This window comes from Coenobita brevimanus, chromosome 35 (assembly GCF_032717465.1).
Source record: "Coenobita brevimanus isolate Jiangsu-jjx chromosome 35, ASM3271746v2, whole genome shotgun sequence".
NCBI classification, from domain to species: Eukaryota; Metazoa; Arthropoda; class Malacostraca; order Decapoda; family Coenobitidae; genus Coenobita; species Coenobita brevimanus.
In genome coordinates this window covers 19,732,772-19,804,860 of record NC_136988.1, presented here as the reverse complement: position 1 = coordinate 19,804,860, position 72,089 = coordinate 19,732,772, and the positions used below count along the sequence as shown (strand labels likewise).

The window sequence follows — 72,089 nt, the reverse complement described above, 5'->3', positions numbered from 1 at the left end:
GCTGGGGAGGTAAAAACCCGGCGCCCAGGATCTCCGGCATAGGTAGGCCTGGGCACCCAACTTTACTATCTCACACGATGGACTCGAGATCGGGATCAAAGACCATCCACAGAGGCAATCCACAAAGCTCATCTGCAAAAAAACAAGCAGCGGGACAGAAACATGCAGACAACAGAGCAAAAAAGCCTCAGCCACCCACACCTCAGCTTGCTGCAACGAAGAAGCAACTCCCCAACAACGGAACTAAGGAGAACCCCCCACCACAGCCATCAACATCAAGCTATGAACCCAACGACAGTGACTTTCATGTTCCCATGGACATTTCGCAAGCTACTCCTCCCAACCAAACCACCCACAATCAGGAGGAGCCAATGAACACAAGCACAACAGAGGAAACACGCACAACCAGCACAACCGCCTCCTCAAAATCTTTCGCTTCACGAACAACAACCGCCCTCATGCCAGACGAAACCGCCAGCACTGCATCCACCTCCACCCCTTCCACCACAACCATCAAAGACGAAGGCTTCCAGCCAGCCTCCAAGAAAAGGTGTGGAAAAGAAGACAGCCGCAGTTTCACTGAGAACCCCATCATAATACAGCGGGCCCCCCCCCCCTCCCCTCCTCTCACGTACCAGAACCCTCGGGAAACTCCACTTCCTCGGCCAGAAACCATCCATCACCGCAACCCAGCACCTACAACAGAAGACAGCCCATGGTCTCAGTGAAACCCCTAACCTCACCCCATCCAAATTCCCAGGCTTCCGGATTCCACGACAGGACCCCTTCCCAACCAGCTACGACATTGTCATGGCCCTGGAAGAGGAACACCCCAAACTAAAAATCACAATCATACCTGACAAGAACAACAGCACGATCGTGGTTCCACTCGACGAAGACTCCCTCAACCTCCAAGCAACGATCGACACGACAGGAAACCAACCCATTCTACTACAGAAGATCGACCCTCAACTCAACACCCGAAAAGTGATCCTGATGGGTTATCCCCTCAAATACTCCCTACACCCCATCACTCGACATCCACAAGTGGAGGAAGCCGCCCGCTGTCTGACCAAAGCCTTTGGCGAGCCCAACAGGCAAGTAAGCATCTCGCTGAGAGGCCCCATCCCGACATACCTCGAACTAGGGAACTGGGGGAAATACCCCCTCTGGCTTTTCACCCCAGAACCACTAAGCTGCTTCAACTGCCAGCGCTATGGGCACCACCAAACCGACTGTACTCGTCCCACAACGTGCGCCATATGCAGTTTAAACCACGAGACCCAAAACTGTCTGGACAAACTAAAGGCCAAACAGACTGTCACCTCCAAATGCCCAAATTGCCAACAAAATCACCACACCTGGAACCACGCCTGCCCTGCCCGCTTAGAATGAGTCCGCTGGGGGATTGAACGCCAAGCCAACTGGATTCTAAACAAACAACAAATGACCCCTGCTCCCCCAAGCACATTCGTCTGGGGACAGGAGTTCTCAACGCCCCACATCACATTACCGACCATCCACTACGACATCCACTTCCCCCGCTTCCCAAACCCCGGACCTCCTCACAAACCCCCCCAGATGAGCCGGACAACTCCTCCATTCCCACGAACAAACCACCCTTCGTCTCCTGCCCCCGTAACACACGAAGTAGCAACCCAAACAGCTCCCCCTCCACCTCAGAAACAACAGCACCATCCCTTCTGCACAGCCTTGTCACGAACCCACAACACGTCGTACAAAGCAAAGAAACCCTACGATCTTTCTGCCATTACCTCGGAACAACCATCATAAATGTGTTGGGGCTCAGCTCCACCGCCCCCTCAACCCGCAACTCTTCACTCCAGCACTCAGCGCCATGATAGACAACTGGATAGAAGGCACACACTTCTCCAACAGTCTCGCCCAGCTCAGCGATCCTCAGCTAAACCAACAAATTCAATACAATCCACAACGACCTCCATCCCCGGCCCAGATCACACCCTAGCAACGAGCGCCTCCTCTCACAAACAACCAGACAAACCCAATCCTCATCACCTCAGCCAACCCCCCCCCCCCCGCCTCCACAAACTCAACGCCTCAAACCACGGAGCATTTCAGCAGGCCCAGACCAACGAGAACGCCCCCGCTCCCATTTCCCGACAAAAGAACAGCCCACAACTGCCATAGAAGATTAAGCAATGTTCATACGGACCAAACGTCCCCCCTATTTAGTACCGGGACACAACACCGTCCTAACCAAACAGCAAACCCACCACCCCAACACAGAACCTAAAGATCATACAATGGAACATCCTTTGGCGCCAAAAACAAACTCATCCTTCTTCACGAGGCAGACATTTTCCTCTTACAAGAACACTCATCACCGAACAACACTCCCACAAGCTAAAGGGCTTTAACTCCATTCTCCTTCCGCACTCCCCGGGCGGCCCCAGAAGCTGTCATTCTCATACGTAATCACATTCAGGCAAACAAAATCCCACAACCACCACACTGCGGTGAAGAGGTCAAAATCAGGGTGTATCCATCACCTTAGCCAACACTCCCCTAAAGATCTTCAACATTTATTGCAAACCCAGAGCCACCCTCGATCTAGCAGAACACTTCACCCTCGCAGCCGATAAACCGACTCTAATTGGAGGCGACTTGAACGCCCATCACCCCTGCCTAGGATCCACATCCCCCACCAACTCCCCAGGACGACACATATCAGAACTCCTAACCCTCACTCCTGGCATACAACTAAATGACCCCAACAATCCCACACACTTACAAGGCGCTCCCACACACTTGCAAGGCGCTCCCACACACTTACAAGGCGCTCCCACACACATGGTGGCAGACTTGACCTCACACTTCTAACCACAGGAATCGCAACACAACTGTGGATCTGTCTCCCTTTGTCTGTATTTCCTGCTAATTATGATCTCCAGTCTTTCAAACGCAGTGTGTCCAGGCATCTCAGAATGATCGGATCTTGAATTTGGCTCTCTCTTGTATTTTTTTCTCTTGGAAGGAACAGTTTGCGGGCTCGTGGCCTTTGGTTCCTTCTTCCGAGGATTAAAAAAAACAAAAAACAAAAAAATACTGAATGGGACCTCCAGCCAACCCTGACATCAGATCACCAAATCTCAGCAGCCTTCATCACTGCCGCAGAAATTGCAGTCCCTACAACCTCTCACAAACAGCGAGAAAGGGAATGAAGAGGAAGAGGAAGAGAAAAATGGAAAAGACGAAGAGGAAGAGGAGGTGGAAGAGGAAAAAGATGGACAGGAAGAAGAAGAGGAAGGTGAAGAGGAGGAAGAGGAAGAGGAAGAAGGCGAAGAGGAAGAAGGCGAAGAGGAAGAAAAGGAAGAGGAGGAAGAGGAAGAAAAGGAAGTGGAAGAAAAAGTAAAGGAAGAGGAAGAAGAGGAAGAGGATGAGGAGGAATATGAGGAAGGCGAAAGAAAAAGAAGAGGAAGAGGAGGAAGGGTAAGAGAAAGAGAGGAAAAAGAGGAGAAAAACGAAAAAGAGGAGAAGAAAGAGGAGGAAGAAGAGGGGAGGAGGAGGAGGGAAGGAGAAAGCAGGGGAGGGAGAGGGGGAGAGGACGAGGGGGGAGGAGGAAGATGGAGGGAGGAAACTGAAAGGAAGAGGAGGGGGTGGAGGAGAAAGAGGAAGAAAGGGAAAAGAAGAGGATCTGGAAGACGAAATGATGATGATGATGGAGGAGGAGGATGCAAAATAACCAAGGAGGAAAGAGGAGGGTTAACTGTAAGCATAAACTACCCAGCACGTCTATCCTGCAATTAGTACTCGTTCCTTAATATACCACACTAACCCATAATGTCAAAGTTGTTAAATACCAACTAAAAATGTTTTGACTATAAATATACAAGAATTCTACTATTGATAATGATATGCATACGTGGCCTAATATGTATACAAGTGTCCTAATATGTATACACGTGTCCTAATATGCATACACTTGCCCTAATGATATGCAAACACGTAGTCTAATATGTAAACACGTGGCCTAATGATATGCATACACGTGGCCTAATGAGTTGTGTGAGCCGCGTCCCTCCCCTGGCATCACATCACTCCTCCAACCTTAGCACACATTTCTTTTCTCCCTCTTCTCCCATCTCTCAATCTCCTCCTCCTTTTCACCAGTCTCCTTCCCTTCTCTTACCTGTACTGGGATGTTCTCTGCTGGTTTTACATCATATTTTGGCAGCTTTTGACAGATCTTCATATATACGGGTTTGCAACACCTTAAAGCCTCTTTGGTTATAATTTTCCAGTAGTGCCCAATTCCCTTGCTGTATGGGGCTACTCTTGGATCAGTATTATTATATTCTTTAGGCAACTTACCTCACTCCAGTTACCTCCACATTCATTTACTTCAATCCTTTGCTGGTTCCACCTTTACATTATTTTGTAGTATTTCCAACCTCCCGTCACCCATCAAAGATACACCAGTACAATAAGACAGTAAACCAGTTGGCCCACAATAGGCAGCCTCTACACAAGTGTGACTAAGTAAAAAAGTAAGTCATATTCCCACTGGTTGGGAGACACCCAAGCACCATCTCCTTACCAGTTTATTTCTTCATATAGCAATGTTCCCAGCTTATGGTCACAAACAAACTGCCACCATACATACATCAGTAAGAGAAAGAAGAGAGTTGAGCGAGGTCAGCAAAACCCATCACTGGGACTCAGGTGCTGGAATGCCTTCTATGTTAAACACCACTGCCCACTACTAACAAAGGCTGTCTCATTTACCTGAACTATTATCCCTTTCCTGCTTTCTTGTCTACAGGAGCATATTGGTGGCAGATCACCATCCTCCTTTCAGGGGATGCTGACCACCAGTCCCCTGAGTTCATATCTAGCTGAGTGAAGTGAAAACAATACATGAAGCTAAATACTGAAGGATTTAATCAAAAACCCAAGTCAAATTATGCCATCCTTTTTCTGAAGGAATCCCAAAACTGAGGTGAGCCACTATACTGCACACATGGCTTATATTCTCATCAATTAAGCAAGCTCCCTAGCCCTTAGCTATTTATTTTTGGATATAGCTGGGTAATAGGATTTTGTAAGTTCTTTGATTCAATCAGATATGTTTATGTGAAGCTACAGAACGTAGTAAATGTTTTTGGCATATCTGATAGAGCCAGGATTCTAGGGGCTTGAATAATGAGTGAATGGAAGCGTGGCCCATTGGACTGGGCAAAATTTGTGCTGTCTGGACATTGCTACTCCTCGCCCTGCCCTACGGCAGGAAAAGGAGGTCTGGATGATGATGATGATGATGATGATGATGATGATGATGATGATGTACATTTTTTAGGAAGAGTATGGTGATATTTGAATTATTTAAATACCATACAAGCGGACAGCAAGGGGTAATAAGCAAAATAAATTACTTGGGAAGAGGTGTTAGGGAGCTTCCTTTACTAACAAGAATGCAGGGCATGACAAAAAATTGGCTAAACACTGAGTCAAGAGAAGAACATAACTGAGAATAACTGAAGAAGGTTGGCAGACAAAAACACACTGGCAGAACAAAGCACATAAAGAACATAACAGAAGAATGTTGGCAGACAAAAGTACATAAACACATATTATGACACTGACAGAACACAGCACATAAAGAACATGAAAGTGTAGCTACAAAAACCTGCAACACAAAGAACATAACTAAGAACATGCAAGATTAACTGAAAATGACTGTGTGGGCTGGGAGCAGGGCAATGAAATGGTGGGGGACAGGGCAACATGGAGGCAATTTGTTTGTGGCTATCCCTTATGGGATAATGGCGTCTGGCAATAGACAGATAAACAGACAACAACAAACAAGCAAATTTAACTGAAAAAGCCTGGCAAAACAAAACAGAAACAGAAAACATGAAAGGATAACTACAAAAAGTTGGAAATACAAAGAGTGTATGTTAGTCCATGCTAGGCTGTTCCTGTAAGTGACTAATCTACAAGCACATGATGTAAATAGCAAAGAAAACTATCACACGAGTGGATGGCACAACCTACAAGAGGCCATATTATACGTTGTACGGCAACCACTGTAGCTCCTTTTTATTAGTGATTTATCTTCCTTTTTGCAACTCAGTATTCTCCTGCATCATTTTCTTTTATTATTAGATACATAGAGGGGAAGAGGGAGGGGGAGACCAAGGATGAGATGGAGGGATGGGGTGGAGAGGTATATGAATGAGGGGGGTGTGAGCTAGGAGCAGGGCAGTGAAATGGAGGGGGACAGGGTGACATGGAGTCGATTTGTTTGTAGCCACCCCTTACGGGATTGAGGTGTCTGGCAATAGATAGACAGACAGATAGATAAATAGATTACTTACACACAAAGGGATGCTGAGGTGCAATGAGAACGAATCACAGAGATATGTTAAGTCTGCAAAAGGCCACTTGTGGTATGGTCTGGGTACTAACTCTTACATTTCACATGATGGACAATTTATTTCTCACTGTGGGATGAAAAATGACAAGAATGATGGACAATTTATTTCTCACTGTGGGATGAAAAATGACAAGAGATACACATAATTAAACATTCCCTATCATTCTTACACAACTGCAGTCATCTAACATTCTTAAACAGTTGCTCAGACATCTAACAATCTCACACAGTTGCTCAGTCATCAAACATTCTCACACAGTTGCTCAGACATCTAACATTCTTACATACATCTAACATTCTCACACAGTTACTCAGACATCTAACATTCTCACACAGTTACTCAGACATCTAACATTCTCACACAGTTACTCAGACATCTAACATTCTCACACAGTTACTCAGACATCTAACATTCTCACACAGTTGCTCAGACATCTAACATTCTCACACAGTTGCTCAGACATCTAACATTCTCACACAGTTGCTCAGACATCTAACATTCTCACACAGTTGCTCAGTCATCTAACATTCTCACACAGTTGCTCAGTCATCTAACATTCTCACACAGATGCTCAGTCATCTAACATTCTCACACAGTTGCTCAGTCATCTAACATTCTCACACAGTTGCTCAGACATCTAACATTCTAACAAAGTTGCTCAATCATCTAACATTCTCACACAGTTGCTCAGACATCTAACATTCTCACACAGTTGCTCAGTCATCTAACATTCTCACACAATCGCTCAGACATCTAACATTCTCACACAGTTGCAGTCATCTAACTCTTCAGTGGGAATTAAAAACAGTTCAGTGGGGGTTAAAAAATAAATATTCTGACGTTTATTTATGCCTTGACGGCATACCTGCAGAGTGGGAAATTCGCCTCTTGATATCTTAGGTGTGAGGCGCTTCATCTGCTGCTGTCAGGCTGCATCAGATGGCATAGATCTTCTTGGGCTGCAGATCCAGGGGCCTGAACTACTACTTCTGTGGGTGGAAAATTCTGAGTTAATACTACATAGTTTTCAGCCAATGGAACGGGGCTATTCCTACGACATGGATAGTCATTGACCTCTGGTTGCTCCCCCCCCCCACACACACATAAAATGGAGCAATAAATGGCAAATGGAATTTTTTTGTGGACAAATGTCATGTAATTAAGTTTGGTATAAGTGAGAAAAGATCAGATTGGGATTATAAGTTAGGAAGATCAACCCTACACATATCAGAAAGGGAGAAGGACCTAGGAGTGATTATCAATAACAGACTATCTCCTGCTGACCACATCAGTGAGAAGGTACGTAACATGTATACACTGTTTGCTAATATAATAATGGCATACACACATATAAAGGAAGACGTGCTGAGAAAAATTATAACATCATTCATCAAATCAACCCTGGAGTATGCATCAGTAGTCTGGAATCCTCATCTCAAAAAACACATAGATAAGATTGGAAAAGTACACAGGGCAACTACAAGATGGGTACCAAGTTTAAAGGATCTAAGCTATGAAGAAAGACTAGAAAAACTGAATCTACCTACACTACAGTACAAGAGAGAAGGAAAAGAGGAGACATGATTATGCTATATAAATGCATCTCAGGGAAAGAGAAAATATGCATAAATGAATATATAACCTATGGAGAAGCATCAGCAAAAGGACACTGCAAAAAAAAAAATACATAAAAAGAGAGGTGATAGAGACGTAAGGAAATTCAGTTTCCCAAATTGGGCAATTGATCAGTGGAATGCACTACTGAATGAAACAGTGTGTGCCAAAGCTGTTCATAGTTTTAAGGATATGTATGATAAAAATGGTTTAATACATGGGACAGTACATATTTAACTCATTCCTGTAAAGATACAATTAGGTAAGAACATACACACATACGCACACTTTAAAGAAAAACGTGCAGGCAGACTGGAAGACCCACATCCAGCTGAAGGTACCGGCATCCAGGGCGGCCACAATGCTTGTGTTATGCAACAGACTGTGCAGCTTCTCATTAGTGTCCTTTCATTCTTTCATTCATTCATTCTCATCCAATCATTACTGTTCTACAGGAATAAAAACTCATTTACAATACAGTACACATTACCAAACCCAAACAGCCAATTTCCATAATATATTTTCATGCTACAATAAAACTGTTTTTAAATCTGCACTAATTATGTGAGGATGCGATATCAACCCCTCTCTGTGTTGATACCGAATGTTTGTATCGTTTATAAAGGCATGCTGGAGCCTTTATAAACGATACAAACATACGTTATCAACACCTCTCTGTTTGTATCGTTTATAAAAGCATGTTGGAGCCTTTATAAACGATACAAACATACGGTACCAACACCTCTCTGTATCGTTTATAAAGGCATGTTGAAGCCTTTATAAATGATATGAACATACGATATCAACACCTCTCTGTTTGTATCATTTATAAAGGCTTCAACAGGCCTGTATAAATTAAACATCAATGCCACTCTGCCACTCTGCTTGACCACTACTACAACAATCACAACTACCACTACTACTATTACTACAGATACAACCATCACTATTACTACTACTGCTGCTGCAAGAACTACTACTACTGTAAATACTACTCCCATTACAACCACTGCTACTACTAAAACCCTTGCTGCTACAACTATAGTCCACTTTTCACACTAATTCATGCTCTTACCTTCCTATCAGTCATTCCATCAGAGTCCAACTGAAGGCAGCACTGATGGAGTTCATTATGGGCCATGTTGTGTGCTTTACTATCTATCTGTCTATCTATCTACTATCAGATGCCTCATTCCTGTAAGGGGTGGCCACAAACAAATCGCCTCCATGTCACGCTGTCCCTGCCATTTCATTGCCCTGCTCCCAGATCTAGAAAAAAAAAGAAAAAAGAAAATCAATTAAATCTACTCACTGTACATCAAAACAAAGCATTATATATCTTGCTATCTGTTTGTCTGTCTATTTGTCTATTTACCTGTCCATCTATCATTTTACAGGCTCCTACATGCTTGTATGTGTTGGCCTTGATCACCGGAAGGCTGCTCTCCATGTTGCTCAATCTCTAGCACCCTCACTATTAGTCCCTTATCCTTGAGGTCACACACTATGACCTCATCTGGGTATTTTTTTTTTTTTTTTTTTTTACTGTCTGATACACCACCATAACAACTTCTGCCTATCATCTATCTATCTATTGCCAGACGCCTCAATCCCGTTTGGGGTGGCCACAAACAAATCGCCTCCAAGTCGCCCTGTCCCCCGCCATTTCACTGCCCTGCTCCCAACTCACACCCCCCTCTCTCATATACCTCTCCACCCCATCCCTCCATCTCATCCTTGGCCTCCCCCTCGCTCTTCCCTCCTCCACCTCACTCACATACACTCTCTTCGTCAGTCTTTCACCCTCCATCCTCTCCACATGGCCAAACCACCTCAGTGTGCTCCTCATAATGCTTCCTATCACATCCACACCAACACCACAATGCTCTTTATATCCTCATTCGTCAGCCTGTCTCTCCATGTGACTCCACAGGCTCCTCTTAAATAACTCATTTCCACTGCTCTCACTCTTGACTTGTGTCCTTCCAACAACGTCCAAGCTTCACTTCCGTACGTTAGAGTTGGTATCACAATACTGTCATGTAGTAACTTTTTCACTTCCATGCTCACTTCCCTGTTTCTTATCACTGCTTTCAAAGAACCAGCAACCTTTCTTCCCTGCTGTACCCTTTCAAGCACTTCACCCTCCAAACCTCCATCCTTACTCATCACGCTACCCAAGTGCTTAAACGTACTCACATTTTCCAATTCCTCACCATCCAACCTCGCTGTACATTCACAGACTTCACCTCTCTCAAAGACCATCACTTTACTCTTCCCTACATTCACCTTTAGATTCCGTTTCTTACACACTCTCCCAAACTCATCCACCAAGCCTTGCAGCTCCCCTTTGTCTTCACTCAACAACACAGTATCATCTGCAAACAACAGTACTGTACAGGGAGTTTCCAAACATTATCTTCTCTCACCAGGGCCACTCCAACATCCACTACCCTACCTTGTACCTCTTTAATTACCCCATCCATGTACAGATTGAACAAGCATGGAGACATGACACATCCCTGTTTCAACCCAACTTTCAAAGAGAAAAATTCACTTAGTTCACCATCCACACGCACTGCAGCCTTTGCACCATCGTACATACTCTTCACAGCATTCAACAACTTCCCATCTACTCCATATATTCTTAACACTTTCCACAATCTTTGTCTATCCACCCTGTCATATGCTTTCTCCAAATCCATGAAAGCCGCATACAACTTCTTTCCCTTCTCTAGAAACTTTTCCACTAAAGATCTAAGAATGAATATCTGATCTACACAACCTCTTCCCTTCCTAAAGCCTCCCTGTTCTTCTCCAACTAATTTCTCTGTTCTTTCTCTAACTCTGTCAATAAGTATCCTACCATACACTTTTCCTATTATACTAAGAAGACAAATGCCCCTATGATTACCACACACTTCTTTTTCCCCTTTTCCTTTGTACAAGGGAATAATTATACCTGACTTCCAATCCTCCGGCACTCTACCTTCCTCCAAGGCCAATCTGCACATCGTCCACATCCATTCTACTACTATCTCTCCCCCATGCTTCAGCATTTCACCACACACTCCATCAATTCCTGGGGCTTTCCCCGATTTAACTGTCTTCATTGCTTCCACAACTTCTATCCTACTGATTTCTTCCTGTCTTCTCACCTCCCTCCTTCTCCCAGCCATTCCCCAGCCACTTATACTCGCATTACTTCCATCCTCTATGTTCAACAATTCCTTAAAGTGTTCTCTCCATCTGCTCACTTTTGCTCCCTTCTCCACTAGTAATCTACCATTTTTATCTTTCACTCCCCTACTAACTTCACTTCCACCCTGTCTTACTCTTTTCACCTCGTTCCAGAACATTTTCTTACAGTCCCTCCACTTTACACTCAAATTCCTTCCAAATTCCTCATCCACTCTCTTCTTACTCTCTCTTACTAATCTTTTCACCTTTCTCTTTCTTTCTACATATAACTCTCTCTTCCGCCTCTCAACTTCTTCCATGCCCCTATTTCTCATCCATTCATTGTATGCTTTCTTCTTTTGTGCCACAGCCTGTTTCACCTCTTCAGTCCACCACGCTGTTCCTTGCACACCCCTCCGTCTTCTCTTCCTTCCACACACCACATCACATGCTGCACATATTTCTTCTGTAAATATCCTACACACACCTTCCACGTCTCCCATCTGCTCCAATTCATATTTGCCCAATCGTTCCTCCACTTCACTCTTATACTCTGCCTTTTTCTCATCCTCTTGTAACCTTTCCACTCTCCTTGCAACTACTCCTTCCTCTCGTCTTTCCCCTTCTTCTATTCCTCCATCTTACTTGAATTCTAATTCTGGCCACCACCAAGTAGTGGTCAGAAAGTCCACTCCCCCAACCTCTATAAACTCTTGCATCCATTACACATCTTCACATCCTTTCATCCACACACACATAATCAATCATTGCCTTCCTTTCATTCAGTTCACCACCCACCCTTCTCATCACTCGCCATGTATACCTGTGGATCATTTTATGCCTGAAGAGGGTATTGGCTATCACCAACCCCCTCCCAGCACAAATGTCCACTAACGCACTCCCATTCTCATCTATCTCAGCAGGCACACCCCACTCACCAACTATTCCATCCACCTTCACATTCCCAACTTTACCATTCATATCACCAATCAAAAACACTCTCTCATTCCTTCCAAACTTTTCCATGCACACTTCTACATTTGTCCAGAACTCTTCTCTCGCTCTTCTAGGACGATCTTGCATTGGCGCATACACACACACAATCGCCCACATTTGTATTCCAACTTTCAACGTTACCCACACAATCCTTGACCCAACTGATCCATACTGTCTTATGCTCATCTTCCATCTTTTACTCACAACTATACATACTCCTTCCTTTGCCCTCTCATTCTCACCTACTCCTGAACATATACCCCATCCATACTCCCATTCTCTCACACTTTCTCCTCTCCATTTGCCTATCAGATCGCATTTATTCCCCAAACTTCTTCTCCCTGGAACTCGCTTCCCCAGAATACTTTCCCCCAACACTTCAACCTACAGTAGTTCAAGTCCAAGTGTTATAGATTTTTTTTATGAATAGAGGACACTTGTTATCTGGTATATGGATTTTTTTTTTTTTTTCCTTCCTCTGTCTATCTTTGGTATAGAAAAAAATTAAATAAATAAATTGCTTAGGAAAAGGTGTTAGGGAGCTTCTGCAACTGACAAGGGAGAAAAAATAAATAAATAAATAAATTGCTTAGGTAAAGGTGTTAGGGAGCTCCCTCAACTGACAAGGGAGAAAAAAAAAAATAAGTAAATTGCTTAAGAAAAGGTGTTAGGGAGCTTCCTCAACTGACAAGGGAGAAAAGACAAAAATAAATAAATAAACTGCTTAGGAAAAGGTGTTTGGGAGCTTCCTCAACTGACAAAGGAGAAAAAAATAAATAAAAAAATAAAGTGCTTAGGAAAAGGAGCTTCCTCAATTGACGAGAAATAAAAAAGGATAAAGCTTTCTTCTCTGTGATTCTTTAGTACAGTAAAACACACACAGTCACCGGTACTTGCTTGGGCAGGGTGTGATGACAGGAGGGGTGAGTGATGACAGGAGGGGTGAGTGATGACAGGAGAGATAGGTGATGACAGGAGAGGTGAGTGATGACAGGAGAGGTGAGTGATGACAGGAGAGGTGAGTGATGACAGGAGAGGTGAGTGATGACAGGAGAGGTGAGTGATGACAGGAGAGGTGAGTGATGACAAGAGGGGTGAGTGATGACAAGAGGGGTTAGTGATGACAGGAGGGGTTAGTGATGACAGGAGAGAGATCAGCACTGATACACCTTCCTTGTTCATATGAACACAATCCTGAAAATGAAAAAAAGAAATCATCATCACCATCACCACCACCACCTTCACTGTTGTCATCATCATCACAGTCACTGTCACCATCATTATCTTTTTCATCACCACCACCACCACCATCATCATCATCATCATCATCATCATCATCATCATCATCATCATCATCATCATCATCATCATCCAGACCTACTTTCCAACCCTAGGATGGTGTGAGGTAGGGTGCAGAGCCAGAAACAACTCAACAGAATGACAAACCACCTAAAGTCTGTCCAGCTGAATGGGCCACACACTCACTCCCTCACCATTCCAGCCCCTGGAATCCTGCCTCCACCTCATAAACATCCACACTTAAATGCTTCATATTCTATCATTAATATCCTGTACATCTCAGTAGTAAGATGGAAAGATGGTTATTTTATGCTGTGATAAGTAGACACGTAGACAGACTGACAAATGAGGAAGTAAAGGAGCACTGTGGTGTTGATGTGTTAAGAGAAATACTCTGAGATGATTTGGCTATGTGGAGAGGCTGGAGAATGAGAGACTGACTAGAAGAGTGCATGTGAATGAGGCAGAAGGGGAGACCAAGAATGAAATGGAAGGATGGAGTGGAAAGGATAGGGAATGAGAGAGTGACTAGAAGAGTTTGTCAGTGACGTGGAGGGGAGGAGGGAAAGGGGGAGACCAAGAATGAGAAGAGGGATGGCGTGGCAAGGATGGAGAATGAGACAGTGACTAGAAGAATGCATGTGAAAGGGGTGGAGGGGGAGACCAAGGATCATATGAAATGGAGAGGATGGACAATGAGAGACTGACTAGAAGAGTGCATGTGAGTGAGGTGGAAGGGGAGACCAAGAATGACATGAAATGATGGAGAGGAAAGGATGGGGAATGAAAGACTGACTAGAAGAGTGCATGTGAGTGAGATGGGAGGGGAGATCAAGGATGAGATGGAAAGATGGAGTGGAGAAGATGGGGAATGAGAGACTGACAGGAAGAGTGCACATGAATGAGGTGGAGGGGGAGGCCAAGGATAAGATGGAGGGACAGAATGGAGCAAGATATGAGGGAAGGAGGGTGTGAGTTGGAGGGAGGGCAGGGGACAGGGCAACATGGAGGCAATTTGTTAGTGGCCATCCCTTACAGGAATAAGGTGCCTTGCAACAATTAGAGACAGATTAATAGAAAAATAGATAAAGTGACCAGATAGAGACAAACCTGACACAATATACAATAGACTAAGTTTGGCGATACCAGACCATTCTCCAATAGTGTTTTCAGGAGCTCCAAGCCAGGATTGCTGCAGTGCTTGTTGCCCACCACACTGTAAAATAGAAAGACATAATAATAATAATAATAATAATAATAATAATAATAATAATAACAACAATAATAATAATAAAAATAACAATTCCTCATCCTGCCCTAAGGTGGGAGAGGATGTCCAGATGATGATGAATTACTAATACTAATAATAAAAATAATAATAATAATAATAATAATACAGGATATACATCATGGTACATCATAAGAATCCAACAAATATTGGACCTCAAAGCTGTGATCACTGGCCACAATCTAATATACTATAGCAGTAGCCGTGTGTCTGTGTGTGTGTATATTTTGGGCAGCCGAAACTACACACTCAAATCGCACCAAAATTGGCACAAAAATTGCAAAAAATTCACTGATGTGAAAAAACTTGGTCCCATCATGATTGAAAAACTTTTACTATATTTAACCCCTTAAAAGCGGATCGTCGCATTTGCGACGGTCGGCCCAAAGGACAGAACGGCGGATCGTCGCGTTTGCGATTTGAGTAAATTTTGAATAACCGCAGGCAAGCAGGCTCCAGCTGGTATTGTCTATCAGTACCACCACCCTCTAGCTACAACTAGCATACTTTACCTTTGTACTACTGACCTCAGTTGTTGCCAAATATCGCGTTTTCCCCCCGTCCCCCCCCCACCACGGCCCGGCCAGCCTGGCTGTGATACATGGCAGCGCTCTGAGCGCTCAGAACTGTAAATCTGCGATCGCCTCTCACAAGCAGTTTATGCTACTAGGAAACGCTTGTTTCCCCAGGTGTAACACTAGCTTTTTTTCTCACGGTTTGCCCCTGTTTAGCGTCAGTTTACTGCAGGCTTTCAAAGTGAGATTATGGCGAGTTCTAGCTCTTCCCAGTCAGTGCAAGAGGCCGACAGGAACGAGAATAAAGTGGCGGACGTAAGGCAGAATAAAAAGCGCGCCGTGGTGATCTTTTGGGAAGTAATATGATTGAAAATAATGTAGTATACATGTTTTTAGCTGTGAAAATGGAAATGTTTGTTGAGTGACGGGAAGACCGCCGCCACAGTGCATGTCGGCCGTACGCTCCGTTGATTTTAGCCTTATTTTCAGTGCTTATTGTACAAATACGGATTCCTAACTACCTTTACGTTGTAGTATAAAGTTTACTGTGACAGAATAAGGCTGTGGTAGAGGGGAAACCGGGTTGCTGGAGGTGTGAAAGTGAAGATTTGGTTACCCAACTTTGCAAGTCTCCACAAGTCCTTGGGTAGTCCACGAAGGCTCAACATGTGTCTCAGGAGAAAGCTGAATGTAAGTACTATATGCCATAAAAATTTTAATGCTCTAGGGTTAATCTCTGATTTTTGGCAAATATTTTCCCACAGGTACTCAGACCCCGCTACAACCCCGCCACAGCGGGGGGGTCGGCAGTACACAGCCGCGTTTAAGGGGTTAATAAGCATTCACACTTTGACCAAAAAACACTGCTCCCTAAGCCCGGCATAAGATCTCTGTAGAATATTTTGCCCATATGTATAACTACAATAAACTACAGCAGCGCAAGAGCCCTCCGCAAGAGCAAGTGCGAGGGGCCCGAAGAGCTCACGAGCACTTGTGGTTTTCTATTTAATGAACCATATGCACACCCACCCACAACAAGAATGAGTGAAGAGTGAGTTATGTATTATTCTAACTTTGGGATGGTCCCCCACAAAATGTGCAAACAAATATCAAGTGGCGGTATTTGGTCATCATCATCATCATCGGGACCTCCTTGCCCACCCTAGGACAGGGTGAGGAGTAGCAATGTCCAGACAGCCCAAATTTGCCCAAGCCAATGGGCCACGCTTCCATTCACTCATCGTTCTAGCCCCTGGAATCCTGGCTCTATCGGATACACCAAAAACATTCACCACATTCTGTAGCTTCTCACGAACATATCCGATAGAGAGGTATTTGGTAAATATTAAATTTCAGACAACTAAGGCAATGACAGGCTTCAATACAGCACTACTCTTTCTCAGAAATATGATACTAATGTAGATATGGAAGCCAACTCCACTGAACTCATTAGTGAATTGATTGTGTGTAAGGGATTTTTTTTTTTTTTTTTTTTTTTTTAATAACAGAACGGAGGAAGGAAAAACAAATGGAGAAAAAAAAATAATCCATACACCAGATTACTGGTGTCCTCTGTTCATAAAATATCTGTAACAGTTAGACTTGAAGAGTTGTAGGTTGAAATTTGGAGGAAAACAACTCTGGGGAAGCGAGTTCCAGAGAGATGCAGTTCGGGGAATGAAAGAATTCTGATAGGCAGAAGTTCTGCAATATGGTTGAGTGACATTCCAGTCATGAGCGCTACCAGATGCCCGTGTAGCACGAGGGAAGGCATGGAGAGGTGGCACCATGGACGCAACTTCGTCTGAGCATTTGCCAAAAAAATATCTGTAAAATAATGCAAGGGAGGCAACATTCCTTCTTACTTGCAGGGGAGGTAGTTTATATGTAATGGCAGGGTTGTTAATGATTCTAACAGCTTTATTCTGAATTTTGTCTAGTTGCCTTAATGCAACCTCTCTACAACCATTCCACAAGGGTGAGCAATATTCAAGCTGAGAGCGCACATGACTCTTATAAATTATAGCTAACTGCTCATCGGCGAAGAAGTTACGGACTCTGTACAATAATCCAAGTTTCTTTGAGGCGGTTTTAGCAAGTGATCTGACATGAGAGGTCCAGCTGAGGGCACTGTTAAGTGAGACACCAAGAATTTCAATACTTTTGGAGATGGGAATATTAGTAGCACTGAAGGTAATGTACGAGTCTAGCAATATCTGTCTATTAGTAAACTGTATATATTTAGTTTTACTAGCATTAAAAGAGACAAGGTTGTTTTCTCCCCATTCACTGATTGTAGATAGATCTTCATTTATGGAGATGGCTGTATTGAGTTGAGAGGTAGAGATATTAGACTTTGTAAATGGATGTCTGAGTGTGAATGAACTATGTAGTGTTGAGTCATCTGCATATGAGTGAATGGGATTGTGAGTGACAGATAAGAGATCATTAATATGAACCAGAAATAGGGTTGGCGCCAGAACTGATCCCTGCGGCACGCCGGCGTTAACTGAGTGGAAATTAGAATATACATCATCTACTTTTACTCTTATTTTCCTGTCACTAAGATAAGAAGAAATCAAAGGAACAAAAGACGTTAGTCCATAGCAAGGGAGTTTGGACATCAGGGAACGGTGCTATACTCTGTCGAAAGCTTTAGAGATATCAAGAGCTACTGCATGAGTTTCTCCAAAAAGATCTATTGATTGATGGATGGTATGAGTTAAGAGATTGAGTATGTCAATGGTGGATCTTTCGTGGCGAAAACCGTATTGTCTATCATTAATTAAGTTGTTGGATTCAAGATGTTTAACAATATGCTTATTAATTAAAGTTTCAAATACCTTACCAAGAGAAGATGTGATAGCTATTGGTCTGTAATTGGAGGGGTCAGACGAACTTCCTTTCTTCGGAACTGGGTGGATATTGGCTTCTTTCCATGAATTTGGGAATAAAGAAGTACGTATGCATAGTCTGAATAATTTAGCTAGGACAGAGGCAAGTTCAGGGGAACACTTTTTCAAAACAATTGGCGGAATTCCATCTGGACCTGGAGCTTTGTTGGTAGGTAAATTGTCTAGGATGGATTTTACAAATCTTGTCTGTATTTTAAGTGGGGCAATTTCAGGAGAATCAAGTTCCAGTACTGAGACATTCTGGCTGGTATCATCTATGGTAGAGTTTCTTGCAAAGGTACTAGCAAAGATATCTGCTTTCCCACGTGGGTCATTTGTAATATTGCCATCTGAAGATTTTAGTGGGGGAATGGAAGATGACTTGTTAAAGTTATTATTGAAAGAATTAAGAGTTGACCAGAATATTCTATTGTCATTAGGGTTGTTAAGTAGTTTTGATGCTTGCTTTTGAAGAAAGTTTGATTTAGATTGATTTAATACAGCTTTTGCATGATTTCTAGCAATTTTAAATTGGGAGAGTGATTCAGGTGTTTTTGATTTTAAGTAAGAGTTATATGCTAATGACTTTTGGGCTGTTGCTCTGGCACAATTGCCATCAAACCATTTTGGAGAGTTTGATCTTTTAGTGAATTGTTGACTTGGTATGAATAAATCCATACCAGCTAGTATTAAGTCACAAATGTGGGACTGGGTAGAATTGGGATCACTAGAGAAGAAAGACTGCCATGGAACATCAGCAAGATAATTTCTAAATCCATCCCAGTCTGCCCTGTCAAAGTGCCATCGGGTCACCCTGACAGGTTCGGAATGGGGAGGTGTAGGAGGGTTAACTAATGAGGCTTTGATGAGATTGTGGTCAGAGGATCCAAGTGGTGACAGTACCTCTATCCTGTATTGATCTGGATTATTTGTCAAGAATAAATCCAAGAGATGGGCATTATGGTCAGGATTATCAGGTATTCTGGTTGGTTGCTTTACCAACTGGGTGAGATTAAACGATTCCGCAAATAGCTCGCATTCTAGACCAGCGTCGTCAGTCCGGGCAGAATGCAATAGCCATTCAACATTGTGTATGTTAAAATCACCCAAAATGGTAATTTCATTGCCAAGGGCAAGGTCAAGGTTACTCAACTGAGTGGATATGGAATCAAATACACTGGGTTCTGGATAGAAGACTAATTTATGCAAATGCAAACCAGCCTGTCAAAAATATTCTTTCGTGTGTGATATTTTTTATTAATGAGCATTTCAGTGATGAGTGGTCTCTGCTCCTGGCAAATCTCGTAAGTTTACTAAGACATACAGAATAGCCACGATAGTTACGTTACAATTTTGGGCCCACAACTGAGTTAGGTCTTCGGTTCTAAACGACACTCTGAAAGTTCCCCATTAGTACAACTGCAGGGAAATGACTAACCAAATTAAACTTTTACTTGTGAATTAGTTGTACAAATACATGCTATTACCATTATATAGATATAAATAAAAAAAGATGTTCATATTAGAAAATATCTATCAATCACTGTAATGGGTAATTAACCATACTTCCCATTCTATCAAACAGAACATGCTGTCTGACTTATGGTTTTACAGTGCAAAATTTTCATGAAACACATAAAACATCTCTCTTCTGCTGCTGAGTCTGGCCTTTAAGTTTTTTTTTTTTGTTTTTTTTTTTATGTGTCCGACTCTGGGCATAGGCTTCGCAGCCTGCTTTCAAGGCCCAGTAGTCCTCCTACATACCGCACACCTCTACATGTCACCACTTCGGTGCTAACACCCACCGTCCATATTGAATACATGCTAGGGCTGTCTCATACAGGACTGGTGTATTGGTATTAACGGGGGTATTTTTACGACATGTCGGCGGGACATCTGGTAGATCAGTAAAGTCTGATTTTTATGAAATTCAAATCCTTAAACTGTTCCCTGCCCCAGCGGGATTTGAACCCAGGTCCGTTAGGACTACAAGCCACCTCTCTACCGATTGAGTAAACAGTATATTTAAATATATATGGAGGCTAAGGGACTGACAAGAGATCGAGCTGGGTGGATTAATTTTGTGCAGAGGAGCACATGACCATGGATTTGGCACCCTTTTTAACGTGACAGCGTTCAGACTGGCTCTATCGAATAAGTATATGTGAAGTTACAGAACATGGTGAAACTTTCTGGCCTATCAGATGGAGCCAGGATTCTGTGGGCTTGAATGATGAGTGAATGGAAATGTGTCCCACTGAACTGAGCAAGCTTTGGCTGTCTGGACGCTGCTACTCCTCACCCCACCCTAGGATGGGATAGGAGGTCCGGATGATGATGATGATGAAATATGGATGAACAAATAAGGTATTAAGTTATTCCATTATTTAGCATGTGAAAGTATTAAAATAATAAATAAAAAAATATATATAATAAAACAGGTATTGATGCTGAAGAATTAAAATGTAATGAACAGAAATAAATGCTGCATCAAAATGGGCATGACCTCAGTTGTAGATTTTATACAACTTATGAAACAAGTCTTCACATTTCAGAGTACTGAATGGTGGATAAATAAATGTGAAGGCCAATAACCCACACACCTGACTGATTTTTATTCCTACTTGACCATTTCCTTACTTAATTTCACGATGCTGCTCACATGCCTGTGATGGAGAATAGGGATGGGATGACGATAATATGTAAGGTGAATTTCCCTATACACAAAACTTCCTTCGGAGGATTTGTGGAATGTACAAAGCAGTTTGCCACATTTAAGTAAACAAAATCTATAGCATGCATCTGTTAACCTAGTGCCATAAGACTGTGCAAAGAAGACAATGAAAAACTACATCTTAAAACTCTTACCTTCTCCAGTCATATTTTCTGATGAGTCTCATCAATGGCCATTAGGTCTGTCTGATGGATAATTCTGCTATGTATTCTCAGGCGCTGTTACCCCTGAAGTGGAGAAAGTTAAGGCATAATGAGATTCGTTATCTATCATATCGTTTATAGAGGTTCCGGCATGCTTACATGAATCAGCCTTAGTCACCTAATGGTAGTTCTCCATGTTGCTCAATCTCTGGCAGCCTTCCTGTTCAGTCCCTTATCCCTGAGGTCACACTATGACCTTGTCCCACGTCTTTTTCAGCCTGCCTCTCGCAACCCTACCCTCGACATTCACATTTCTAACTTTTCACACAAAACTGTCATTCTCCATCCCCTCCACATATCCTTGCCATTTCAGTCTATCCCTCCTCATCACAACACCAGTACACTCTAGTCTCATCCTTCCTCTCAATTCTTTAGTTGTAAACCTAGCCCCCCCATGCCTTGCATTCAAGGATGCATTACACATCTATCTAATCATTGTCAATTCTGTATTTTGAGCCAACAAATACAGCATCTTCTTCCTTTACTGCCCCGGTCTCACTACCATACAGCATTACACTCCTAACACATGCTGCATACAAAGATCCCTTAGCATGGAAGAAGAGCCCTCTTAATGTCAGGAAAGGCAACAGCTCCTTACACCAGTGAGACTCCACCTTGAATGATGAGTGAATGGAAGCATGGCCCATTGGATTGGGCAAATATGGGCTGTCTAGACATTGCTACTCATCCTGCCCTAGGGTGGGTATGGATGATGATGATAATGATGATGATGATGATGATGATGATGATGACACCAGTGAGACTTAGGAGTTTACTCTCACTACCAATCGAGGAGACTGGCACATATATAACAAGACCTTTTTCACCTTAACTTGGCCCAGATCTTCATTCCTCTGTGCCGTATTTCACAGCTAAATAGCAGAGTACGACTATGTTACTGCTCTACATTGTTTCTTTAGTAGTTTCTGTGACTAGCATCATTACAACTAAGCATTGAAGATGTCAATTTAAGGCCATGTAAGAGTAAAAACGAGTACAATACAACAGACGGCCTTCTTCACTGATATACCTGCACTGAATTTTCTTCGACTGAAAATCCCCAACTCCTTTCAGCATAAATGATGATCAAGTGTAATAACAGAAAAATTTAGATACTCCACCAATATGATGCTGAGAACTAGTCACCAGTGTAATGATCAGAATTTAGATACCACCTGTGTAATGCCGGAAAAATTTAGTCACCAGTGTAATGTTGACAATGTCACCAATAAATGACACCAGTGTAATGAAGGGAATAATAGAAACCACCTCTAATGCTGACAGTTTTAGAGATTATGGAAAATGGGGTAGCGTGATCTTATTTTGAGAATTTTAGAGATTAACAGAAATAGGGTAGTGTCATTTTATTTGAGAGGGCATGAGTAGTTAGATATTAGCACACCTTGTGGGCCACTCAATCTCGTCTGAACCACTCCTTGGAGGATAGCAAAAATTCAAAACTCGATACAACTTAACCTAAGATTTACTATGCATTAAGAACTGAGATACAATACTCTTCAAACTGCGAATGATACCAAAATATAATGAGGATCTCTACTACCGGAAATGAGAATCTTCACAAAACTAAATTCTATCTATCTATCTATCTATTGCCAGACGCCTCAGTCCCGTTTGGGGTGGCCACAAACAAATCGCCTCCAAGTCGCCCTGTCCCCCGCCATTTCACTCCCCTGCTCCCAACTCACACCCCCCTCTCATATACCTCTCCACCCCATCCCTCCATCTCATCCTCGGCCTCCCCCTCCCTCTTTCCCCCTCCACCTCACTCACATACACTCTCTTCGTCAGTCTTTCACCCTCCATCCTCTCCACATGGCCAAACCACCTCAGTATGTTCCTCATAACGCTTCCTATCACATCCACATCAACACCACAACGCTCCTTTATATCCTCATTCGTCAGCCTGTCTCTCCATGTGACTCCACAGGCTCCTCTTAAATAACTCATTTCCACTGCTCTCACTCTTGACTTGTGTCCTTCCAACAACGTCCAAGCTTCACTTCCGTACGTTAGAGTTGGTATCACAATACTGTCATGTAGTAACTTTTTCACTTCCATGCTCACTTCCCTGTTTCTTATCACTGCTTTCAAAGAACCAGCAACCTTTCTTCCCTGCTGTACCCTTTCAAGCACTTCACCCTCCAAACCTCCATCCTTACTCATCACACTACCCAAGTACTTAAACGTACTCACATTTTCCAATTCCTCATCATCCAACCTCGCTGTACATTCACTGACTTCACCTCTCTCAAAGACCATCACTTTACTCTTCCCTACATTCACCTTTAGATTCCGTTTCTTACACACTCTCCCAAACTCATCCACCAAGCCTTGCAGCTCCCCTTCGTCTTCACTCAACAACACAGTATCATCTGCAGACAACAGCACAGGGAGTTTACAAACACTATCCTCTCTCACCAGGGCCACTCCAACATCCACTACCCTACCTTGTACCTCTTTTATTACCCCATCCATGTACAGATTGAACAACCATGGAGACATGACACATCCCTGTTTCAACCCAACTTTCAAAGAGAAAAATTCACTTAGTTCACCATCCACACGCACTGCAGCCTTCGCACCATCGTACATACTCTTCACAGCATTCAACAACTTCCCATCTACTCCATATATTCTTAACACTTTCCACAATCCTAGTCTATCCACCCTGTCATATGCTTTCTCCAAATCCATGAAAGCCGCATACAACTTCTTTCCCTTCTCTAGAAACTTTTCCACTAAAGATCTAAGAATGAATATCTGATCTACACAACCTTTTCCCTTCCTAAAGCCTCCCTGTTCTTCTCCAACTAATTCCTCTGTTCTTTCTCTAACTCTGTCAATAAGTATCCTACCATACACTTTTCCTATTATACTAAGAAGACAAATGCCCCTATGATTACCACACACTTCTTTTTCCCCTTTTCCTTTGTACAAGGGAATAATTATACCTGACTTCCAATCCTCCGGGACTCTACCTTCCTCCCAGGCCAATCTGCACATCTTCCACATCCATTCTACTACTATCTCTCCCCCATGCTTCAGCATTTCACCACACACTCCATCAATTCCTGGGGCTTTCCCTGATTTAACTTTCTTCATTGCTTCCACAACTTCTATCCTACTGATTTCTTCCTGTCTTCTCACCTCCCTTCTTCTCCCAGCCATTCCCCAGCCACTTATACTCGCATTACTTCCATCCTCCACGTTCAACAATTCCTTAAAGTGTTCTCTCCATCTGCTCACTTTTTCTCCTTTCTCCACTAGTAATCTACCATTTTTATCTTTCACTCCCCTGCTAACTTCACTTCCACCCTGTCTTACTCTTTTCACCTCTCTCCAGAACATTTTCTTACAGTCCCTCCACTTTACACTCAAATTCCTTCCAAATTCCTCATCCACTCTCTTCTTACTCTCTCTTACTAATCTTTTCACCTCTCTCTTTCTTTCTACATATAACTCTCTCTTCCGCCTCTCAACCTCTTCCACGCCCCTATTCCTCATCCATTCATTGTATGCTTTCTTCTTTTGTGCCACAGCCTGTTTCACCTCTTCAGTCCACCACGCTGTTCCTTGCACCCCCCGCTCCGTCTTCTCTTCCTTCCACACACCACATCACATGCTGCACATATTTCTTCTGTAAATATTCTACACACACCTTCCACGTCCCCCATCTGCTCCAATTCATATTTGCCCAATCGTTCCTCCACTTCTCTCTTATACTCTGCCTTTTTCTCATCCTCTTGTAACCTTTCCACTCTCCTTGCAACTACTCCTTCCTCTCGTCTTTCCCTTCTTCTGTTCCTCCATCGTACTTGGACTTTAATTCTGGCCACCACCAAGTAGTGGTCAGAAAGTCCACTCCCCCAACCTCTATAAACTCTTGCATCCAATATACATCTTCGCATCCTTTCATCCACACACACATAATCAATCATTGCCTTCCTTTCATTCAGTTCACCACCCACCCTTCTCATCACTCGCCATGTATACCTGCGGATCATTTTATGCCTGAAGAGGGTATTGGCTATCACCAACCCCCTCCCAGCACAAATGTCCACTAACGCACTCCCATTCTCATCTATCTCAGCAGGCACACCCCACTCACCAACTATTCCATCCACCTTCACATTCCCAACTTTACCATTCATATCACCAATCAAAAACACTCTCTCATTCCTTCCAAACTTTTCCATGCACACTTCTACATTTGTCCAGAACTCTTCTCTCACTCTTCTAGCACGATCTTGCGTTGGTGCATACACACACACAATCGCCCACATTTGTATTCCAACTTTCAACTTTACCCACACAATCCTTGACCCAACTGATCCATACTGTCTTATGCTCCTCTTCCATCTTTTACTCACAACTATACAAACTCCTTCCTTTGCCCTCTCATTCTCACCTACTCCTGCACATATACCCCATCCATACTCCCATTCTCTCACACTTTCTCCTCTCCATTTTGTTTCAGTTATTCCACATACATCCACTTTCGCATCCTCAAGCACCTGGACAATCTCTCTCTCTCTTTCACCTCATCATTCGCTCCCCTTACATTCCACGTTCCAATTGCAATGTCCTTTGTCCGGTCCTTGGTCGTCAACGTTTGGTCAGTCCTTGTCCGAGGCTTATTGTTTGTTTTTTTAGTTAGTTGTTTTCCGGGGAGGGGCACTAACCCTCCGCCAACTAAATTAATATCCAATAATCAGGATTTACAGTATAACTCCAGAAATATGTATCTTTACACACTAGATTTAAATTCCAAGAATACTGATACACATGGATATAGTCCCGTGGTCTCTGACGGGCTCATCGGAAAATAACCTAAAGGTTATCACTAAAGCATATTCTCTAAGACTGAATGCACAATAACTGAAGAATCTTATATAAATTAGACACAATAATCAATAGGACCAGTAATCACATGGACCGTAATCAAATGGACAAATGGACCAGCCGATATTCACTTTGATTCCATGAACTAAAAGGGGGGACGGGTGATTTCGTGTGTTAGAGGTTAGACCATGGCTACAATGCTTGAATCCTTGGAATGCGAGCCACGGCCCTCCATAACTCTCATCTGTAATGATGAAATGGAGCGACAGTCTCATTATTCAGCACAAGAAGGATCAGGGGAAAATATCACTAATTTAACTCACGAATAAATATGATGACTTAATACACGATGGAGAAAGGGGGGGGGGTGAAAGCTTGGGCACTAACCTGTAATGATGAAAAGGAGCGACGGTCTCATTGTTGAGGCTCGGCTTCCCCTTCTTTATACTAAACCAGACAGTGTTTGGGAAATAGCTAAAACTTTAACTGACTACTTTGTAATATTTTGTTTCTACTAGATCTCCAAAGAATACGAGAGATGTGTTTGCACTCAACATACGTAGAAAAATGACTTATGATGTTTAAAATTTTTTGTAATAAGGATAAAGGGACTTTAACCCCTTAACCACGGGGCGTCACTTTCATGACGCTCGGCCACAATGGATCAAACCGCGGGGCGTCACTTTCATGACGCTCGGCCACAATGGATCAAACCGTGGGGCGTCACTTTTGTGATTCTGTGTTATTTTGAATTATCCCGGGCTCTCAAGTGGTGGCTTGTATCATCTATCAGTACTGCCAATGTCCAACACTAGTCAGCACTCCAAATCTCATCTGTACTCCCATCCATTGTTGACATTTTAGCGATTTTACCCCCTTCGTGACTCCCCTCCCTACCTGCCCTCCATTACCCTGTCCTCTCACCTCCCACACCGCGCTGTGCTACACAAATTTCCCCCGGATTTTTCCACAGATTTCATCCATTGAAATAAGCCCTATGCCCTATATTTATACCAAATAATATATACCAAAGAAAAAAAACAGGTAAGTGATAGTGTTATACTCCAGAAATTGGCTAATTATCACCTGACAAAACCTCACGTGCATTCATTCGCTACATTACCACGGTAATTTCCCCTTTGATTTATGCCTTGTAATCGATGTCTGTAATAAAAATATATATCAGAATGGAAGGGAGAATCCTAACTGACATTTACATTCACCTGGAACTACCTATTTCTTTATTTATTGCCGAGATTTTCTACCTATAAAAAATTAGCCTGTAAGTTAGCAGCAGTCAGCCTAAAGTGTCATTGTCGACCCTTCCCTTCTCAGTTAAGCCGCGGCATTTAGTTCCTTGTCCTCCGCTGTAGAGAAAACATGTCACACTCGCGCCCCGCCATTCCTGCCGCTTCTGCGCCCATTGCAAAGGGCCCCGTGATCTCTACTCCAAAGAAAAGTGTTGAGGCAAGCAGGAAAGGCCTCAGTGACTCTGCAGTGGCACGAGAACTTGCAGAATTGTCCATGATAATGATGGACAGTGACTATGACGATTCGGGTGAATCGTGTGATGAGCCGGGTGAGGTTATCGCGCCAGAAACAGCGACAACGAGTGCTTCAACAAGTGAATCAGTGTCTAGCTCCAAGGGAAAGGAGCCTTTAGTGCAGGAAGGACAAGAATTTGGGAAGGGAGTGAAAAGGCGGCGTGTTAGCCCCAGAACAATGCCCCCACGTGACCCAGCCCGCCATGAGTCACGAGTGCATTCACCTCCCCGTTCCCCAAGCCCCGCTTTACTCATCTCGTCATCATCGTCGGCTGAGTTATCTCCGGAGTCTTCGTCGTCGGAGTCACCACCAGCATCAACAGTGAAGGCAGGCCGTAGAGGTAGAGGTAGATCTAAGAGAGTGAAAAGTAGTGTAGCTAGTAGGGTAAGGGCTGCTAGTGCTGTACGGCAACCTAGGGTCAGTGAGAGTGACCTTGACAGAGATAAGCCTCCCTCACAGCCAACCCCCACCACCACCCGCCCTACACCGCCACGACAGGGAATCCTGGACGCCTTCGCGTGGACGGAAGGGTCAGATTTTGTCCCCAAAAATCTTGTTTTCGATGAGAGCTCCTCAGGAGTTCAGCCTGCCTTCACTATGGATGAAAATGCTGAGTGTGTCGACTACCTTTTGGCCTTCCTAGATGACGAAGTCATGCAGCACATATGTGATGAGACCAACAGGTACGAATCACAACGTGCTGCAAGTGGTACAGGTGCAGCCAAGATGCAACAGTGGTCCATGCTGGGAGTGCAGGAGCTGTATGTGTTCTTTGCCCTCATGCTTCTTATACCACACTCCAAGAAGCATGAGTTGGAAGAATACTGGTCCATGGACCCCTTACTACCCACATCCACCTTCAATAAGTACATGGCCAGAGATCGCTTCCGGAACATCATGGGAAACCTGCACTTTGCCGACAACAATGTACCTTCCCAAACCGACCCACTCTGGAAGATCCGGGAGATTCTGAGCAGAATGAAGGATAAGTTCATGTCATTCTTCCACCCATTTCAGAAGGTTGTCATTGATGAATCCTTGGTTTTGTTCAGAGGACGTCTTCGGTTTGTTCAGTACATTCCAAGCAAATGCCATCGCTTTGGAATTAAGTTCTTTGTACTGTGCGACTGTAAGACGGGGTACATCATTGACTTCGTCATATATTAAGCCAGCACTGTCGATCTTGATAAAACTCACCCCCTTGGCTTCTCAGGCTGTGTAGTGAAAGTGCTCCTAGAAAAGTATTTTGGTGGGAATCATGTCCTGTATACAGACAACTACTATACAGCACCGAAACTTGCCAAATACCTTTCTGAGCACGGCATTGGCTCCTGCGGCACTGTGAAAAGTAATCGTGCCAACTTCCCCAAACTCCCAGAGGCGGGAACCTCGCAGCGAGGAGACGTGCACCTACGCAAGTGTGAGAAGATGCTGGCAATACGGTGGCATGACAAGAGAGTCGTGCACATGCTCACCACCATACATAAGGGGGAGATGAGAGACAGTGGGAAGGTCGACCGTAGGACAGGCGAACCTGTGATGAAACCTGATGCTGTGTTGGACTATAATATCAACATGCGGCTGGTGGACAAGTCCGACATGATGATTGATGAGATCGACTGCCTCAGGAAGAATACTAGGTGGTACAGGAAAGTTTTTCTGCATCTGATAGATATGACGATGCTGAACGCCTTCATCCTGTACAAGATGAAGGTCAAGCCACCCAAGTCCTTCTCCCTGAGGTTGTTCGCCAGGACTTGTGTCCAGCAGCTGCTGGAAAGATATGGTAGGGTGACAGCAGCAACTCCAAGGCGCCATCCAGTAACACTTCCCGACCGACTTGAGCAGAGGGTGTATATGGATCGGCACAGACTGGAGCTAATGCCTGCCACAGGGAAAAGGAAGGCTGCGATTCGCAGGTGTCAGGTATGTGCGCATACCACACGCCGCACACCTGAGCATAAACGCACCTCTTGGGAGTGCGCTGAGTGCCAGGTTCCCCTCTGTGTTACCTGCTTCTTCGATTATCACAGCCAGAAGCAATTCTAACAGTGCAAGTGTGGAAGCAGAATTATTTGGAAATAATATGTAAATAATGTGTAAATAGCAGGTGAAAGCAATGGATGTTCAGTTCATATGATTGAACAGTGTATTATAGTTTTATCTTACTGAAAGTGACAGTGAATAACATAGTGTAAGTAAAATAGCAGGGTAAATATTGAAAATAGAATAGAAAATGTAAATAGTAATGTAAGTAATTAGTAATATAAGAATATGAGTACAAATAATTTATGTTATAACAGTGAGAGTGAATCCGTGGCTCTCTACGTATTTTACTGACTGAAAAATTGAATGACTTCAGTGACAATAAACTAATATGACTGAAGGAAACTTATGAAGAAAGACTCCAGATATACATAAGTGTGATATAGTAATAGAAATATAAAGTGTGAGGGGTTTTATGAAAAATAAATGACAGAGAGCCTAGAGCGAACTAGCGCAAGTGCGACGATCAGACGCGCTCGTAATTTCCATTGCTTTCACAGTGTTTTTTTTTTTTTAGTATGGATCCCAAACTACAGTAACCCCTCCAATATCCGGATCAATAGAGCCATCGGTAGGTTCGGATATTGGTTTCGTCCGGATATTGGGCCCCAGCTTATGGACTTGTACTTACGGACCCTAACACAGAGAAACACCTATACAACTCCCTCCGGACATGCATAGCACCTATTTAACACCCAAATCACACCAATAAGGCACATAAATGACTGAAATAAATGCAATAGAAACATAAAATGTGGGTTTAGAAGTATGTTCATACATTAATAAACATTCTGGTACTTATGGACTCTAACCGAACCTAACCTAACCGAACCTAACCGAACTCTGAAAAACACATTCCTACTGCACATGCATGAGGTAAGTTTAGTATGGAAAGAAGTACAGTATGACACTTTCTGGTAAGTATAGTATGGGAAAAAATACAATATGAAACATTCTGGTAAATATAGTATGGAAAATAGTACAACATGAAACATTCTGGCTACTTACAGCAAGTCCCTGGCCACCTCGATGAATAACCGCCTCCTCTCGGACTCTGACAGTAAGAACGATTTCCTGAAGCACTTGCACTACACTCTTCCTGAAGTCTTGCACTGAACTTAGTCACTAACACACAGAAGTCCGTTCTTTTCACAGTGTTCACTTTAGTCCAAATAATGTTCCATTAAATTTAAGTGTTGCACATTAACTTTTCCCAAGTTTTTTTAAGTTTCCAAAGCCAAAACAAAGAAGGTTAGTTACGTTAAATTTCTTTTCTACTTAGTCTTTTCTCCCAACTTGAAAACCTTAACACAACACACCGTTTTTTTCACTGCACAACACTCAAAATTCCCGTGTGGTCTAGTGGAGAAGTTCTTGCTGTTTGTTCACTGTCAGAGCCCGAGAATATCACTGGCAGGCGTCCAAGGGGTGCATCAGTGGGTAGTGGTGATGGCGTACTGACTACAGAAGACTCTGAAGACAGCCGCAAACTCACGTCGAGCGGTGACTCCACTGTAGCTGATGTGCTGGGCTGTGGCTCGGAGCATGAGGGCCTGTCTTGGGGAGGCAACGGAGTGGAACCAGGGCTTGGCACAGCGGGGGTCACGGGCCTGAAAAAACTGTCAATCGTTGACTGACGCAAGGACCGACAATTCTGGCGATTGATGATGCGCTGCCGGAAAGCACGCACTTCCTCCACGAGTCCCAAGGGCCCCATCTCCCTGTCGCAGTCCGGGTGTTCCAGGTAGTCTAGGACGAACTCTAGATGTTCCTGGAGTGCGCTCAGCTTGGGGATGGCTGGAGTAGTGTCCTGCTGGGCGGAGTCTGCATCATCATCATCGCCTTCGTCGTCGGAATCTTCAAGTTCGGGACTGACACCAGCAACCGAAGACGCGATCTCGATATCAGACAACGTCTGATACCCAGGATCGCCCTCGTCGTCGTCCAACCACTCACGAACATCGTCCACATCAACATCGTCGCCGTGCGTATGTAGCCGTGCATGGAAGTCATCCACGTCAAACCCTAGGAAATCGTACTCCACATCTGTTCCGAGAAGCAGACGAGACCAACCATTTTCAAGAGTTTTCACAGGGACTTCCTTCCATGCACTAGCCCAGTTGTACAGCGCAGACTTGATGTTGTAGCGGCGAAAGGTTGTCCAAAGTCCGCTTGCCTCGAGTGTCACGTCCTTCCCTGCGCTCGTCCTCGTCCTCGAGAACCACCATCACCTCGTCCAGGAACTTCCGACGGTACAGGCGCTTTGTTGCCACGATCACTCCTTGGTCCATTGGTTGAATGAGAGCAGTCGTATTAGGTGGCAGAAACATGCACCTAATACGGCCATTCTCAGCAACCAAGTCCTTGTCGCACGGGTGGGCAGGTGCATTGTCGAGGAGAAGGAGAGCCTTTACCTGGTCGCGAGGAATTCCCAGTGTCTTCGTCTGGTAATGTATGACCTCCTTGACGAAGTGATGGTGAAACCAGTCTTTGAAAATCACAGCTGTGAACCATGCTTTCAAAGAATGGTACCATACGACAGGAAGGACATCCATCACCCCACGAAGGCACCGAGGCTGCTTTGCACGGCCAACAATAACGGGCTTAAGCCGGTGCATGCCGTTAGCATTGGCACAACACAAAGCAGATATCCGTTCCTTAGAAAGCTTGCGGCCAGGTACACGCTTCTCCGTCTCATCGGCGAGAGTGTTCGTTGGCGCCGAGCGATAGAATAGGCCAGTTTCGTCAGCGTTATAGACTTGACCGAGAGTGAGGCCCTCCCTGTCGATCAAGCCTTTCACCTTGTGCCGAAACTCGTCCACTCCATCCTCGTTAGCGTCCAATGCTTCGCCATGTGCTTTACGGTTAGTAAGGCCATGTCGTAACTTGAACGCGAAGAGCCAACCCTCGGATGCCTTGAAGTCAAGGGCGTCGTGAAGCCTTGCAAACTTCTCAGCAGCAGCCTTCAGCTCCGTTCCACGTACCATCACACCAGCTGCACGTTGCTGTCGATACCAAATCAACGTGGAGCGGTCGATCTCTGCATACTTGGGGGTAAACATAACCTTCCTCTCCACGTTGCGTTTGCTTCTCGACGAGAAGTCAGCCGTGTACTGCATGAGCTTGTCTCGGGAACGCTTGATATCGAACAAAGTCGACCGGGCCAGGTTGAACTCGCGGAGAATGCGAGAGGAAGACCAACCCGCATCAACCTTCTCCAATATCTCCCGTTTCTTCTCCAGAGTCAACACCACTCTCTTCCTTTTCTCAGGAGGCGGGGCCATCATCACACACACTAAGAGTATGGCAGAGAGCAGCAGGAGGCCTTGCAGCAAGTACGGCACCACCACAAAAGCGAGCACGTGGGCAGCCATGGCGAACAGCGCAGGTCTTGTCGCGGTGAGAGACAGGCGGGAAGTGGGGAGGATGCAGCGGCGCTCTATCGGACGTCAGAGGAATGACGAACCAAAACAATGCTCTCACGCGGCGCGCGCAGCAAGTTCAAATTACAGACGGCAAAAAATCGATTTTTTTTCCAATTTTTTTGGATTTTCGGACCATTTTGGGAATGTTTGATCCCAGGACGATAAGGTTCGGTTAGTGGGGATGTTCGGTTATTGGGCGTCCGGATATTAGAGTGATTACTGTAGTTGTACAAATACATGCTATTACCATTATATAGATATAAATAAAAAAAGATGTTCATATTAGAAAATATCTATCAATCACTGTAATGGGTAATTAATCATACTTCCCATTCTATCAAACAGAACATGCTGTCTGACTTATGGTTTTACAGTGCAAAATTTTCATGAAACACATAAAACATCTCTCTTCTGCTGCTGAGTCTGGCCTTTAAGTAAACAGTATATTTAAGTATATATGGAGGCTAAGGGACTGACAAGAGATCGAGCTGGCTGGATTAATTTTGTGCAGAGGAGCACATGACCATGGATTTGGCACCCTTTTTAACGTGACAGCGTTCAGACTGGCTCTATCGAATAAGTATATGTGAAGCTACAGAACGTAGTGAAACTTTCTGGCCTATCAGATGGAGCCAGGATTCTGTGGGCTTGAATGATGAGTGAATGGAAATGTCATAAAAGACTTTGTAGTTACTTGTAGAGAAGTTATATATATTAGACTTGTGGACGAGCGGCTGTTATACTTGAGTAGCTTTGTAAGTAGATATTCTTCTTTCCCATTTGTCATTCAATGACAAGGAGAGGTAAAGAATAGTATGGGACTATTTTTATTTGTCTTGGAAATATTAACAAGTCTCTCACACAGAGCGAAGTATAAAGTCGAGTCCCGCTAGCTATCACCCTATCTCTCTCTCTCTCTCTCTCTTCCAAGTTGCTAAGCCTTTCTCGCCACTCCCTGCCACTTCTATGGCCTCTCTCCTTCTGAGCTCTCTTTCCTAAATTCTGGTGAAACAGGAGTCGTATCACGTGTGTTCCCTGTGGTTGGAAAGTTCTAGAAGCCTGTGTGTGAGTATGTGTGTATGTGTGTTCACCTGGTGATCGCTGACCAACTAACTGCATCATCTCCTGACTGGCTACTTCCTAGTCTGTCGTCAGCTTTTCCTCAGTGTAACTTGCAAGATCATTTCCCATTCCCAGGCTTGCATAGAGCTGTCTATCTGTCTGTTTATCTATCTATTTATCTATTTGTCTATTATGATTTGTAATTATAATATGGAGTCCTAACAGAAATGTGTCCCACTGAACTGAGCAAGCTTTGGCTGTCTGGACGCTGCTACTCCTCACCCCACCCTAGGATGGGATAGGAGGTCCGGATGATGATGATGATGAAATATGGATGAACAAATAAGGTATTAAGTTATTCCATTATTTAGCATGTGAAAGTATTAAAATAATAAATTAAAAAATATATATAATACAACAGGTATTGATGCTGAAGAATTAAAATATAATGAACAGAAATAAATGCTGCATCAAAATGGGCATGACCTCAGTTGTAGATTTTATACAACTTATGAAACAAGTCTTCACATTTCAGAGTACTGAATGGTGGATAAATAAATGTGAAGGCCAATAACTCATGCACTTTGACTGATTTTTATTCCTCCTTGACCATTTCCTTACTTAATTTCACGATGCTGCTCACATGCCTGTGATGGAGAATAGGGTTGGGATGACAATAATATGTAAGGTGAATTTCCCCATACACAAAACTTCCTTCGGAGGATTTGTGGAATGTACAAAGCAGTTTGCCACATTTAAGTAACCAAAATCTATAGCATGCATCTGTTAACCTAGCGCCATAAGACTGTGCAAAGAAGACAATGAAAAACTACATCTTAAAACTCTTAGCTTCTCCAGTCATATTTTCTGATGAGTCTCGTCGATGGCCATTAGGTCTGTCTGATGGATAATTCTGCTATGTATTCTCAGGTGCTGTTACCCCTGAAGTGGAGAAAGTTAAGGCATAATGAGATTCGTTATCTATCATATCGTTTACAGAGGTTCCAGCATGCTTACATGAATCAGCCTTGGTCACCTAATGGCAGTTCTCCATGTTGCTCAATCTCTGGCAGCCTTCCTGTTCAGTTCCTTATCCCTGAGGTCACACTATGACCTTGTCCCACGTCTTTTTCAGCCTGCCTCTCGCAACCCTACCCTCGACATTCACATTTCTAACTTTTCACACAAAACTGTCATTCTCCATCCCCTCCACATATCCTTGCCATTTCAGTCTATCCCTCCTCATCACAACACCAGTACACTCTAGTCTCATCCTTCCTCTCAATTCTTTAGTTGTAAACCTAGCCCCCCCATGCCTTGCATTCAAGGATGCATTACACATCTATCTAATCATTGTCAATTCTGTATTTTGAGCCAACAAATACAGCATCCTCTTCCTTTACTGCCCCGGTCTCACTACCATACAGCATTACACTCCTAACCCATGCTGCATACAAAGATCCCTTAGCATGGAAGAAGAGCCCTCTTAATGTCAGGAAAGGCAACAGCTCCTTACATCTGTGAGACTCCACCTTAAATGATGAGTGAATGGAAGCATGGCCCATTGGATTGGGCAAATATGGGCTGTCTAGACATTGCTACTCATCCTGCCCTAGGGTGGGTATGGATGATGATGATAATGATGATGATGATGACACCAGTGAGACTTAGTTACTCTCACTACCAATGGAGGAGACTGGCACATATTTAACAAGACCTTTTTCACCTTAACTTGGCCCAGATCTTCATTCCTCTGTGCCGTATTTTACAGCTAAATAGCTGAGTACGACTATGTTACTGCTCTACATTGTTTCTTTAGTAGTTTCTGTGACTAGCATCATTACAACTAAGCATTCAAGATGTCAATTTAAGGCCATGTAAGAGTAAAAACGAGTACAATACAACAGACAGCCTTCTTCACTGACATACCTGCACTGAATTTTCTTCGACTGAAAATCCCCAACTCCTTTCAGCATAAATGATGACCAAGTGTAATAACAGAAAAATTTAGATACTCCACCAATATGATGCTGAGAACTAGTCACCAGTGTAATGATCAGAAATTAGATACCATCTGTGTAATGCCGGAAAAATTTAGTCACCAGTGTAATGTTGACAATGTCACCAATAAATGACACCAGTGTAATGAAGGGAATAATAGAAACCACCTCTAATGCTGACAGTTTTAGAGATTATGGAAAATGGGGTAGCATGATCTTATTTTGAGAATTTTAGAGATTAACAGAAATAGGGTAGTGTCATCTTATTTGAGAGGGCGTGAGTAGTTAGATATTACCACACCTTGTGGGCCACTCAACCTTGTCTGAACCACTCCTTGGAGGATAGCAAAAATTCAAAACTCGATACGACTTAACCTAAGATTTACTATGCATTAAGAACTGAGATACAATACTCTTCAAACTGTGAATGATACCAAAATATAATGAGGATCTCTACTACCGGAAATGAGAATCTTCACAAAACTAAATTAATATCCAATAATCAGGATTTACAATATAACTCCAGAAATATGTATCTTTACACACTAGATTTAAATTCCAAGAATACTGATACACATCGATATAGTCCCGTGGTCTCTGACGGGCTCATCGGAAAATAACCTAAAGGTTATCACTAAAGCATATTCTCTAAGACTGAATGCACAATAACTGAAGAATCTTATATAAATTAGACACAATAATCAATAGGACCAGTAATCACATGGACCGTAATCAAATGGACAAATGAACCAACCGATATTCACTTTGATTCCATGAACTAAAAGGGGGGAGGGGTGATTTCGTGTGTTAGAGGTTAGACCATGGTACAATGCTTGAATCCTTGGAATGCGAGCCACGGCCCTCCATAACTCTCATCTGTAATGATGAAATGGAGCGACAGTCTCATTATTCAGCACAAGAAGGATCAGGGGAAAATATCACTAATTTAACTCACGAATGAATATGATGACTTAATACACGAGGGAGAAAGGGGGGGGGTGAAAGCTTGGGCACTAACCTGTAATGATGAAAAGGAGCGACGGTCTCATTGTTGAGGCTTGGCTTCCCCTTCTTTATACTAAACCAGACAGTGTTTGGGAAATAGCTAAAACTTTAACTGACTACTTTGTAATACTGTATTTTGTTTCTACTAGATCTCCAAAGAATACGAGAGATGCGTTTGCACTCAACATACGTAGAAAAATGCCTTATGATGTTTAAAATTTTTTGTAATAAGCATACAGGGACTTTAATCATAATGAAGCCAAATTAACTAGGGATTCGAACAGTTTTATATTCCCATGTCGGTTACATATGCCTAACTGACTGTAACCCCGACCCAATAACATGAATTTCGCGCTTCAAAAATGACAATCTTCAATATGCTTACTTCAGTCAACTCTCAATCACCAATGCATAGTTCAAAAGGGGAATACTACTAACAATGACATATAAATCTCTATATCAGATTACGAAGAAAGACATTCGCAATTATTAATCCCTACTAAAATTTCCGTGGTTATATGTCTTTGTTGGAAACGGCTGGTTCATTATGTATATATACTAGTCATATTCACATCAAAACTCGACTTAGCACTATCAATAGCAGAATCATGTGTCAGATTATGAATATCAACCAAGACTAGACTTAAATATAGAACTTAACAGTTAAATCATGAGCTATACTTACAATACTTAAGCTTAAGATTACACTTACAATACTAGCTTACACTAACTTACACTAATAATTAAAATTATGGCACTACACAAGTGTGGGCAGATTAGAGGGCCAATTTGACCATAGTAGGTTTATTTTCACCTGACAGATGTGGGTCATTCTTATAACCTGAATAATAACTGAGGTTGCATGAAATGTGTTAGGTGAAGAAGGGGCAGTCTGATGGCAGAAGACATGGTGACAAGGAGGCAACCTATTAAGAGCCATCCCCTTCATGATAAGTTATCTGATTACAGACAGCTAAATGGAGGTAGGTGGTGGTGACCATCATCCACTCACTTGATGTAGTGCTGCCTACTTCTTTCTTAGCCTTTATCATTCTTTTTCTGTGCCTGCTCTCCTCTCTTCCTATTTCTCCCATCTCTCCTGTCACTTCTTACTGCTTTTCTTTCCTTTACTGATGGCTTTACATTAAGTGACAAGCCAAATGGTTTCCTGTAAGCCAACAAACCATTTACAATGCTGGGTGGTAACCACATAACCAAACCATACGTGCTCTCTATGTGTCAGAAAGTCAGGTGGTGGTGTGTTAGTGCCCCTCCCCGTAAAACAAATAACTCAAGTCAGATGGTCATCCCTTATGGGATTATGGCATCTGGCAATACATAGATAGATAGATAAATGGAGGTAAACAGACAGATAGGCATAACAAACCTGGTCAAGAAGATATGGTGTTCCTGGTGGTGTCATGAAGCCAGTGAGGGCAGTGGTGTTGGTGTTGAAGTCTATCATACCCAGGGAAAGGGTGGCACCTGGGGCTGTTACCATACCTCACTGGTGACATTCTCCTCCTCCTGAAAAACAATTCATACAGTAAAGGTAATGCCAGTCATACACAATATAATGTCAGTCATGCACAAGTTAATGTCAGTCATACACATGTTAATGTCAGTCATGCACAGGTTAATGTTGGTCATGCACAAGCTATGTCAGTCATACACATATTAATGTCAGTCATACACAATATAATGTCAGTCATGCACAAGTTAATGTCAGTCATAGTCATACACATGTCAATGTCAGTCATACACATGTTAATGTCAGTCATGCACAATTTAATGTCAGTCATGCACAAGATATGTCAGTTACACACAAGTTAATGTCAGTCATGCACATGTTAATGTCAGTCGTTCACATGTTGATGTCAGTATGCACAAGTTAATGTTGGTCATGCACAAGTTAATGTCAGTCACACACGTTAATGTCAGTCATACACAATTCATACAGTCAAGTTAATGTCAGTCATGCACAAGTTAATGTCAGTCACATACAATTCATACAGTAATGTCAGTCGTACACTTCATACAGTCAAGTTAACGTCAGTCACATACAATTCATACAGTAATGTATGTCATACACAAGTTAATCTTGCACAAATATATATAACACTACAGCTATTACTGTCCAATCTATTTTATATACTACAGATATATCAGCCATTGTTGTTCATCTCTTGGTACTGTAAAGAAACATGCCCTTTTCATCTATCATGTAATCCTGTATTGCTCCTAAAATCAACAGCATGGACCACTCCCCAGCCCTTGTAAATGGAAAGAAAATCACTCCTATACGAGAGAGAGAGAGAGAGAGTTGATGATGATAGGGTAGATGATGGAGATGCTTGATTCTTCTTCCAATTCCTGGCCTTGAGCCAGTGTGGATTAAAGAGGAACAATGGTATCAGTGGCCAGAACTCCCTCTAGCTTTTGCTGACACTAACAGTATATACCTGAGGCTGAGTGTGACGGTGACTCTGAGCACAGTGAGCAATGTGAAATAAAGGCAGTTTGGATTAGGCCTACTGGGTACACACACACACATACAAGACACTTAACAGTGCTAATACATACCAGTACATACATGATACATAGTACACTGTTAACACACAAGTACATGATACATAACACACTGTGTTAGCACATACATTACATAATACATAACACATTGCTAACACATACATATATAATATAACACGTTACCAACACATACATACATAATACAGAGATAGTCCAATTACCCAGGCTACATGGTGTGAAGCGGTGCCTGAACAGTCCAATATCATGATTAATCTGGCGGAAACAAAACACAAGTACAGTACTGTTAGACAAATTCATTTACTGGTAAATGTACAATTTAAGCAGCAGAAAGACCTTACCAATTCAACTCATATTCCTCCAGCTTGTTTCTGTAATTTTCTGACTACTTTCAGTTGGGTACATTACTTTTTCTTGCTGGAAAATTTCCTCCCTGTTATTATCATCACATTCCTTAAACCGAACACACGATCGTTTCCAGCGCAATTAAGAAACTCAACATGCTCAAAGGTAGATTTTGTTTCCCAATTTCCCAACTGGAGGTTAGGTTGGGTTAAATCATTAGGTACAGTCACGCTAGGTTAGGCCAAGTTTAAGTAAACACTTACCTTAGAACAGTCCCTTCCAACATTACATTAACGAATCAAACATGAGTTGCCACATCAGAACAACTAAAAGCAACGGGGAAACTGATTTACCAAGAAACGTTTATTTACCAACCCAGAAATAACAAGAAAAGTATATTATCAGGAAGAACTTATTTGGTAAGGTGCTTTTACAGCTTAAAGTAAAGCATGTGTTTAGCCCCCTCGATGGCCGTGAGTTCAGAAATTTGCATGCTCCCGTGGCCGGCCTCGGGACCATTTTTTTCAAAGCTCTGTATTCAATTTCTTTTTCTAATATATGTGAAAAGACTCATCTGGTGCACCAGGCTTTTTTTCCCCCTAAATCCATCCTGTGATTTGCTATGTTTTGTGACAGAATTAATAAAATTAGGGTGCATGAAACATTAGCACGTAAACAATAGTGAAAAAATCTGGGATGAAGTGACCACCTGACTGCTTGGGATGGTAGAGTAGGGTTGTGCAAACATACTAATGACCTTCATTCCCTTCCCATAATTGTTTGCAGTTTTTTACAGCTCGTCTTAACTCACTGTCACTGACACTGGTACAGTAAAGCATTGTTCAAGCTGGCAGCTATGAGGGGGTTAATAGAATACATTATTGTTTGTATCAATACTCTCTCTTTCACACATACATACTGTATATGAATGAACAAATGAGTGAGCAGTAAATGTACACTTAACTTCAAGAAGCCGAAATAACTGTGTGCTTAGTCGGTCTGAAATGTGTTGGGAAGCGCAATTTCAAACAAAGAATGTGAAACTAAATGCTAACTTACGAAAACATATGGGATGAAAGAGTAATTTTTTCTGATATGCAAACATTTGTATTCCACTTTGTCCCCTAACACTGAAAAACCTATAAATTTTTGTCTAAGCATACAGCCTAAAGACCTTACCAATTCAATTCATATTCCTCTAGTTTGTTTTCCATATTTTTCTATTTTGAGGGTGGTAAATTACCTTCTCTTGCTGAAAGATTTCCCTCCTTATCATCATCACATTCCTTAAGCTGTACCTACGATTGTTTCCGGCATAATGGAAGAAACTTACTCAACGTACTCAAAGATGGATTTTGTTTCCCAATTCGAGCCCAGGTTAGGTTAGGTTAAATCATTAGGTAGTTAATATGCAGCCATTTGCATACAAGGACACAACACACTGCAAGATGTGGCATTCCATGAGTTGCCTCTGGCTGCAGCTGCTCTCCTACATATTAACTTCTTTCTGTTTCCCCCCCCCCCTTTTTTTCCCGTTAATTCAGGTTCTTACTGAGTTGCATTTTGCTCTGATGGGTTTTGGATCTTCAGTGTAGTATTTTGTGGCAATCCCAATTTTGGGGGGAGTTAGGTTTAGTTAGGATGGGTTAAGCTAGGCTAGGTTAGGTTAGGATAAAGTCTGGGGTTAGCTTTGGCCAAGTTAGATTAGGTTATGTTAGGTATGGTTAAATCACTAAGTTTTCCATAGCTTTGAACTTATAAGTGTTTTCTTTTGTGCATATTTGAGTTTGTTTGCTACACTGATGCCTCCAGTCAGAGCAATGGCTGGTAAACAGCACAGGCAGTCAGGGAGATTGTTGATAAACATATGACATGGGCAACCTGACCGCTTCCTTAAATACCACAAAATTGGTAAATTTTGTCTATTCCCAATCACTTCCTGCAGTTAACTGTGTTGCATCTGTACTAAATTACTTACTCTGAGATAGTGAGTTTATTATAATATAGGTCGAATCGGCATGCCTGTTTTGTAAATAATTAACCCTTATTCTATTCCTTTCCTAAAATATTTCTTGTTTTTTTTTTTTAATGCTGTGTGGTGTTCCTTCTCCATTTTTTCCTGACAGTTTCAGATGAAAGATTTAGTGGGTGGGAGACAGCCTTATCTGCTATCCTCGTTTTATTCTAGAAAATAAGTCTTACTCTTGCAGGAGCAGCCTAGCATAAAACAATTAGCCAAATCTGTCTTCCTCTTATCTTAATGAATAAACATCATTAGTAAATAAAATGCTGTATTACTTATCCAATTTACTACAGTATTCATAATGTTTGCTCATATTTAACCTCACCTTCAGGCCTTCTAAGAACTAAGAATGGCATATATTTTTGACGATTTAAAACCAAGATCATCAGTTACATGGCTGATTCCTGATCTTTAATACTCACAAACTCACAGATGTCTTCTGGCTGGAGGCTTAATAAAACATTTCACAATTCAAAATGCCCAAAATTACCCAACATCACCTAATTCCCCAGCAATATTGATCTCTAGTCTTCCTCCATTCTGCTTCATATTCAAATCTTCCATCAAATTAGAATGGAGGATATGAGACTTACAATGACACCTGTCTGGTTTAAGAGTGACATCTTATTCACCTGGGTGGCAGGGATTATACACTATCTTGATGGCCACTAATTATACGCTATCAACCAACACTACGCCTCTATAATGGCACCAGGCACTAAAAACTATATGTGCATGAAAGTTACCATGACACTAAAGAGCATAACAACGTAATAATGGAATAAAGTCACTCACCTTCCCAACCTCCGTCCCCATAACAACCCTGAGGCCGTGACGTCACAATACATTGAATACAAGCCTAACATATTTACTTTTGAGTGCCAAATTTTATATAAACAATTTTTTAATATATCATCATTTTTTTAGTCATTAAATTATCATCAAATTATAGAAGGAGGTAGTTATGGTTTTTCTTATTATTTTAAATTTCATAGCATTTCCTAATCTAACTGAATTGAAATATTTGCTGTTGTATAAGGTATACAGAGTAATTATACAACATCGATTTATTTTACGCTTCAGGCACTAGTATATCAATATGAAAGTATATGAATGGTATTAACAGAATTTAAACCATGCAAAATTTATTATTGCAGTTTTTTCCCCTTAACTTGGCAACTTACTTCACGTAGCTCAGTGGCAAAAAAACATTGGAAGACAGAGGAAAATAAGAAAAGAAGAGGGAAAGACAAGGAGAAAAAGAAAAGGAAGGGGGGACAGAGGACAGGAAGAGGGAAAGAATATGGGACAAAAAAGAGGGAAAGACAACGAGGAAATGAAAGGGAGAGGGAAGAGACGAAGAGAAGTATTAAGGAGATAGGACAGAAGAAAGAGAAGCGAGTCGGAAGAGGAACAAAGAGGAAGAAGGAGAGGGGACAGGGAGGAAGCAGGGGTGAGACAGGACATGGCCAGCACAAGTAGTTTATGGCACAGTGAGGAGGAAAGAAGGGGTTGTAAGTGGAGAAGAAGTGGATGAAAAGTGAAGGGAGACAGAGAGAAGGACAAGGATGATGAAAGATAAAGTAAGAGAGACAGAGAAAGAGAAGAAGAGGATGAAGGATGAAGGAAGAGTTGGGGAGAATAAGAGGATGGAAGATGAAGGAAGAGTTGATGAGAAAGGAGGGGGAGGGGGAGGGAAGTCAGTGATACATTGGTTAGCCTCTCTCTCTCTCTCTCTCTCTCTCTCTCTCTCTCTCTCTCTCTCTCTCTCTCTCTCTCTCTCTCTCACACACACACACACACACACACAATTTATATACTATTCTCCGCATAAAAGTTGCATATGCTCTCCAGTATTTAATTAGTATTTCACATGCACCCACCCACTCATTCACTCACTCACTCACCGAACCACACCCACACATTCACTCACTCACTCACCGAACCACACCCATACATTCACTCACTCACTCACCGAACCACACCCACCCACTCACTCACTCACCCATCCACCGACCCACTCACTCACTCACCCACCCACTCACTCACCCACCCACCCAGCCACCCACCCATCTTACTACCAGCAGACGGTTTTATTCAGCTTATGGATTTCCTCCGATTTAAAAAGTCTACCCTCAGCACCATTGCCAAACGACTATTTTTTTTAAAGCCAACAGAGGAAGGAAAAAAAAAGAAAAAAAATCATTCCTACACCAATTATAGAGAAAGTTAGGGGGTTGGGAATGGTCACCCATCTTTGGGACAGACTGAATGAGAGCAAATTTCCAGCAGGAAGGAAAGGTACAAGTTGACAGACAAAAGGCGCAAGAGTTTACCTAGACAGTTCTTGAGGACAACAGGAGAGACTCCATCAGGTCCATATGCCTTGTTAGTACTGAGGTCAATGATGGCAGAAAATACATCAGCTGAAGAAATTTTAATGTTAGCCATGAGGAAGTCAGAGGGGGGAAGTGATGGAGGAACAACACCGGAATCGTCGAAGGTGGAACTGGAGGAGAAAGCCTGAGCGAAGAGATCTGCTTTATCAGTAGATGAAATAGCTATAGAGCCATCAGAGAGTGGCATAGGTGATCCCATCACCATCCGGGGCAGTTGCCGTGCCTTGCGTACAACTCGTCACTGGTGATGGGGTCACCATCGAGAGGGGAGGGAATGGTGCGGTTCTCTGCAGTGCGTACTGGTCTGTTTTTGCTGCAGTCAAGTGACATGCCCCGGTGGGAGGGGGCAGGAATGTCAGTTGGGACTGCATGGACCATTTGTGAGCAAGATCGTTGGTATATTCCACGGAACTATATTGGAGAGGATGAGAGGGAAACTCGAGTGACTGAACAACTATGTTAACATGCCGCCAAGCCCTAGATAGTGGAGTGAGAGCGTCAATATGCTGCAGAAAGTCATTGCAATACTCCTGCCAAACACTGTGCTTGAGGTGGTGGAGGACCTGGCAGAAGTGAGATAAGCACGGAGGTTGTCAGCCGTGTGGTCAGACCGTCAGTGTGGTAGGCCTATGCTGTTGCTGCCACCCGCCGCACCTCCCCCTCACTGTCACGCAGGCGGCGATCCCACATCCAGTCGTCAGGCTGACGGGTAGGGCATCTCGTATGGTTGACTTGCAACACAGAATGATCATAGAATTCCTGTACTACGGCAACTAGGGAAGTATATAGTGCAGTGGATGATGTAAATGAGTGACTGGCAACGCAGGTGGTTAGCATGTCCTTAAAAGGCGGCTGCAACGGAGGGTGAAGGCACTGACATACAAAGACCGTAAACAACGTCATCCTGACTTCCGTCACACGATTTCTCTCGTCTTGGAAAAGCTCTTACCATATGAAATCTAGCTTCAGGTCCATTTTTCTGGATGTTGCTTGTTTTTAAGTAATTATTTTTCGCATTATTTAACTGCTAATTCTGACTAAATTGTTCTTGCACCAAAACTCGCTTCAGTAATATTCAACTTCACAGCTTGGTTGACACAAGTCTGAGCCAATGAACATGAACTCCAACTCTCCACCCACTGACTCCCCCTCACCCTTCCCCATTACTCCCTTCCACTTGCTAATTTCACCCCTTTCTAAGCATAGATTTAGGCGCCATCTCTTGACTGACAAATCTCCAAAGTCCAAGGACTTTAGTCTTAGACTGTATAATTCTGTTGACAGTGCTGAGAAGGAAATGGCAAGGGAGACAGAAATATATGACATCCTTCAGAAGCCATGTTTATTAAAGTGGGGTTGAAACTTCTGAAATTATGGCATAGGTAATGTCTGTGATGTCACACTGGTTGGTATTCTCCTCGACTAAGGAAGCTCCCTAACTGTTTTACTAAGCATTTTTTTTTTTTTTTTTGCTTAACAAACCTTACTGTCCTTTTCTGCGTTACATACATCCTTCCAGTATCTTCATACTCTGCATAAATAACCTACAAGAGCACATTAACCACCCATATCCAAAATAAAGCATTAAGGAAGAGGTGTTAGAGGTGTTACCGAGTCTCCTTAGCGTACGAGAATACGGTACATTGTTTCCCACCGACTTTTTTTTAATTTTTTTATCGACTGTACAATGCAAAATAAATCGCTACGGATCTAGTGCTACGAAACTTGCTGTCATCTAAAATAGTCTCCCCCCCCCCCCTCCTACCTTACCGGCAGCGTGTGGCATCTCGGTGTTGAAATTAACACGATGAAAATAACATGCGTGAGGATAATATGGTTTGGTATGCAATATAAATCGCTACATATGATGGTGCTACGACATCTATTCCAGCTAAATACTGTAACGGCCCCACCTCTATCTCACCGCAGTGTGTGGCATCTTCTCTCGTTAAGAGTAACGCGCAACTTGTACTGTCATGCTCCAGTCTTGGCTTCATGCCCCCACAGTGCAGAGCTCCCTGGCTGTGATTATACACGCACCGCAACAGGACTTCTAAGCCTGTGCAGACTGTCAAACAATATACTACTATATCCTCTCAATTCCAAAGAAAGGAAGTTCCTCACATCCCTCTGACTACAGACCAGTAGCCATCACATCTCCTGGTAATGTATTCGAAACTCGTTAATAAATACATTATTAAACATCGTGAATCCAACAACTTACTTAGTGACAGACAATATGGTTTTAGCCACGAAACCACTGTTGATATACTCAGTCTTATCCATTAGTCAGTTGACCAACATGGAGAAACCTATGCAGCAGCCCTTGATATTTCTAAAGCTTTGGACACAGTGTTGCACCGTTTCCTGTTATCCAAGCTCCCTTGATACGGCCCATCATCTTTGTTCTACTGATTTCCCGATATCTCAGCAGCAGAAAGATGAGAGTAAAGGTAGACGATGTATATTCCAATTTCTACTCATTGAATGCCGGTGTGACACAAAGATCAGTCCTGGCTCCAACCCTGTTCCCAATTCATCTTAATGAACTCTTGTCTGTCACCCATAATCCCATTAACTCATATGCAGATGACTCAACGTTTCACAGTTCCTGCACACTTACACACCCATTCACAAAATTTGATACAGTATCTCTAAGCTCCCAACACAGCACACCAGTCTCCATAAATCAAAATTTATCCAAGAGCACTGAATGGGGACAAAATAACATTGTCTCATTTAATGCATGGAAAACCAAATATATCCAGTTTACTAACAGACAGCTATTGCCTTATTCCTATATTCAGTGCAGACAATATGCCTGTCTCTGAAAGCTTTGAAATTCTCGTGTTTCGCTTAAGAATAACCTCAGTTGGACCTTTCGCGCTAGATCATTTGTTAAAACCGGCCCAAAGTAACTTGGATTGTTGTAGAGAATCCTTAACTTCTTCACTGACAAGCAGTTAGCTATAATTCACAGAATCACATGTGCTCTCAGTTGGAATACTGCTCACCCTTGTGGAGTGCATGTGGAGAGGTTGCACTACAACTGGACAAGATTCAAAACAAAGCTAAAAGAATAATCAATAACCCAGAAATTACAAATGGATCACCTCCCCTACAGGTAAGACGGAATGTTGCCTCCTTTACATTACTGAACAGACACTTTTATGACAAACGCCCAGACTAAGTTGCATCCATTGTGCCACCTCTCCACGCCTTCCCCTGTGCTGCACGGGCATCTGGCAGCGCTCATGATCAGACTGCTACACTGCCATATTGCAGAATTTTTGCCAATGAGAATTCCTTTATTCCCAGCACTGCTTCTCGTTGGAACTCGCTTCACCAGACTAGTTTATCCCTAAACTTCAACCAGCAACAATTAAAGTCCAACTGTTTCAAAAAAATTGTATTAATGAAGAACACTGGTAATCTGGTGTATATTTTTTTTTCCTTCTGTTCATAAAAAAAAAAATAAAGTATAGTCGATCTGTTTTCCCCTGACTGAAGTGAGCATTTGCCACCACTTGAATACTAAGTGGTCGTGACATGACATTCTATCAGGCATAAATAGTAGACAGGACCCGGCCTCTTCGGTTGCCACCGTGTTTTTGTTTCACCTGACGGAACTGGGACACCCTCACGTCTTGAATAGTATATTATGGTGGCTTAATACTCGATGAGCCTTAGTTATGAGGTAGGACTCAGGCTCCTTCCCCAATATACTCAGTTTTTTTTATCGAGGCGAAGATGCACTTGACAGATTGGTGATTTCTGGCTGAATGCAACATTACTTCATAATCTAGCATTATTAACTGACAGCAAATATCTGAGGGGGAAATTTGGGTTAGTAGATATTTTTTGGACATGTTTCATTCAGCCAATCATCATCAACCTGTCAAGTGCATCTTCGCCTCGATAAAAAAAAAAAAAAAAAAAAAAAAAAAAAAAACCGGAGTATAGTGGAATTAGCACTCCAGTCTGACTACATCTTTACCGGGATACCAAAACACACTTCCCTGCAATGCTCTGTCGTAACTCAGGTTATTACATGCAGGATGGACAAGGAGGCTGTGGAATCATCTCTGTCCTGTTCTAATTACATGAATGAATCTGGAGTTTCGACACGATAAATTACTGCATAACTTTTCTGCAGCGAGAGCAAGGAGTGGAATGCAAAATCTTCCCTTAGTCAGTTCTTCCTGTAACAAACATACCCAAGTTACGACGGGGAATCGATCGTAAATATACTTCAGACTCGCACCCTTCCTTGTCCATTACCTGAGTGGAAGGGAGATATCTTCGTCAGGTTAAAGATAACGCGCTATAATTAAAGGCAAATGTCTTGCTATCCTGAATCTCCCCCTCACACTTTCTTGCTTTATAATCACGCCTGAATCGTGACAAATTGTGGCTATTCACTGGTTATACGAGCATGAGTGTGTGTGTGTGTGTGTGTGTGTGTGTGTGTGTGTGTGTGTGTGTGTGTGTGTGTGTGTGAGAGAGAGAGAGAGAGAGAGAGACAGACAGACAGACAGACAGACAGACAGACAGAGAGAATGACCTGGAAGGGAGCGGAGTGAAGGAAGCTATGACACTCCCATCCTTAACATTTCTCCACATTTTAACTATTTTCATGGTATTTCGTCTTGTATTACTAACTTCAGTCTCATTATTATACTCTTTTCACCTTGATTTGGATTTTCATTTCACGGCCTGTGTCATGTAGCTCAGTGACAGAACAAGACAACACAGTGGCTCTACATCTTTTCAATAGCAATTTTTCTTGACGAGCATAACTTCCAAGTGTTAATGCATTGCTACAACTCAGTTCGGGAGATGGCAAGTTTAGGCCAAGTTAGCGTCAAAACACTCTGGTATCCTCACTTCGATGGCCAATATTTAGTTTACTTCTCGTTATCTTCAAACCACTTTATTCACCACAGGAAAGACACTGCTAACAGAAGGGGCCTGACACATCCTGCATCTAAAAGCTTCACCAAAAGAGATCTCCCTTAAGTTTAATAAAATGGTCTGCTGATGGCCTTGTAAAAATACATCATGGGATTGAAGGGCTTATGTAGTGTTCAAACAATACGTCTATGATCCTTAGCACTTTCAATAAGGTGACGTATTCTACTGGGGTATTCTTGCCTTTTAAGTCTGTCTGTCATCCAGTCCCACTTTGCCTCATCAGAAGCGCAAGGGCTTTAGACTAGGCTACTCGACCTTTAAGGCAAGGGTGACCTGCCACACTAACACCTGCCTGGCATAATGTAGACAGTAAGCCCCAACCACCACTCAGATACGGGTCCCATTCGCTTGATACCCAGTAACCCGATAGACCACTATCGTGCACTTGGCTGTATGTTTTCCAGCCAACGTAGTTAATTATTTCTTGGGTTACAGAAAACTTATTGGCTTTTCAGTCGGTGCAGAGCCACCTGAAGGCTGCACTATCATCGTGGGAGTGGCTAGTGTGTGCCCCAACCCACCTCAAGATAATATTAATCATATAAGAGGAAACGTTTTCTCATGAAGGTGTCAGCGAATACCATATCTAACTCCACTTGTTCGAAATATTTTCTAAATTGCATAACACTGCTTGAAGATTTCAAGAAAAATGAATGCGTTATCTGAATGAAGATGATGATATATTTTTGTTTTCTACACTATTGTTTCCTTTTTTTTTTCCTTTATCTTAAGACTCTCATCTTATCACATTGTTATTGTTGTTGTTGTTGTTGTTGGAGAAAACTTTGGAATACTCTTCACTGCACTCAAAGCATTAATATACAACACCTATTTTCACAGGGTATATTTTCATGGTCTCCACCACCACCCATATCAGGCTTATCCCTCCTATTTCTCAACATCAGTACACTTCAGCTACACATCCAGCGGCACACACTTCCTCAGGGTACACTTCCTTACCCCAGGTCAGCGGTCCACCAACACTTCAGTCCATCCCACTGATTTCATCGCCCACCACTGCCATCTCTTTAACCCCCACCCCCGTCTGTGATGGTTTCCTGGCCTGCCGCTGGTCACGCCTCAGAGGGTGCATCAACACTGGAATAATAAGATTAGTTACGGTAAAACGAGCAATTATGAAATGATAGAAGACTTATATTATAAAACGATTCAGAGTTAAAGCGATTTCTTTTTTTGCGATGAACCGGAGGCTGGAAGCCTTCACGCAGTGGCACCGATTAGTCGGTCAGCTCCACTGTTCGGGTAAAGTCGTCCCTCACCTCCCTCCCTATCCCTGGAATGGACGGTGGTGGACTCCAGAAAAACAAACTCTGTCTAAAGTCAACCGGGTTCATATTCAGATGAGTCTGGAGTCACACACACACACACACACACACACACACACACACACACACACACACACACACACACACACACACACACACACACATAGGAGTAGACTGTAGCACCAGTCGAGCAGGGCAGTACTCCCGAGGTGGATGGAAAGCTGATGACAGGGAGTGCTGGAGCTCCCGTTTCATCAGCCCTCAGGACTAGTTCCTGACCATCCCCCTTTGCTGAACTTTTTCAGTGTCTCAGTTACACAGAGAGTAGGCCAGCATGCTCTCCAGTACAAATTTCTCTATCTATCTTCACCAATCTACATGCACAGTACACACTACACTTCCTATTCAAAATTTACCAAAATGGCGTCAATTCACCCAGCCTCGGAGTCCCCAGGGGGGGGGACCATAAATGCCCCCGCCATCTGCCCCTCTCCCGGTGACGACTCGAGGTGCCTGGAACCACTGTCTGACTCTCTTCTTCTTCATTTCTGCAACATTCGCGGCCTTTCATCTAACTTTCGCTCTGTTGAGCACCACCTCTCCTCCTCTAAACCTCACCTTCTTTTTCTAACGGAGACTCAGCTGTCTGAGGCAACTGACAGCAAACCCTTTTCTGTATCCTCCTACTTTCTCTATACTCATTTCAAAGTCAAAGGTGGCTGTTGTGTATACATACGCAACGACTTATCTTGCTCTCGTGTTCCTGAACTTGATTCTTCTGAATTCTCCACACTCTGGCTTCGGCTTTCCTGTCATTCTCTGACTAAATATATCTGTGCTGTTTACTTATCCCCTAATTCTACTGACTATCAAAAATTCTTCGACTATCTTACTTCTACGATGGAACACATTCTGTCCATTTCTCCTTTCTCTGAAATCTCCATTCTTGGAGAAGATTTCAATGTTCACCACCACCTTTGGCTCTCCTCTCCTTTCACGGATCCACCTGGTGAACAAGCCTACATCTTTTCTATCCTTAATGACCTAGAGCAGCTTGTACAGCACCCTACCCATATCCCTGACCGCCTTGGAGAGAGCTCCAACATACTTGACCTCTTCCTCACAACTAATCCTTCTGCTTACTCTGTTAATCTTTTCTCTCCGTTGGGCTCCTCCAATCACAACCTTATTACCTTAACCTGTCCTATCGCTCCAGTACGGCCTGCGGACCCTCCAGGGAAACGTCGTCTGTGGCATTTTGGAGCTGCGGACTGGGAGGCCCTCAGGCAGTACTTTTTTTATTTTCCCTGGAATGATTATTGCTTCCATGGCCGTGAGCCATCTGAGTGTGCCTTGCGCATTACAGAGGTTATTTTCTCGGGCATGGAAGCATACATTCCTTTCTCATATCCTTTGACTAACGCAAGAAAGCCTTGGTTTAATCACGCTTGTTCTAATGCTGTCCGCAACAAGGAGAAGGCCTACAAAAGGTACCGGAGCCAACCCACCCCTGAATCACATAATCTTTACGTTTCTGCCCGGAATCGTGCTAAGTCTGTTCTTCGCTCTACTAAAAATAATTTCATCCATACTAAATGCTCTCAACTCTCCAACTCGAATTCTTCCCGCTCCTTCTGGCACCTTGCCAAAAATCTTTCTAACAACTTTACCTCATCATCCTTCCCTCCTCTTTTCTACTCTGATGGTTCTGTAGCTATTTCTTCTACTGATAAAGCAGATCTCTTCGCACAGACTTTCTCCTCCAATTCCACCTTAGACGATTCCGGTGCTGTTCCTCCATCACTTCCCCCTCTGACTTCCTCATGGCTGACATTAAAATTTCTTCAGTTGATGTATTTTCTGCCATTACTGGCCTCAGTACTAACAAGGCATATGGGCCTGATGGGGTCCCTCCTGTTGTTCTCAAAAACTGTGCTTCTGTGCTTACACCCTGCCTAGGCAAACTATTTCGCCTTTGTCTGTCAACTTGTACCTTTCCTTCTTGCTGGAAGTTTGCTCTCATTCAGCCAGTCCCAAAGAAGGGTGACCACTCCCAACCCTCCAACTATCGTCCAATTGCTTTAACGTCCTGTATTTCAAAAGTTTTCGAGTCAATTCTTAATAAAAAAATTTTAAGGCATCTTTCCTATCACAACCTTCTTTCCGATCGTCAGTATGGGTTCCGTCAGGGACGCTCCACTGGCGATCTTCTCACCTACCTTTCAGATTCCTGGTCATCCTCCTTTCGGGACTTTGGCGAAAGCTTTGCCATTGCACTTGACATCTCAAAGGCTTTCGATCGAGTCTGGCATAAATCTTTAATTTCCAAACTGCCCTCCTACGGTTTCTATCCTTCTATCTGTACCTTCATCGCTAGCTTCCTTTCTGGTCGTTCTATAGCTGCTGTCGTAGACGGCCATCGTTCTTCTCCTAGATCTATCAACAGTGGTGTTCCTCAGGGCTCTGTCCTATCACCAACTCTCTTCCTTTTATTCATCAATGATCTTCTAAGCTGTACATCTAACCCTATCCACTCATACGCTGATGACTCCACCCTTCACCTTTCCATTCGGTTCCTGCAACGCCCATCTCAACAGTTACTTCAAGAAACAAGGGATGAGGCTATGGCACACCTAATGTCTGACTTGGCTCATATCTCTGACTGGGGTAAAAATAATATGGTTGTCTTTAATGCTTCTAAGACTCAGTTCTTACACCTATCAACCCGACAAAATCTTCCACAGGTATACCCACTAATGTTTAATAATATTCAGATTAATCCTGCATCATCCTTGAACATGCTTGGGGTTTCATTTACTCGGGACTTATCTTGGAAAGATCATATTACATCTCTTGTAAAATCTGCTTCCAAGAGATTGGGTGTGCTAAGCCGACTCTGCTCTTTCTTCACCCCTGCACAATTGTTGACTCTATACAGGGGTTTTATCCGCCCCTGTGTGGAGTACAACTCTCATGTGTGGGGAGGCTCCCCACATACAGCTCTTCTCAATAGGGTGGAGTCAAAGGCTTTTCGTCTCATTAACTCTCCTCCTCTTACTGACTCCCTTCAACCTCTGTCTCTTCGCCGCACTGTTGCATCTTTATCTCTTTTCTATCGCTACTTTAATGGTCACTGCTCCTCTGAACTGTCTGCTTGCATTCCTCCACCTCTACGATGGGCGCGTAGCACCCGTCTGGCAGCAAACTGTCATCCCTTTTCTGTCCAACTCTCTAATGCAAGAGTTAACCGTTACTCCCAGTCTTTCATTCATGCAACAGGTCAGCTCTGGAACTGTCTCCCTCTGTCTGTATTTCCTCCTGCCTATGATCTCCAGTCTTTCAAACGCAGTGTGTCCAGGCATCTCAAAATGATCGGATCTTGAATTTGGCTCTCTATTGTATTTTGTTTTTCTCTTGGAGGGAACTGTTACTGCGGGCTCATGGCCTTTGGTTCCTTCTTCCTCGCATAAATATATATATATATATATATATATATATATATATATGTATCCATCCATTCATCCATCCATCATCCAATCCTACATTGCCCCATGAGGAGAGTAGGAACCCGGGGCTAAGCAGTTGGTCCCGGCATTTAAGATGAAAGCGACCAGCCTCACTCATCCCTGAGTGACAATACATGAGCAATCAACCCCAACCATCCCTTGAATATAAACCCTCACCGGTTCAATACGACTGGAGCGCAATAATTACTCACTAAACCACCAGGCGCCAAAAGTTGGTTATATGGTTACCACCCAGCGTAGGAAATGGTTTCCTGGTGTACAGGAAGCCATTATGCTTGTCACTCAGTGTAGAGTCACCCACAGGCAGAAGGAAGCGGAAAGAATGAAGGAAAGAAAGACAGAAGAGGGAGTGTAAAGTTATCAGTGGGCAGAATGACAAGGAAAGAATGAAGTAAAGGAAGACAGAAGAGGATGGAAGGAAAGAAGGATGGAGGAGAGGAAAGGGCAGACACATATATATATATATATATATATATATATATATATATATATATATATATATATATATATATATATATATATATATATATATATATATACACACACACACACACACACACTCACACACAAAATACTTGAGGAATGCAACAACCGCACCCATGCAAGGGCCAATCATGTGACTCTGCCTTGCAGCTGTCACCTTGGACTGATTATTCTCGTTATCTGACCATTCATTCTTACCTCTGCCTTGACCCTTCCACCAAGTGTAGTCCAGACTGGCTCAACACTGTTTACATACGTTGCCTTTGACTGTCCTTTGCATGTGCCCTTGACCTCTGACTGAGCGTTCTCAAAATCTAGTACCTTTATCCCCGCCTCATGCTGGATTGTTCCAAAGTTTTTGGTCTAAATGGGGTCAACACTGTTCAGTTCGTCCCTGCCATGTGCCCCTACCACCTATTGTTGCGTAGCCTTTTTTTTTTCTTTCTTTCTTTCTTTTTTTTGGTAATTCAAATGACCTGTTCCTTAAAAAAAATATATATATATATCATCCAAAAAACCCTCGGCCATTCCACCAAGGTTGGTCGAAAACGAATCATAACTGTTTTCCTTATTTGATTGGCACACTGACACAGACGTCCAACTTTGACCTTTCCCTGTGGCCCTGACTTTTGACTATTTGTTCTCAATTTTTACCTTTCCCATAGGTCTTTCACCGGCTTTGGCTGAAATCATGTTTGTTCAAGTTATTTTGTACACACACACACACACGAGCGCGCAGAGAGAGAGAGAGAGAGAGAGAGAGAAGGGAAGGGAAGGGGGGATGGCCAGCAGGCAGGGTGTTTTTTGTGTAGTGTAGGGGTCCCTTAATTCAGTCCCATTTAGTCGTGTCGTATGTGTTAACCCGTATTAAGCAATGGGCCTTTCTACTCAGTATTTTGCCCATTTTAGCTGAGGATGTCATGAGAGGCTGTAGGGTGGATGATGACAGGATTAACACCATCTGTCTCCAATGACTCACTCAGCCAAACAACTCTTTACTCCTCTCTCTCTCTCTCTCTCTCTCTCTCTCTCTCTCTCTCTCTCTCTCTCTCTCTCTCTCTCTCTCTCTCTCTCTCTCTCTCTCTCTCTCTCTCTCTCTCTCTCTCTCTCTCTCGTAGTAACAGGCAAAGGAGTGGTGCATTTATTTTTATTGCTGCAGCCCATACCCCTAAACTGTCTCTGCACGCCACTGCCTAAAGAGGCCTTCTCTCCATCTTGAATACTGCTTTGTTACAACAGATCAACACTGGAATATGATGACAGTCACGGAGAAGTTGTACGTAAAGGATTCAGAGTCAGAGCATCACCTTTTCATGCCACTGAGCTACGTGAAATTGAGCAGTAAATTGACAAAAAACCACAGCCAGGTAAATGTAAAAACACAGGGATTCAGAGGAATGCGTCCTTTCACATAACCTTATATAAAAGCATTAATATTCAGTGGTTAGTACAGTTGCGGTTTATAGCATGGAGGAAAGTTAATAGATAAGGAACTGATAAAATAACAGTCGGTATATGATAAAGAAAACTGAGAGCTTATGAACAGCGATGAAGTTTAAGAGAGGCCTTCTCTCTCTCTCTCTCTCTCTCTCTCTCTCTCTCTCTCTCTCTCTCTCTCTCTCTCTCTCTCTCTCTCTCTCTCTCGTGATACAGTTAAGGCAGAGCACATCAAGTACCTCAAACTAGGAAAAGGTGTACCCTGAGCTAACTAACTAATATTTTCTAAGGATTACAAGAATAAAACAAAACATACATAATCAATAGATAATTCCTTCCATCCGTGGGTATCACTTTAGCTACATGACTTTTTACCTTTGGGCGATTTTACCTCAACATATTCGCTGCACCGATAAGGCCAGTCAGCTCTTGTGCCCGCTTGTACAAATGACCATCATCTCCCTTTGTATCCCTCGAAAGCAGGATGTCGAACTGCAGGACAAGGGCAGCTTCAGCCGCCACTCCGCCAGGCTTTCACGCTTTAGTCGAGTCAGCGGCTGTAGCATGTGTGTCATCACACTGAAAGAGGCGGTGATTTTTTTTTTTTTTACTCCTTGACCACGAGTGGCGTCTCTTAAGTAAATAAATAATCTTGAAGTAGCCAAAAATATATACAAATAAATAAATACAAAAAGTAGGCTGCAGTACAGATGCGGGAGCTTCATGATCCTACTCTGGAGGTCTGCTGAAGTCGCAAAAGTCACCAAGAGTGACGTAGTTGCATCGGGGCCCTATTACAGGGCTTTGTAGTAGTCGGTAAATTATACCGGACTGAAACAACCCGTCTGGGAAAAACATTAGTGATAGACACACGGACAGGGCCGCTGGTAGACACACTTCTGCATGTTAAAGAAGCCTGCGTCATAAAACGGTTAATTCCAAATTGACATGAGACGGGTATATACAGCGTCTCTAAAATCCTCCCTGCCTATCAGTCTATCTGTCTGTCTTTCCACCTGTCGATCGATCGATCGATTGATCTATCGCCAGACGCCTTAATCCCGCAAGAGGTGATCGCAGCGAATCGTCTCCACGTCATCCTGTCTCATGTCATCCGGCTGCCCTTTCTCCAACTGACAGCTCCTCTCTCATTTACCTCTCAGCCCCACCTGTCAAATTACCGCATCTGTCAAGTTACCGTCAAAGATCAGGGTCTGGCTTAGACTCTGGCGCACTCCGTTACAAGGGCGAATTTGGGGAAGCACATCTGGCCTCGTTGCACCTCTTACTTTGCTAATTATTTTGCATATTAAATCTGAAGTTCTGTGGCCTGTCATTTATGCCGTTTAGATAACAACGTACTCCGCATCGGCAATAAATATTTAATAGTATACTGAGATGTTATGTCCAGACCTTGAATTTGGCTCTCTTTTGTATTGTTTTTATTCATTTTTTTTCTTGGAAGGAACGGTTTGCGGACTCCTGGCCTTTGGTTCCTTCTTCCTTGCATAAAAAAAGAATAAATCGCTGATGAAGAGGTATTAAGAAATCTCCGAAGCCATTTACATTACAACTGTCTATCTTATCCCAAATGAAAGGTCAACTGGAGGTCCTTTTCCAACGACCACAAACATCACATCAGCCTTAAGGAACGGCAAGAGGAAGGCAAGAGAAGAGAAGAGGATCACGTAAAGAACTAAACAGAGATGAAACAGAGCCTCACTGGGAATCAGGTGAGTGAGTGAGTGAGTGAGTGAGCGAGGGTTGTGGTGGTTGTGGGAGAGTGAGTGACATAGTGAGTGGACAAGGATGGTGATGGCAGTGAATGAGGGTAGTGGTGGTTGAGTTAGTGAGTGAGTGAGGGTAGTGGTGGTTGAGTGAGTGAGTGAGTGAAAGAGTGAGTGAGGGTTGTGAGTGAGTAAATGAGCGAGTGAGTGACTGAAAGAATGAGAGTAATTAAATGAAATTAACACTGAATGAATTAGTAAATGAGAGAGTGAGTGAGTGAATGAATGAGTGAGCAAATAAGTCAGTTAATGATTGAGTGACTGAGTTAATAAATGAATGAATGAGTGAGTTACAGGTGGGAGAAGAAGCTTTGAAGGACCTTTACCTACCAGTTTACTTAGCCTGTGTCACAATAATATTCTCCTGTATGTTACTTACTTTTATTACTGACACAGTTTGCCTCAGAACATCATAGAATTCAGGTTTACACACACACACACACACACACACACACACACACACACACACACACACACACACACACACACACACACACACACACACACACACACACACACACACACACACACACACACACACACACACACACACACACACACACACACACACACACACACACACACACACACACACACACACACACACACACACACACACACACACACACACACACACACACACACACACACACACACACACACACACACACACACACACACACACACACACACACACACACACACACACACACACACACACACACACACACACACACACACACACACACACACACACACACACACACACACACACACACACACACACACACACACACACACACACACACACACACACACACACACACACACACACACACACACACACACACACACACACACACACACACACACACACACACACACACACACACACACACACACACACACACACACACACACACACACACACACACACACACACACACACACACACACACACACACACACACACACACACACACACACACACACACACACACACACACACACACACACACACACACACACACACACACACACACACACACACACACACACACACACACACACACACACACACACACACACACACACACACACACACACACACACACACACACACACACACACACACACACACACACACACACACACACACACACACACACACACACACACACACACACACACACACACACACACACACACACACACACACACACACACACACACACACACACACACACACACACACTTCCTCAAATTTCACCCTTAACGAAAACGAAAAGTCCTCACTCAGCTATATGTTCATGAGACCGAAAGCGTTGCCATGATCCTGTCACCCCCTGCCCATCAAGGTGGTGTCAGTGGTGGCAGTAGCGTCCACATCTGTCCTCTACGGCCTCATGACGGGATGGGCTGCAGTGCTACCAAGGCTACAGGATGACAGCAGTGCTCCCTTCAACCTCACCGACCAAGACGTGGCCACTCTGGGTAAGGATTTCTATTGTTGTTGTTGTTTTTCTTGCTTGTGGAAAGTATCCGAGAAGTACATGGGTGGGGGATAATACGTGATATATTTTTCACGTGACGGAATTGTGGAACTGTAAGACCTATTTAGTTAACAGGATTAGTAAGTGTAGCTCCACAACGGATAAGAATTGTACCCATCTTGAAATGTACCCATTGTTAATACAGCACTAATTGCACAAAATTAGTTCAAGAACACTCTCCTAAAGTCTCACACAATTCCTGGGATACCCATTTTCATTCGCTCTCTTCTGTATTTGCTTATTTAATCAATTACCCCCCCCCCTCTCTCTTACGCGTGAGTCTTAGGAGAAGCGTATTGTTAATATTTCTCACACGCATTCTCGGGATATCCCAACAGTCTCTATGACGTCTTTCATCGGTGTGGTGCCAAGCCTGTTCTCCGGGGTGCTGGTGGAGTGTCTGGGGCCGCGACGCCTGCTTCTGGGGGTGATTACTCCTGTCCTTGGTCTGTGGCTCATGATGGCCTTTACGCCCTACAAGTCCTTGCTGTACGTGGGCAGGGCGGGCGTGGCTGTATGTACGTACCTGGAGGAGGCCATCTTGAACCCTCTACTGGCCGAATTGAGCCCGGCTAGCATCAGGTAGGACAGTCCTAGTCTATGGCTCCGTCCACACCAACTGCTTGCAGGCCCGGGCGTTTGGAGGTAGGAGTTTTGCTTCACTGCAACCAACAGAAGTTCTCGCCCGCACCCACCCACCTTCCAGTGAGGTTACATTTATGCAATACTCTCGCCCGCACCAGGAAGCATTTGGTGTGGACGTAGGGTTGTATTAAAAGAGAATCCTAACCACTTTACATGATAGTCAAATAGTATCACAGATCGTTATGTTTTCCCTACTTGGAGGAAACCATCTTGAACGCCCTACTGACTCAATTGAACTCGGCTAGCTGCAGGTAAAGTCATATTCTAAGGAGTTTATTGATAACTCATTGAGGCTAGAGGTGCATTATTTATTAATTTCATTCCTGTCATCTCCTGACGATTTAACATAGTTACGACAGACCTCGAAATTAATACATCCTCAATAAGCCTCTTCAGCGTGAGTTTATTTTTTCCAAATAAGATAATCATCCAGCAGGAGCAAAACAGACTAAAACGGATATTACTTTTATTCACGACGTTAACGAGTCTTGACCAATTTACATGATAATCAGGTCTACATAACATTGCTGTCACAGTGCGTTTTGTTTGTTGTACTTGGAGAATGTCATCCAATGAACCTGGCCACACAGGGGCATGGCCATGACGGGTGTGTCCATCTCGAGCTCTGTGGGCACTCTGGTGGCCTACCTTCTGGCGCACCTCACAGACTTCACCACAGCCACGGCATCAAGAGTAGCCATCCTCTTCGTCGTCGTCGTTCTTATGTGCTTCGTTCCTGAGGTAAGTCTTCTTTGTCTTCCTCTTGCTCTTGTTTTTCCCCTTCTTCTTGTTCATTTTCCTCCTCTTCCTCCTCTTTTTCTTCGTCGTCGTTGTTCTTATGAGCTTCGTTCCTAGGGTGAGCTTTCTCTTTCATTCTCATCTCCTCCTTCTCCTCCTCTACATCTTCCCTATCCCACTTCTCCTCTTCTTCGTCTTCCTCATCCTTCTCTTCTTCGTCTTCGTGGCCTGTCTTCCGGCACATCTCACTCACTTAAAGACAGCTACAGCATCCAGTCACAATCTTATTTTTCGTCGTTGCTCTTGTGTTTTGGAGAGAGATTCAGTAATGGAAGGTTGGTGAAGGCTTCTGTAAACCCATCCCGTCTGAGAGTCTATCCCAAGCTTAATAAACTCGTCTGGAGATAAAGAGGCTAAGGCTATATTTAACCCTTGCAATTCGTAAAAGTCGCGAGGTGAGTATTGCCGGTACGAGATTGAACTATGGGAGAAAAAGACGTGCGTGGGTTCACTGGGGTAATATGAGCACACACACACACACACACACACACACACACACACACCAATCATCGGGATCATGAGGTTAAAATGAATAAACGCACACACACACACACACACACACACACACACACACACACACACACACACACACACACACCAATCATCGGGATCATGAGGTTAAAATGAATAAACACGTACACACACACACACACACACACACACACACACACACACAAAACGATTGCCTATGAGTCTGACCGTCGCAAGACTCTGTGATGCCACAAATTTATACCGAGTCTCTGAAGGTTGCATTAACACTGGGAGGGTCGTCTTTTGATTTCGCAGCCTCTCTTCCTTAGCGACTTATTCTGCATATTACACCTCAGAATCCACATCTGTATTACTAATGCAAACTTTTTCGATATCAAAACAATGTAAACAGTATTTAATAAAAGTGCGGAATATAACGTGAACTAAATCGCTAAGGAACAGGGGTTACGAACCTCTTTATGACACCCAAAACAGGCCAACGACCAAGCGAGGAAAGGGAAAGTCAACCCCAATTCGAGTATATTTTTTGACGCACGAGAGAAAATTCAGGAAGCCTAACTTTTCTATCTTTCTGTTCAGTGCGTCACCTGCAGTTGGGTTTGGTGTGTAGATGAGGGACGCCTTCACGTGGTGGCACCCATACTACCCTGAGACTCGGCTGCCTGAGTATACATCCCTCACCTTCCTAACCATCCCACAAAAGATAGGATGGTGGATCGCAGGAGAGTGACAGCCTCAAACTACTTTCCGCCTGACTCACATTCAGATGAGGCGTACCTGTTGAAGAGTACCTATGTGGTGGGGCCAGGATTCCAGGGGCTGCACTAGTGAATGAATGTGTGTGTGCACAGTTTCATTAAGCATGGAGTTCATTTTCTCCCTCACTATTAAATTCTCTCCTTTTCCTACAATACGAGTACTTTATCAGCAGATGGGAAGAAGTGGCGGGATGATGGTTGATGATTATGATCGTATGATCATAATGATTATAATGATATTATTATTATTATTATTATTATTATCATTATTATTATTATTATTATTATTATTATTATTATTATTATTATTATTATTATTATTATTATTATTATTATCATTATTATTATTATTATTATTATTATTATTATTATTATTATTAATATTATTATTATTATTATTATTATTATTATTATTATTATTATTATCATCATCATCATCATTATCAGATCCATACTCCTATGCATCCCTGTTTCCCATCAGTCCCCGTACTGGTTCGTGAGGCGAGGTAGGGTGGAGGAGGCCCGCTCTTCCCTCCGTAGGCTCCTGCACTCTGAACCCGCCGTCGAGAAAGAGGTGTCAGCCATCAGAGCATCTCCATCATCCACACAGACATCTATCGCCGACCAGGTATATCTCTAAGACGCCTGTTGGTTCAGCGGGTTAGGCGCTTCCCCCGGTTGTGCCTCATAATATTACAGTTCAGTGGTGGTTGGGTTTATAGCACATGATACTACTCAGGGCTTCGTAACTGGTCACTCTTCACTTGACTGTTTAAGTTGGATATCCTAGCTCGGGCCTCTGTACTCCTAATGGAGCAATTAACGGGTGGGTGATAAGTAGACAAAGAAAGTGTGTGTGTGTGTGTGTGTGTGTGTGTGTGTGTGTGTGTGTGTGTGTGTGTGTGTGTGTGTGTGTGTGTGTGTGTGTACGCGCAAAGATGATAGCCCATTCCTAGAAGCTCAGTAGTTCTCCACCGTGTCATAGCCTTCATCATCACATGTCACCACACAGACACTAACACCCATTGTCCACACTGAGTAGGTGCATATTGTCTCATTCAGAATCGGTTCGCTGGGACGAGTGAAAGATCAGTAAAATCTGTTTTGATGACATTCAGTTCAATAGACCGTTCCCTTCCTCCTTCTGGTATCGATGTTGCAGCATTCCAGACATCAGGTCACCTCTCTATGTACAGTATATGCAATTTTAAAAAAGCTAATTTAAATATTACGCCTACTTTTCCCTTCATCGGGTAGAAAATCTTGCATGCCAGTCACAGTTGTCAGTCACGCTAGTCTAAGCAGGAGTAAGCTGCTTTTCTTTTCATCCTGGCTTTCATAATTCGCCCATGTCATAAATAATTTTAGCTCCTCAACGCTTGCGAGCTGGACCCATGTTGATACAGCATCTACTGCTCATTAAAGTAAAAATAAACCCATGAAATATAACACGCTTTTTCCCAGGACACTCTGTTTACATATCCCAGAAACCATATTCAACCAATCAAGGCTGCTTATCTCTTCATCTGGATATAATTTTTTTTTTCTTTGTATGTTACAGTTCGTAGCGCTGCGACGCGGCCAGAATGCCCGCCCTGTGTTGCTGGTGCTGATCCTGTATGTGCTGAGGGAGCTGGGTGGCCGCAACGCTATCCTCCAGTATTCTGTGTACATATTTCGGCGTGGCGGTGTCAGCATGAACCCCTTCACGTGTACAGTGCTACTGGGCACGACCAAGCTGTTGTTCTCCATCGTATCCGCCTATACGATGGACCGTGCAGGCAGGCGACCCCTTCTGTATGGTTCGGCTGGTGTATGTGGGTTAGCACTGGGCCTGGCTGGGATATTTCTACAGCTTGAGGTGCATGGGACCTCGTGGTTCCCTCTGATGGCTCTCCTGCTGTACGTGGCGTGCTATGGGCTGGGACTGGGACCGGTGATGGGAGTGTATCTCGGGGAACTCCTGCCAACCCCCGTCAGGTCACTGGCAGTCTCTATCATCACTGTCTCGTACACACTCGCCATGTTTGCCATCAATTTTGTCTTCCTCAAAATACTCTCCCTCATAGGTGTAGGTGCCACACTGATTATAATGGCGGCAATGAACCTGATAATGGTACCCTTAGTGCTGAAGTTCATACCCGAGAGCGCGGGAATTACCTTGCAGGAACTTGAGCTGTCATTCACATCAACTAAGCGAAACAGAGACACGGAAGACATCTGAGGCAAAGTACTTTATCTCACCTTAACTTCAGTGACAAGGATCTCCCATGCCTGTACTCTGGTGGACTTAGGAGGCTCTGTGGCCCCTCTTGATTACCTCTTTACTTCTTCATCGTTTGTTTTATCTTCCCTTGTATGTTATTTCAGTACAACTCTGCAGTCATCAGTAAAAGTTCACCGACACTTCTCTTCCTACTGAGGCGAAGTAAAGTGTTACATGAACTGTTTTTATATGACAGGATGTATGAAACACTCCACAAAAGAGCATGTGGAGGATGGATACTGTCTGTCGTTTCTGGAGGGATGAGATAAATATATGGACGGGACACAACGCTGCCAGAGAAGTGTTGGTGTACTACTGCTCTTGGCTGTACATGATGACGAGAGGCAGTCCACATCAATGGTTCTGTCGCGTCTTCTGTTTTTCTCCCCACAGCTTTTGAATATCAATGTGGTGGTGCTGCAGCAAACGACACTTACGACACTGATCTAAGGCCAAACGAGGTCATCAGTGTCAGTGGTTGGGGATTCACCACACTGATTTTCTAAGAGAATGGAGAGAAAAGCAGGAGAGATGACACGAATTTTGATGCAGACTGTACCGGAGAGGGATACCTTCACGAGATGGCCTTGTTATAACCGGGCAGTGGTTTGGCGATTTGACGAAACGTATAATACATTTTATTCTACACAGTACACCTCGATATCCTCTTCTGTGTCACTGATGCAACTTGGGTCGATACTACAGCGATGTAAGTAACGTTCATGCCAATGTTAAGGTGTAATATGCAAAATAAATCGTTAAACTAAGGTGTTACGAAACTACCTGGAATACATGTCTAAAGCAACTGAATGTACTGTGTAAGGAGGTTCAAGGACATACACGGGGACCCTCAGGAGATATAACGTTATTACAATCATATTAATTTTATGTACTGGTTTATTTTGTACATATTTTTATTACCTCAGTAAAGATACGAAAAAGTTACCCTGCATTTCTGGGCAACCTCCCTGCATCGTCTCTGGGTTCTGATTAATACTACCCTTTTTACCTGTGCAGAGTACTAAAGAGAGACGCCTTCATGTGGTGGCACCGACATAACCCGATATAATCCGATACAAGCCGATATAACCCAAAGGATCAAGTGTCAGATTATACAAATGTCTTTCAAACCGCTTCATATCCCCCCAAAGGATGAAGCTGCATTGCTGAAGGGTAATTTCATCCTGCACTCCACTGGGTTCACATGCAGACAAACCTGGCACCACAGCTACTACTACCTGTGCATAATAGAGCTGGGGGGTCAAGGTAACTTGGCAGGTAGCAGACTCGTGACATGATTACCCGAATGTAGGGCTCGAAGCCAAGCCGTGGAGGGCATTTAAGTGGGTGCTGAGTCCCCTATGTCCTCTAGTATAGGATCTTGTATTTGTGTGTGGTAGTAAGTAGTAGTAGTAGTAGTAGTAGTAGTAGTAGTAACGAGAGAGAGAGAGAGAGAGAAACAAATTTTAGGCCAAGTTAAAGTGGACACTACACAATAACTTCCTCTGTGATGCCTTTCGCAATGGCATGCATGAAGTGGGAAGGCACATGGTGGGGGGAAGCCTTGGTTAGCCTTGGTGATTGCAGTACACGTGTTTATCCCTCAAATATTGGCTAGAGCTTCACTGTAGCAGCGGCACGTTATTGGCAAGATCAATATTTGCCCCTGTTTTGCTTACCTACTTGCATTCACGAAACCAAACAATCCTGGCAGAGAGGAGGGTGTTTAGAGGGAGGTTGTTTGCAGGGCGCACACAAAGGGAGGAGGAGGGAGAGGAGTAACAGTGGAAGAAAGTGATAGAACTGTCCCAATCATTAGGGAGTTCAGAATATTACTAATAACTTCATTAAAAAAAAAAAAAACTTTAAACACACTGCCTGGGCCATAATGAGCAGCAAATGAGGTTCCATCTCTATTGTTTGGTTCCTAATCAGAGGTACTAACACTGGCGCCTAATCAGAGGTACTAACACTGGCGCCTAATCAGAGGTACTAACACTGGCGCCTAATCAGAGGTACTAACACTGGCGCCTAATCAGAGGTACTAACACTGGCGCCTAATCAGAGGTACTAACACTGGCGCCTAATCAGAGGTACTAACACTGGCGCCTAATCAGAGGTACTAACACTGGCGCCTAATCAGAGGTACTAACACTGGCGCCTAATCAGAGGTACTAACATTGGCGCCTAATCAGAGGCACTAACCCTCAGGATCGTATACTAACTCAGCTAAATGAAATGGTCTGACGTTGGCTGGAACAGAATACTAGAGCTGTCCCAACAGCAAGAGGGTTAAAAATATTTCTAAAAGTTTCGTACAAAATCAAACACAGTGCCTGTGCCGTAATGATTAACAAATGAGGTCATTAGTTTCCCGCTGGGAGCCTAATCAGCGGCTAATTTGGTCTTGGATGAAGCGGGCAATCTTAAGTAATTACACCAATTACCAGCTATTTAATCTCGCTACCATGGAATATAATCAATCTTAATTACTCTTAAATTATGGTTTTTATCCTGATTACTTGCCAGTTCTTGTCACGGGAGTGACACTTTGTGGTGGTGGTGGGTGGCTGACGGTGGCCACACTGATGAATGTCAATAATGTGTGTGCATATATATATATATATATATATATATATATATATACATATATATATATATATATATATATATATATATATATATATATATATATATATATACAGAGAGAGAGAGTTCATGATATAAAAAAATGTATTCTAAATTACTGTTAAGTTGTATGGACCAAAAAAAGTACAAAAACAAAACCTGTTAAAGGCACAGAAACAAGAGAGCACTTGAGATGAGATGAAATTCAGAGTTCTATACCCATTAGTACATTCCAGCAGCTACTAACGTGTTGTGAGTACAGTGTGGAATGTACTTACTAATGGGGAGCAGTTCCGGCCACACTCCTTAGGTGCCAACCCCCCACCTACAGTACCTGTTTCACCCTCGCACCTGTTCTTGCCTTGATGAATTATTCCCTGTGGACATTAATTCCTCATGGACCTGTTTCCCTCGCAGACGAATTTCTCCCCATGGACCAATTTTTCCCCATGGACCTACTTTTCCCATGGACTTATATTTTTCCACAAGCCTATTTTCCACCCTGGACCAACGTTCCACCACGGACCTAGTTTTCCCTCCATTTTAAGTCGAATAGATCAGGGCGAATCCGTTTTATATATCTGAAAATACGTCCAAGTGCTTTTGAATGTATTTTAAGGCTGTAACTGGCATACTGTAGCTTGAAGGAAGATCAAAATATACAGGTAACATCCTCGGCTGTTGCGATGCGTCATGGTGCCTAACACGCTCGGGCACAACTTTTCATTTGGAGTTACGACTAATGAAGAAAAATAAATAACACGAAATCGACATTTTTGCAACTCGACTTCACGACTTCTGTGAGGGTTAGCGGGACTGCGAGTAGTTTTGCGCTTAAATAACGAAGGTTTTCCACATTGTATGCTTAGAGCTGGGTTTGACAAGCGTTTTCATGCACCGCCCCCAATGCCTTATGTACATAGTGGAATCTGGGCCATCTCTACATAGTAAGCAATGCCGCACATACTGATACGACATTCCTAAGTTAATAATATCGTTTAGTGATAAGAACAAAATGCATGGGACAACACCATACTGAGTGGCGAACAAAATATACAGGATAAAAGTGGACAGTTCTCTACATGCAGTTGGTCACCCCTGTCCTAAAACAGTGGAACAGTAGGCGAACTTATGGTATATCCGTCATTTTTCCACCTGAGGCATCACGTCAAACAGCATCATCCATAGGCAGGGAACCATATCTAGCCTCTGTCTGATTAGGAACAAAATGTGCAGTGAGAAGTCGAGTCGAGGACAGAAGTTCGCCTATCATTACACTGTCTCACACTGCGGGCATGTGCGACAATTTCCTTCCTGAAGTATCATATCAAAGAGCATCATTCATGGGCAAAGAAACATACCAAGCGTCTCTCAGGTTACAAATATTAGTCTGAAGAAGGAAGCGTGGAAAATAGTCGGGAAAAAAGTTCGGTTAACATTTCACTGTGCCTTCTTGTGACTTTCCTCTGCTGGCTAACATTCCTAAGTTGAGAGATACTTGGTATGTTTCTCTGACCATTGGTGATCCTCTCTGATATGATGCGAGAAAAATTTATTTTTATTTTTTTTTAATGTGTCCGATTCTGTGCAAAGGCTTCAGGGCCTATTTCTCGGGGGCAATGGGCTATCCCAAGGCCCAGTAGTCCTCCTACACCTCCACATGTCACCACTTCGGCGCTAACACCCACCGTCCATATTGAATACGTGCTAGGGCTGTCTCATACAGGACCGGTGTACTGGTATTACGGATATGCCTAAGTGTGCAGCAGGAGCAGTAGGACAGGAGACTAACATTTGACGCCAACGGTAAAAGACGTAAAATATCAGGAAACTTTTGTCCCTGGCTGTACCATGGTGAAGCAGGTGGTCTCCGGGAACGACTTCTTCACCCCCCAAAGGACAAAAGTGAGGCGGTGTAAAGAGGGTCGTAAAGAAGCCAACGACCCTCGCAAAACTCACTGGTGAATGCTCTTTATGGAACATGGTCTTTTTTATGAGTCGTTCAGTCGTCTAGCAGGAGGAAGCGGGGAGAGGGAGGGGGAGGCCTGTGTGTGTGTGTGTGTGTGTGTGTGTGTGTGTGTGTGTGTGTGTGTGTGTGTGTGTGTGTGTGTGTGTGTGTGTGTGTGTGTGTTTGGAGGGAGGGGACGATTGGCCTTTACGTTCCTTATATTTAACAACCCTCCCCCTTGTTCCAATTCCTTCAGTAGGACGATTGGGGACCTGTATATAACGTAGACGGTTTGTGATCATATTCTGCGGGAAGAACGGGACCTGGAAGAGGAGGCTGGGGATTGGGTGGGTAGGGGTCAGAACAGATTCATTTGGCATTCTTTGTGGCCATTTTGTCTGTTTCTCCGTATACTGTTGTTCACCTTTCATCAAAATTTGGGACCTGGGTATAACATCAATGGTTGGTGATCGTATTCTAGGGGAAGAACGGGACTCAGCAAAAACTTAATGCTTAAATGACCGTATTGCTTACAAACATTAATCTAAGAAGGACATACGCGTGTCTCTCCAACGTAATAAGTCAGGGAGGAGAGATGGCAGTGTTTGGTTATATAAAAGTAAAAAAAAGCTTATTATTTGGTAGGTAAATCTATGGGACCAAAATATTATAATAGTTGATAAATGGCAGGCGCCTGGTGGTACAGTGGTTAGAGTCCCCCAGTCGGAGTGACGGCCATGCATAGGTTTGATTCCCAGGTGACTTTAGGTATTTCAATTATGTAATGACGTGAGGGGAAGTAGCCTGGTCATCTCCCCGTAAATACCACGCCAGCCTAGCCTCGGGCCCCTGCACCTCGAAAACGGTAATCTGGAAGTGACATATCATTTTTACCTTCAATTAAGCATCCAGATTCTACTTTCGTTTGTCATGGAAAGAACTCTACTCCTATGGTCACTTTACTTTAAGCTGGCCAAGTTTTTCGTATTTTTGCAGGTTATTTCGTGTATCTGAATGGTAGAAGAAGACGATGCTCTGCCTCAGCTTCCTTTCCATAGCACTTCTTCGTGACTAGCACCATATGCAACTGTTAATCTACTATTACAACTCAGCATTCAAAGTAGGGAGATGGTAATTTTAGGCCAGGGTGGGGTAAAGAGGGTATAGCTATCTCATGGGGATCTAATCTATGGAAGGCCATGACTCCGACTGGGGCGTTCTAACCACTAAACCACCAGACGTCTACCATTTATTACCCATTATAAACATTCTCAATCCCATAAGTTAAGCCACCAATGCCACTTCCTCCTGCCACCAACTCCAGCCTCTCACGTAACACATATATTTCCTTCTAATCCTCCGTCCCAAGCTGCCTTAATCTGGATGCCTTAGGACCCTCCATGAAGATGAAGGAGGAGGAGGAGGAGGAGGAGGAGGAGGAGGAGCACGAGGAGGAGGAGGAGGAGCAGGAGGAAGGAAATGGTGAGGAGAAGGAGGAGGAGGGGAAAAGTGAGGAATACAGTAGAAGGAGTAGTAGCAGGAGGGGAGAGAGGGAGAGGAGCAGGAGGGGAGAGAGGAAGAGAAGCTTAGAGAAGAAATACTAAACTGTGAGGTTCCGTGTAGCAGGTAGAGTGCAGGACCAAATATTTTTCCTGGAGGGAAGACTGGTACCCAAAATGAAACTTTTCCAGTGCTAGCAAAGTACGAATGGGGAAGAGGTGTCCGTATTAAGTGCAATCACGGAAGTGTTGTAATAGCTGTGTATACATCTGAGTGTATAATTCATGAGTATAGACTGACTGTGTGGAACCATAGGTCAACATGTTATAAAGACATACCACCCGAAATCAATTAAAATATCCCTGAAGGAGAAGGAAGCGGGGGAAGGCAAATGAAGTGAAAGGGAATGAGGAGAAAGTAGTCGTAGCGGGAGAAGAGGCAAGGAGGATAAGGGATAGGAGGACGGGGAAGGAGTGGAAGAAGGAGAGTGATGAGGATGAGGGTAAAGGGTTGAGATGGATAAAGAGGACGTGAGGAGCCGCTTATGAAGAAGAGGGATCAGGAGGAGCTAACAAAATATACGGAAAGAAAAATGTGAGAGACCAGAGAGGGTGAAGAAGACGACACATGACGCACGCAGTGAATTATATATATATATATATATATATATATATATATATATATATATATATATATATATATATATATATATATATATATATATATATATATACTGAATAATGGTTATTTGTTTATTATTTATGCTTATTTATTTGTACCGACATTATTCCTTCTTCATATTTAAATATTAGATGAAGTTTGAAAATTTTCAAAGTTATCATGTATGTTTATGTATTTATTTATCAATACAATATTATGAAAGAACCGTATGCAGTAGTAATATGGAATACATTCTTCATCCATACATATGTGCCTTATGACAAAAATATATCGAACAGCAACAACACTCACTGTGTTGTTATGGTCCAGCCCCACCTGGATGCCAGCCCAGTGAACTGCAGGCTAAAGTTGCATTTGTGCAGTCCACCATCCTTCACGCGAGCAACGGTGAGGGAGCTGAGGGACATGTGCATCATGAGTGGTGAAACTACCTGGCTGTATCCATTCCACCACGTGAATGCTTCCCTCCCCAGCACCAGCACTCACTGTGATGCCAACGACCATCCTGGCAGATATGCAGGACATGATTTTTACAATAGAACTCTGGTTGCACAGTGATAAGAATGTTTCAGTCACAGTGATGGATTTGACTCGAATATGGGCACCAAACTCCCATGGATGGCATTGGGTCAGGTGCTGCGGTGGGACAGGTCTTGGGTAGGAAATGGCTGGGAGGTGGCTAGTGTGTGTGTGTGTGTGTGTGTGTGTGTGTGTGTGTGTGTGTGTGTGTGTGTGTGTGTGCGTGTGTGTGTGTGCGTGTGTGTGTGTGTGTGTGTGTGTGTGTGCGTGTGTGTGTGTGTGTGTGTGTGTGTGTGTGTGTGTGTGTGTGTGTGTGTGTGTGTGTGTGTGTGTGTGTTTATTAGTCAAACTCTACCAGGGCCATACCTCGGTCTCCTACCCTTGCATGTTTTAGCCTGCGGTACC

At 43.3% G+C, this 72,089-nt stretch overlaps 1 protein-coding gene and 1 long non-coding RNA gene across 2 annotated transcripts; one reads left to right on the top strand and one right to left on the bottom strand.

Annotated features, from left to right (window-relative positions):
- Positions 1–34,932: 34,932 nt before the first annotated feature.
- LOC145396203 (uncharacterized) lies at positions 34,933–42,825 on the bottom strand. The gene is made up of 3 exons (XR_013896741.1): positions 42,799–42,825; positions 38,476–38,615; positions 34,933–35,025 (listed from the first exon to the last, which is right to left on the bottom strand). It is a non-coding gene; the product is annotated as an uncharacterized LOC145396203 (long non-coding RNA).
- Positions 42,826–44,905: 2,080 nt separating this feature from the next.
- On the top strand, positions 44,906–64,366 carry LOC145396173 (facilitated trehalose transporter Tret1-like). The gene is made up of 6 exons (XM_080269614.1): positions 44,906–44,974; positions 59,255–59,390; positions 59,788–60,031; positions 60,685–60,835; positions 62,624–62,770; positions 63,704–64,366. The coding sequence occupies exons 1-6, from the start codon at positions 44,906–44,908 to the stop codon at positions 64,364–64,366; spliced, it is 1,410 nt and encodes a 469-aa protein (XP_080125740.1).
- Positions 64,367–72,089: the final 7,723 nt, after the last annotated feature.

Coding starts and splice junctions, on each gene's coding strand:
- LOC145396173 (XM_080269614.1), top strand. CDS start 44,906: ATGCTGCAGAAAGTCATTGCAATACTCCTGCCAAACACTGTGCTTGAG. Junction 59,391..59,787: donor CCAAGACGTGGCCACTCTGG/GTAAGGATTTCT, acceptor ATATCCCAACAG/TCTCTATGACGTCTTTCATC. Junction 60,032..60,684: donor TTGAGCCCGGCTAGCATCAG/GTAGGACAGTCC, acceptor CTGGCCACACAG/GGGCATGGCCATGACGGGTG.